This window comes from Syngnathoides biaculeatus, chromosome 9, assembly GCF_019802595.1.
Source record: "Syngnathoides biaculeatus isolate LvHL_M chromosome 9, ASM1980259v1, whole genome shotgun sequence".
Classification (NCBI taxonomy): domain Eukaryota; kingdom Metazoa; phylum Chordata; class Actinopteri; order Syngnathiformes; family Syngnathidae; genus Syngnathoides; species Syngnathoides biaculeatus.
In genome coordinates, this window is record NC_084648.1 from 15,296,660 (window position 1) to 15,368,217 (window position 71,558).

A 71,558-nucleotide genomic window follows, 5' to 3' on the forward strand; every position below is an offset into this window, starting at 1 on the left:
CAGAAGTGAGCCATGTGTAAATTTTCTTCCGCTTTACAGCATGCCAATGATCAGACCAACAGAGCCAGGTGGTTTGAGACGAACGCATTACACGAAGTACAAAAACTTTTACGTCCCTCTGCACCGCATAAGTACAGCAGACAGCCTTTATTGCAAAGGCCAGCAGCTTTAAACTCATCTTACGTGTGAAACCTAAAACCATAGCGCAAGGTTAGGTCACATGGATGAGAACAACAATACTTGTGAATAAAGTTAAAAAAAAAAAAAATCAAGACAAAACAGGGTTCAAGAGGAGAAAAATGTATCAGGTATCTAGATACCAGATAGAAAAAGTAAACAGTCACCTGACTTATAAAAAAGCACGGTATTTTACATATAATACTAATACAATCCCATTGTTGCTAAGGCTAGACGTGCACCCTCCCCACTAATGAACAAAATGTGCAATGTCAAATGTTCCCTAAGACACACCAAATGGAACATCAGTGAAGAGTAATAGAAGACGCCTGTGGACTATTGACACATTTACTCTATAGCTTTTGTCTCACAAAAAAATTATCCCCCTATTTTATTAAATTGGGCATGTGTTTAAAAAAAAAAAAAAAAATATATATATATATATATATATTTTCGAACACACAGCAAAGAAGAGTAACCCGAGGAGATCGCTGAACTTGGGCAATCAGACAACCTATGCAACTAAGATGTAGAAAAGATGCAAAAATAAATTATAATAATAAAATGGCTTACCTGTCACCTCGGCCCCCTTTCATGCCCCCCTCCAACTGAGTGAGCATGTCCAAGCGCTGATTAATCTTGGCAATCACTTCATCCGCATGAGTTATCTTGTCGTGGAGCATTGCTGACCCAGAGAGGCCTCTCTTGGAGTTGCCGCCACCATAGCCCCCGTAACCCGACATGGAATTCTTATAATTCCCACCAAAGAGATCAAAGTTCCCGGAACCTATTACAAATTATAGTATTAAATAGACAAAACTATAAGGTCAATTATTCATTAATATACCAACTGGGCGGGAGATTTCTGTCAGAATAAGAAAGATTAGCACATTGGAATTTTGTCCATGGCTACATAATCCATTTTCTGAAATGGTGGACTCCCATCCAAAAGGGACTGTGGTAAGTTTTTTTTTTTTTTTTTTAACTTCACTTGACTAATCTAAAATAAGGAACACGAACACACACACACGAACACACACACACACACACTTGGGCAGAATGGCACGAAGCAATGCATTGCCCAGCCCGGTTATCGTCGTCGCTGCCGTCTGATGAGAGCCCCGCAAACTCAGACGAAGCGGACCAGGGTGATCCAGACTGGTCTCAATAAACTAGGTGCGAGCTGGATAGTGGCTGCCTTGCCTGAGAGGCGTTATTCATCCATTGTGCAGAGCATACATTTGAGTACTTTCAAAGTGTTCCATCTCCAAACAACTGCCACTTGGAGAAAGTATTTTTCATGTATGTAGTATCTGTGGCATTTTACCAGTACCATAACACTGTAGACATGTTTTGCATCACCACCACCAGTACACCACGAGTGTTGTCTTGCATTGGTAAAATGGAGTACATGACACATTATTAAGTGAGGAGCTCATCATATTTGGGCTCTCTCACATTTTGTTAGATATGAGTGTGTGTGTGTGTGTGTGCCCCGCTTAAGGTACTCATCTGTAGTTGACTAAACATGTACACTTTATACTCCTGCTTTGGGAAGAACGTGCATTTGGTTAGGTGTACTGCGTTTGTACTCTAATTGTTATGATTATAGGGAGCACCAACTCAATATTTATGCTAGATAGGTAGTCAATACAACTGGCTGCAAAATATTCCTACAGTATAACAATTTAGGATTATATAACGTATCGCTTACTTCTGTTGCCAGAGCCTCCACCACCCCAATTGGAAAAACCTGCAAGAACCAAATACGGCAAAAGCTAGACACCTTTTGTACATTTAAAAATAAGAATAGCAAGTGGAGATTAACGGAATAATTTCTTGCGAGAAAAAGACATCTATCAACTGTGTTAGCATTTTATAGCTTACCCGCGGAGAGGTTTGGAGAGATATTTTGTACGGACAGCCATTTTGATATGGGTTTCAAATGTGCCGTGTTGCACTTAACCTAACCACTACTTAATCGACTTTCGTAATGTGCTATCCATTAGCGTTAAACCGTGCCAACAGTCTCGCAGTCGCCGACGGCTATGCTTACAATAAGACTGACTGACGAGCTAGCTTGGCATTTCCTTTCTGACGAAAAAGCTAAAAACGGCTTTGCTAATGGGACACCCATGCCAATGTTAATAGATAAAAGATTAATTTAGAATCAATTCACGCACAAAAAAAAGTGACTTTAATTTGTAGCTGCCCCCCATAAAAAAAATCTAGCTTCCATTACACGACGCATGTTCCCAATGGGCTAGGCTAGCAGCAAACAGTCATCTAAAAAGAATAAACATGCAAAGCGATGAATGTAGGACAGCAAGTGGCTAAGATGTTAACTAGGTTCACCGCGAAAATGGACAGATACTTACCTGAGCCGTAGTTTCTGCCTTCCATCGTATTTGTTGGTGGTTAGAAAACAAGGCCGCAAAGCGCTAGTTCCGCCTCTACGCGCACAGCAGTTTTTTTTCCCCTTCTTTGCTCAAAACCAAAGCACAAGACGCCACTGCCTCACGTCACGTGATTATAGTGACGTCATAAGTTGTGTGACGCGGAGGCGAAGGGGCGTGGCCAACGTGGAGTTCTAGAACAGTGGTCGCCAACTGGCAACGGCGGCTCTTGAGCGCCGCCCTAGTGGCCCCCTGGAGCCTTTTCAAACATGTATGACTGGAAAAAATGGGGGGAAAAATAGTTTTTGGTTTAATGTGAGTTTTGTCGGAGGAAAAATAGGACACAAACATCCTTAACACTTTCTTTAGGTGTAAAAATGCGACGAATATTAAATGTCAACAAAGGTTTGCGTCGCGCGCTTCTTTGAGCCACTGATCTAAAAAAAACCCCACTGGATAGCGCGTGCACATCGAGCAGTATATGTCGATTGGTTGAAGCCATTGGCCGTCATCTTGGTACTCCCAAAATTTGTGGCAGACATGGTTCACAGGTTGGATTATGACGTGGTTTTTCTTAAAAATTTGGCATGTAGAATTAAAACTGGTCGTGTGAGCTTGACATTTTTTCAGTTCTGGTAACATGAAGGATTTTTTAATTCAATTTGGTAAGCCAAAAAAGGCTAAGTGCAAAGGAAAGACGTATAACACCGTGACTACCATGAAACCTTGCATATTACCTAGGACCCGATTCCTGTGACGTTAACTTTTCCCAAAATACGCTGTGAAGGACTATCGTCATAACATAGCAAAAAACTAAGCATTTTAAGCATAAACTTTTCGTCAATCAGTTCAATATATTTTTGGAAATAAGGACTCCCAATGGGCAAATACACGCTAAACGCATTGTTCATTTGTTTCTGCGATGTCCGGTTTCAGACAGAAAATTTAAACTAGTCTCCTCGCATTTGAAAATCCAATTCAATTTGCAGAGTTCTGGATTATGAAATTCAACAAAAATTTCACAGAAAATGTTTTCTTGCTTATCCACTGATGAAGTTTGGGAACATTTTTGCAAAAAACTGTCGGCCTATAAAGGTGAAGCAGGGAGTGAACAGTGAACGACAACTGTTAAAACTTTGTTCAAGTGAATTAAGATCATCAGAAAATTTAAAAAAAATCCATACAAACTAACAGTTTCAAAGTAAACCTTTTTAACTTACCTGTGGAATGTTTTCTCACTGCCACAAAACTGTCGCTGCACAGGTCGGCGTGGTTGTTTTGGGAGTATGAAGATGGCGAATGGCGACTTCAGTTTTGGTGGCCATTGACCCATCCGGTGTTATGATATATATTTTTTTTAGATCAGTGCCCATCGCAAATAAACTGGCGCTTGTGTGACGGGCCACGCATCGCAAAGGGAAGAACAGTTCTTGGACCGAATCATTTGCTTTCACTGCCAACGTGGAAGACGTGCCTACACGTCTGCTTAGTAATGAGAATTTGTCCAGTCGTGAAAAGAATGCTGAAAGAGACAAAAGGGAAGGGATGGTACATAGTGGAAAGGGAGCGTTTTAAAGTGACGAATCACACAATAATCTACAGAATATATTACTAATACTGATTGGACCAGCGGGATGTGACATTGTGTCTCAAGAACGGCACAAGGCAGAATATAGTTGGCTCGCTGATCAAGAATTTGACTTGTCAAGAGGGGGGGGGGGGGGGGGGGAGTTTGAACACCTGCAAGCTTTGACTTGCATTGATTGGCTGTGCTTAACCGACGGGACGGGAGGAGCTGGAAGAGGCTCACAATCCATTAAGCTTTTGATTGTCTGTTGCAGTCGTAGTTTTTCCCTTTCATTTCATTTTTTTAATAACAGCCCCAAACCTGTGATAGGGGTACACAGTAACAATATGATCACTGCCTTGAAGAAATGTCTCAGCAGCTCTTGTCTTGTCGTGCTTCTTCAGAAGCCGCAAGTAGTACTGAACACTGACTTATTAATCTCTCACTTCAGGTCATGCAAGACTGTAATTCCCAAGAACTTGAAGGTCTCAACTGATGGGCAGGGTTCCAGTCATGTTCTTTTTAACACAAAATCATGCCTGTAAAATGTATTGTTCTAAGTAATTCATTTTTTTTAATAACCCTCTAAATCATGTCCCCACCCCATGTTGTTTTCGAAAATTTAGTTTTAAAGAGATATGGCTTAGGTATATTCACAAGACTGGAATAGTTACATTTGTAGGGAGAAGGAACAAACAATCCCTCAAATAATTCCTGCTGTAAAACAAAATCAGGGGGAAAAAAAACACTCAACTTCTATTATCAATTGGCAGAATATTATTTGTAGACTGACAAAATTATTAAATGTACAAAGCGCCTTGAAGCTATTGAACAAATTGTCAACTAAAATTAAACAAAAAGGCACAAAAAAATAAAAAAGCATATGGTAGTCTGGACTGGGATCAAACTGCCATTTTCCAAAACGCATGCCAAACTACTCCACGAAGTATAAACACAAACAATGTGGAAGTGAAAAATGGAAGGGTTACATATTCTTTCATTGCGAGTCAGGTGTCGGCTTCATTGGCCGGTGAGAATTCATCTGAAAGTCATTCTTTGTGCTCATCTTCAACCGCAGCGCCGGCCACCTCCAGTCCATCCTCGTCGTCGTCAAGTTCATCGTGGACCACGTAACCCTCGACGTAGTCTTCCTCCTCATCTTCTCCAACTTCAAACCCTTCTTCCTCGTCCATCTCGCCCTCCTGGATCAACTGCTCCTCCTCTCCTCCCTCCATGTCGTCCGCTGCCGCCACCGCAGTCTCTTCTTCCTCCACCTCTTTCTTCTCCTCCTCCTTCTTCTCCTCCTCGTCGTCATCATCTGCCATCTTTACCTCCTCGGCCGGTTCCTCGGCTGGTTCCTCATCAGCCGCCTGCTGGGTTGTTGGCTCTGCTGCTTCGGACTCTTCCTCAACAGTGACCGACTCCTTCTGTTCCTCTGTTGCGTCCACCACGGTGGAGGTGGATGCGCCCTGGCCCTCCTGGTTCCCAGTAAATGGATTTTCTCCCTGTAAAAAGTAACCAGGATTAATGGACTCATTTTTTTTTTTTTGCGTGTGTGATTCAATTAGCCAGAAAATGTACACTACATATACGGTAAGAGAAAAAGGGGTAAATGGGGAGCAGTGATGAGGGGAAAAAATAAAATTGCTCTGCGCAGTTTTAAAAATTATATCAATTGAGAAGCACCATTTTATTTTTTGTTACAAATGTACATCTTTTACAAATACATCTTCAGGTATTTGCTGAAAAACTCATCCAATTACTTTTTTTGTGCTCAGTAAAAGTACAAAGTATGACTTTTGCACCATTTTGTGGAATCTTGTTTTTAATTCATTCATCCATCCATCCATTTTCTTAACCGCTTATCCTCACGAGGGTCATGGGAGTGCTGGAGCCTATCCCAGCTGTCATCGTCCAGGATGCGGGTTACACCCTGAACTGGTTGCTGGCCAATCGCAGGGCACATGAAGAGAGACAGATGCACTCACAATCACGCCTAGGGGCAACTGAAGACTGTTCAATGAATGCTGGATGTTTTTGGGATGTGGGAGGAAACCGGAGTGCCCGGAGAAAACCCACACAGGCACAGGGAGAACATGCAAAGTCCACACAGGCGGGGCCGGGATCGAACCCTGGACCTCACACTTTCCAGTTGGTCCACCGTGCCGATGTTTTTAATTCAATGATAAGTGAAAGTGTTTTTGACACTGTACCTTGAGGTAGCTCTCCAGCCTCTTGCCAATGACTTTGTGGTTGAGGATGCTGCGTGCAACCCACAAGCTAGCTCTCTTGGACTGGTCCATCATTTCCTTAAATTGCCAACAGTTACATTTATTTGTAAAGCACATTTCAAAACGAGAGGGTTGACCAAAGTGATGTACATTTCAACAAACAAGGTTGAAACAATGTAATACAGAACACAAAAACATGAAATCAATAGACTTAACAGACTGAATAAGGGAATGAACTACAGTTTGCAACTCAAAAGCATTCATCAATGTACCTTGCGATTGTAGTTGTGGTCGTGGGAATTGATGTGCTTTTGAATCAGGTGAAGCTCCATGGGAATGAAGAGGTCACATGCACCGCAGTGCGCAGCTTCCACCTTCTTCAAAAAGTGCTCCATCCCGATATCTGCAACAGGGTATCCAAAATCCCCCACATTAAGCGATTATTGGACTTTTCTTCTTTCTTTGATCACGAGGTCCCCGGCTGCCATCGCCTACCCCTTGTGAGGTCCTGGTCTCTGTACATCTGGCAGATGGTAACACTGTGGTTCTCCAACTGACTGACCATTTGGTCTGTTTTCTGGAACTTGTTCTGCAAATAATCCTATGATACAAACAGTGAGAGACAGCATTGGCTTGTGTGGCGCACATTTGTTCTGTTCAGTTGCAGAGACAAAAAAAAAAAAAACCCTACTTCCTCATATTGTGGTAAGTGTATTTTTCTATTAAGCAGGGTCCCAGGTGTCAGTTAACCGGTATTCTATCAGCATGCAGCAAATAAAGCTCCCACATCCAATTTTTTTCAAAGGCAATGTTTGTTTCAGAATGTGCCATGCAGCATTTAGGAGCCCCTTTTCTTTTAACATTTGTCAAACAGGCTGAAACGACGTCGATTAGAGGAGAGCGGATGACTTGGTCTAGTCACAACAAATGTGAAGAGCCCTTTTCTTTTAAAAATCCAAATACAGTGTACCACAAAGAAGCATACAACTATTTTTGAGTTGGTCCGTTCTATCCAATCACCTGCAGGAAGTCTGTGGTCGGCTTGGACAGTTGCCCCGAGAGGAACTTGAAGTGGTCCTTGTGGAAGCGACTCTCCAAATGACGTTCCATCTCATCCTTGTAGAAGGATCGGAACTTGCACACAGAACACGCAAACATAACCCTGGAGGCAGGAAACGGGACAAGTCGGTGGTTAAGCCTGCTGTGATGTTGAACGGCAGCAAGACGTGTTTATGTTCACTGACAGTGGCCAGCGAGAGCTCTTTTGCTCACCTCTCCTGAAAGCCCCTCTTCTTTTTTGCTTTTGCAGACTTGCCTGGGGCTCGGGGAGCAGGCTGCTTGTCCTGTGCTGCGTTTTTCTCAGCACCCTCATCCTGTTTAACTGCACCTGAAGGGAAAATAAAAGAACTTAGTTGTGCTGAGACACCGACACCCCAGAGCAAAAAATTAGATAAAAGTAAAAGATAACCATCGTTTATAAAAGAATTGGATTGCATTAGCTTCAACAGGCATAGATAATATGACCGGTATCTCTCACGTGGCATTCTCAGATAAAGTTCAACACCACTAAAAAGTGGACTCTAAAGCAATTTGATCAGCCTGATCAGATTGGCTGAACTGTTTTGATGTCATAATATGCTGTTCACTGATTGGCTCTGAGACATTCACTTCGTGTTGCCATTTTAGATCTGAATCCAAAAGGTAGTCGTATTTAAATATATATTTTTTCATGTCTTTGACATACCAAAGTGGCATAGTTATTAAAAAAAAAAAAAAAAAAAAAGATGGGAGACACAGGGGAGCAGAGAGAAAAGGGATTGCATTGACCAGAGTACAAACATTTGCTCATGATCACACTGTGTCAAGACTACTGCAATAAAATCTTGCATTCAGACACCACCCGTCCCATTTTTTTTTTTATGATCATTGGGTTTCAGCTCGTCAACTCAATTGTGACAACATGAGTGGATCATGCAGACTGCATTATAGGAAGACAGGGGGAGGAAGAGAAACATGCTGGTGGTCACCAGTGCTCAGGACAGGAGGGCGTTCGGGTATGGCTTGCTCCATCTATGTTCACATCCTTGTAATGCGATAGAGCTCGCAAGCCATCAACAAAACGTTAGGTAGCCTAGCAAGCTAGCGCTAATACTCTTGGTTGTGGATAAACAGTTTTGTTGTATAGATTATCTGACCAGAGCAGTGAATTCCAACCTTTTATGGAGCTAAGGAACAAACCTCACTGCACACCAAAAAAAAAAAAAAAAAAAAAAAAAGTCGATGCATTCCTTTTAGTACGTTACTACCATCTATTGGGAGACCATTTATTTGTTGTCTTTCACAATACATCTATTGTAAATATATTTTTTTAACAATTAAATATGTAGGTTTATACAGTAAATGAACATGTTTAAATAGGTTATGGTCTTAAACTCGCCAATTGGACCCCAAAAATCTTGATCGTGTAAAGCTGACTCACAAGCAGTGGGGAAAAAGACTGTTTGCTCACCTGAATCTCCATCAGTAGTATCCTGAGAAGAAAAGTACAAGAATGCAATTAATCACTTGGCACAAGTGAAGCAAAAGACATACACCGTTCTAAGTAACCCAATTTGTTCTTCCCATGTGGTCCAATTGTGATGCTCACCTCAGTCGCTGCCTCATTGTCACCATTTTTGTCCGTTTGCTCTGCACAAACAGTAATTTGATTACTTTTCTTCTAGTGGTCTTACAGCAATTTAAACTTAATTAAAAACATTGCGATTAAAATGTGCCGCATGACTGCAACTTACCTTCAGAAGCATCAGTGTCTGCGCTTTCAGTTTTGTTTATTTTAGATTCCGGCTCATCGGCGGGAGTCAGCATCTGCTTTCGTTTCTTCTGGACATCGTTTTGTGGTTTTACCTGCTGAAGTTGAAGCCCAAACAAACTTGAGAGAGAGTCAAAAATACTTCTGCTTCAATTTTATTTTTCTGGTGGGCAAAAAAAAAAATAAAATAAAAAATGGTACGCTATCATGACCACCCCCAAAAAAATTGTATTTAACAAGTGGGTAGAGCTTGATATATTTAACCAGCGAACATAACACTTATGATTAAACTCACCTGTGATTGAATTACTGTGGATTGGAATTTGATCAAAACCTGCATTTTTCTGGCATCTACTAGTTAGTACATGCATACACCTCTCCAATCTTATTTGCAGTCAAAACTCCAAATTTTAATCTAGTTAATAAATAGGCTGACTTTGGGGGGGCAGCTGATGTTCTAAATGTTGGCAGTGTGGACACAGACATGAAACGTGGGCTTGCCAGTGGGTCTATGGTACAGAGGGTGGGGATCAGAACAGGCTCTTGGCCAGTATCTGAGTAGGACTTCCTAATTTGGCATGGGGTACTTACTTTGTTAAGGGGTCTCTTGCGGCCTCGCTGGTGGCCGGCCCACGGGGCCCCTCCAAAATGCCTCCCGGGAAAGTCGTGGGGGCCTTGGGAGGGTCCCTGGTGGAAACCTCCACTCCCTGAGTACATGCGGTTGGACAGGAGGGATGGGAGCTTGCCTCGACCACCTCTTGGGGAGTGACCGCTTCCTCGGCCACCTCCGCCGAATGACATGGGGTCTGACCTGTAGCTCCCAAACCCTCCGCCAGATCCTCGACCCCCTGAACCTCCGCCCCTTCTGGGGGAACGACGGCCTGCTCCGGCCCATCCTCCCCCACCGCTGAAGGACTCTCTCATATTCTGTCGCATTTTAGCAACTCCATAGGAAGAGGAGAGGCTGTTGAAGCCGCCTCCCCCTCCTTGGCCCATGCCCCCCCCGAAGCCCGAGCCTCCTCGCTGGCCCAACAGCATGTTGTCGCCACGGCCATCATCACAACCATAGTTACTGCCACCAGATCTGAAGAGATCTCGGGAGGAGAGTGAGTCGAAAGACTCGAACTGGCCAAACCTGCGGGATGGAGGGAGAGGGTTGATAGAGAAGAGCAGAGAGCAAGGGAGGAGGCGGGGAGGGCCGTCAAGTTTGGATTTCTCCACATGACACTCATTCGCCTCCGCAGTGTTGCCATTTTCTTGTCAAAGCACAAGACGGACACCAGCCAAAAAGTATGTTCTGCTTGCTGTACTTTACAGTAAAACAGGAAATCAGCTCTGATTGGTATGTAAATAAGAACCTCCAACTACATTTTCAGTCTGAGGTCAACCAGTATTGACAGCATAAGTGAGCCATATGTAAATTTTCTTCCTCTTTACAACAGAGCCAAGTGGTTTGAGACTAACACATTACACGAAGTACAAAAACTTTTACGTCCCCCTTGCTCCACATAAGAACAGCAGACGGCGCTTTATTACAAAGGCCAGCAGCTTTAAACTCATCTTATGTGTGAAACCTAAAACCAGAGCGCAAGGTTAGGTCACATGGATGAGAACAACAATGCTTGTCAATACAGTACAACAGATTTTTTTAAGCCAAACAAGGTTCGAGAAGTGAAAAGGTGTCAACAACTATCCTGATATCAGCTACAAAAAGCAGTTACCTTACTTGTAAGAATGTGCGCATGCACATATACAAAATAGAACCTAAGTGAAGAACAATAGAACACGGCTCTCGACTGTTGAGACATTTAATCTGTCGCTTTCATCTCAAAAAAGTGCCTCCTCTATTTTATCAAATTGGGCATGTGTCAAAAAAAAAAAAAAAACCTCATTCAAAATACACAGCAACGAAGAGTAAGCTAAGAGTAATCGAACAACCTGTGTAACTAAGATGTGGAAAACATCCAAAAATAAATGCAAAATGGCTTACCTGTCACCTCGGCCCCCTTTCATGCCCCCCTCCAACTGAGTGAGCATGTCCAAGCGCTGATTAATCTTGGCAATCACTTCATCTGCATGAGTTATCTTCTCGTGGAGCATTGCTGACCCAGAGAGGCCTCTCTTGGAGCTGCCGCCACCGTAGCCCCCGAAACCCGACATGGAATTCTTATAATTCCCACCAAATAGATCAAAGTTCCTAGAACCTAATACAAATTACAGTATTAAATAGACAAAACTATATGGTCAACTATTCATTCATATACCAACTGGGCTGGGGATTTCTGTCAGAATAAAAAAAGATTAGAACGTTGGAAACTTGTCTATTGCTGAGCCCAATTACCCTCGTCACTGACCCCTGATGAGAGCGCCGCAGGCTCAGCTGAAGCCGAGCAGCGTGACGGAGAGCGGTCGACGGGGCTCAAGAAAATAGGTGCTAGCCTAGCCTAAGAAGTTCGTTAATCATCCATTTTGCAGAGCATAAGTTGGAGTCCTTTCAAAGTTCTCCATCTCCAAATGGCTGCCGCTTAGAAAGTATTGGTCATGTATGTAGTATCCGTGGCATTTTACCTGTACCACAATGTACAGATGTTTGTTGTACCCCCATCGGTACATCATTAGTGTTGTGTCTTGTGTTGGTCAGCTGGAGTACACTACACACTATTAAGAGACGATTTCATCATATCTGGGGTCTCTCACATTTAAAAGAAAAATATATTGGAAATAGTATGCGTGTACCCCGCTTCATCTCACCATCTGTTGTTGAGTAAATTAGCAAACGATCTACACTTTAAACTCCCGCTCTTCTAGGAAAGAACAACTGCATTTGGTTAAATGCATTTTGTATTTGGCCTATAATTATTAATATTACTGAGAAGCACCGACGCAACATTTATGCTAGAATCTAGCATACATATACACACACACACACACATATATATATATATATATAAAGTAACCAATACAATTGGTTGCAAAATATTACTACAGTATAACAATTTAGGACTATAAAACTTATCGCTTACTTCGGTTGCCAGAGCCTCCACCACCCCAATTGGAAAAACCTGAAAGACACACGAAAAACAGTGTCAAATATGAACCAAAAACTGGACATTTTTTGTACATTTGAGATTAAGAATTGCAACTGGAGATTAATTGAGTAATTTATTGGGAGAAAAAAAAATACTCTAAACAGTTAGCATTTCGTCGATTTTTTTTTTTTAGCAGCATGCTGAGTATTACCCCCGAAGAGCTTTGAAGAGACATTTTGCATGGACAGCCATTTTGATATCGGTTGCAAGTGTGTCGTGTTGCACTTACTCGTTAATCGACTTCCAAAATGTGTCATCCATGAGCGTTAAGCATGCTAATAGTCTCGCAGTCGCCGACGGCTAAGCTAACAATGAGACTTGCCGTCGAGCTCGCTTAGCATTAGCGCTTTCTGACGACGGAGCTAAAAACGGCTTTGCTAATTGTGACACTCACACCATCGCCCACGTTAAGAGATTAAAGGCTAATTTAGTGTTTCAATTCACACACACACACACACAAAAAAAAGAAACTTTAATTTGTGGCTCCCCCTCCCAAAAATATAAATAAATAAGCAGCGTCCCTGGCTTACACGACGCATGTTCCCAATGGGCTAGGCTAGCAGCTAACGGTCAACTCAAAATAAACTTGCAAAGCGATGGATTGTAAGACATTGCAAGTGGCTAAGATGTTAACTAAGTACACCAAATTGGGTCCATACATACCTGAGCCGTAATTTCTGCCTTCCATCGTACTTATTGGTCGTTCGAAAACTAGTAGTTAGCAAAGCAATTGCTCAGCCTCTACGCGCACATTTTTTTCTTTACTCCAAAAAACCAAGCACAAGACGCCACCCGCACACGTCACGTGGATATAATTACGTCACTAGGCGTGGCAAATGGCTGGGAAGGGGCGTGGCCATCGTGTCGTCTTGGAAACTACCCCGAGGATCATCCAAGTCTCTTCAATCCGATCATTCAATGTTATTTTGATGCACAAAAGTAACACAAAAATGTCTCAATCCGAAAACCATAAAAAAACACTCACACTAAATAATCTTTAGACGTATTATTTAGTAATGTCACAAAACACCGTTCACAGATCAAGGTATTTTCATTCAATAATGTCTCATGTTCTCAACCACATCCGGAATAGTGAAAAAAAAAATAGATAAAAAATGAAATCATGAGAAAGGAACACAGATGTAGGGAATCCCCCTTTCCAGGATGATGAACAGGCTTCAATGGCGGCCAATAATGTGGGCGTTGATCACATGAAATTATAATTATCATTTTTGATGCTTTATCCTCCACAGGAACAGCGACAACCTCTCAATTCATTGCCACCAAGCCGCACGGGGGGGTGTGAAAAGAGAGAAGCGGCGCTAAAACAGGACAAAAATCAAAATTTTGCAACGTTGACTTGAGACAAAGCGACAGTATGGCTACAGTACAGGTGTCAAACTCAAGGCCCAGGGGCTAGATCTGGCCCGCTACATGATTTTATGTGGCCCGCGAAGCCAATTCTAGAGTGTGAATTTCCATGATTCTTGTAAAAATCTGTACCAAAATTTCAAATCGTCACATATCATAAATGATAAAGTTGAGACATGATAAGCATTTTTGTGTTACCAAAGGTGAATAGTTGAAAAACACACTATGCTTGATTTCTGATTCCAAAACTAGTTCGTAAATTGATGATGTAAATATGATGAGATGATTAAATATTTTTTGTTCCACAGTCATAACGGCTCTCTGAGGGAAACTGGTAGAAAAATGAGTTTGACACCCCTGAGCGACAGTCTGACTTTACAACTATTAAGTTTTTTCATAACAGGAACAAATGAGTTTTCAATTTTTTTGTGATAATCAGAATTGTGGGACTAGTGACGTTTTGGATATTTTTTTTTCTAAGCTGAGGCAAAGTGATTGGTCAATGACGTCGCTACGATTTTTTTCAACACAAACAGTGGTCTTCGCTGAATTTAGCTAAACATTTGAAAATTATTATGATCGGTAATGTAAATATTCTCCTTAAGAAAACAACAACAACAACCCTTTTATTATACTGTTAATTCGAAACAGCACGTGATGGAGACCTGAAGGAGGAAATTGCTTATGCCTTTAGAGGGCAGCAGAGGTTTGCCATTCTCGTCCTGCCACAAAGTGAGAGCCAGAACCAGAGAGAGGCGTTCAAATTTCTGCTCTGCTTCGATCCTTTCATTCCTTTCTCCTCCTCTCGCCGTCTGCACTGCATAACACAAAAGACATGTTACATTTTTTCCAATTAGCTGATTTAAAAATGCTAAAGTGGTTAATGGAGTGCGCGTCAGCGTTTCATCTTCAACACTGGTGTCCAAAGTGCTTGAGAGGCCCTCAGATTCACCCATTCATTGATGTATCCAGAAAAAGGGATCTGGTAAAATTGAATAAAATCTAAAATTCAGAACCTCTCGACTGCGACGCAGATGTTGCTACCGGAAATGTCACATCTGCCGATCCTTACAAGTAACCAGAGACAAACAACTATTTACACTCATATTCACACCTCCCGGATAATTTAGGGTCTCCGTTGAAACTATACATCCATTTTCTTTGCCGCTCATCCTCACGAGGGTCATGGGGAGTGCTGGAGCCTATCCCAGCTGTCAACGGGCAGGAGGGGAGGTACACCCTGAACTGGTTGCCAGCCAATCGCAGGGCACATAGAGACAAACAGTCCCACTCATTATCACACCTAGGGGCAATTTAGAGTGTCCAATGAATGTCGCATGTTTTGGGGATGTGGGAGGAAACCGGAGTGCCTGGAGAAAAGCCACGCAGACACGGGGAGAACATGCAAACCTCACAGAGGCGGGTTTGAACCCAGGACCTCAGAACTGTGAGGCCAATGAGGCCAACGCTTTACCAGGTGATCCACCATGCCGCCCCCCCCCCCCGCTTTACGTGCTTCCATGAAACCAAAAAGGAACCAGAAGTGACTCGCCACTTTCTCAGTATGTCCATCCATCCATTTTCTTTGCTGCTTATCCTCACGAGGGTCATGCGGAGTGCTGGAGCCAAACCCAGCTGTCAACGGGCAGGAGGAGGGGTACACCCTGAACTGGTTGCCAGCCAATCGCAGGGCACATAGAGACAAACAGTCGCAGTCACTATCACACCGAGGGGCAATTTAGAGTGTCCAATGAATGTCGCATGTTTTGGGGATGTGGGAGGAAACCGAACCAGAAGTGACTCGCCCCTTCCGCAGTATGTTTTTTTTTTTTTTTTAATTCTCCTCAAGTAATTATTTGAAGAACTACAGTTTTTTTTTGTTCTTTTTATAATTTTATTTTTCTAACCCAACATTACTCTTATTTGAGTGGATTTGCGGAACTCACCTCTTTGACTTCACCCACCCCTGCCCATTACCGAATTTGCCCCGCACTCCCACCCCAATGCCAAAAAAAAACTGCTCCATACGCCCCTGGACAGCTGTTTTGAAATGCCCTCCCCCTCCCGTTGGTCTCCACCCAGGCAGCGTCTTCTTTCCACATCAGCGCCCTCCCGCTCCTCAGTTGACCAGCGTCGCAACTGAGCGTCGCTCGCTCCCGCGCCGGGCTCGATCGCCTCTCCGTCATCGCTGACATTATTATTATTTTTAATTTCCACTTTCTTCGCAACGACAAGGTTTTCCCGAGTGAAAACTACTTGCACACCGCTCATCACGACCGCACGGCGAAAGGATCTTGGGTTTTTTTCTTCTTCTTTTTTGTCCAGTAAAAAAAGAAATGTAACAGCGCGTTTGATTTTGTTTTCGATTTTTCTTTCATCTTGACTGTTTTTATTTTGTGTGCGTGTGAAAGCTGGGAATCATCTTGAGGCGAGAGGAGGCTGTTTGAAGACATTTGGGAGGTAAATCGCTCACTCACACGCCACACTCAGCTGCTTCTCCTCCTCCCAAAACACTCAACGTTTTTTTTTTTTTTTTTACATTTTTTGAAAGCTCTAAAGGTTACGCCCAGACTAGACTGATGCTAAAATACCCCATGTCTCAGTTTAGTGGGTTATTTCTGTTGTACACCTCTAAATAATTCCATGAAATAGTCATCATACTGTTTCATAATTATCGCGTTTGCATCTTTTTTGTCTGTTGCATTCATTTAATAACATGTTTATTTTCACCTAAATCTGATTCAGGCCCTTTTCTTTGTCTGATTTAGCAGTTATTTCGGACATTTTATTCTCTTTTTAAAATTCGTATTGTTCTTTTTCTCATTTTTAAAAAATATTCCTCCAACCAAACCCCCCAAGAAATAAAATCTTAATAAAATTAAAATCTAAATATAAAATATGCAACAATCTGTTTATTAATCATTTTTACGTTATCATTATTTTTTATTTATTTGATATGTTACTACTAAAATTTAGCTTTTTAAATTTGAAATAGATTTCCTTGAAAACATTTAAAAGTAATAATATTTCTTGAAATAAAATGTAGTGATATATTTTAAAAATTTCTACAGGGGGCTGTTTTCTGAACATTTATTCAGGACAACATTATTTTTTGAAAAATAATATTTTAAATTGACAATTTCTTTTTCTCAGTAAAAATATATTTCTTTACAAATAAAAAATTATGTATATAATAAAATATTAGAATTAAAATGTAAAGTAAAATATGAAATATTTTTGTCCGGATGATTTCACCATTTTAGACTCTTATTTTTGGACTTTTTAATGCCCTGAAAATGATTTAGAATCATGGTATTTTCTTTTCTTGTTTTTAATATAATTTCCTAAAAGTTAAAAATAAAATACAATCTGTATTAAAATAAAAGTACAACAGAAAATAATTCCCCCCTTGAACACCTACTTTGGATATTTTTATTTTCCTTTCAATTACTATGTACTACGAATATTTTTCAATCATTGTGTGAAGTTTGTTATTGTAATTATATTTTCCCTAACTTAAAAAATAAGATATAAATATAAAAAATTCAAAACGTCTGTGCTACCCTGTTTCCTTTTTGATTTTTCCACCTTCAAATCTTAGGGACAATTTTGTCAGTTATTTGTGTAATTGTTGCCAGCCAATCGCAGGAATAATTAATAGTTGACATGGATTAATTGGAGAGTCTAAATTGCCCCTAGGTGTGATTGTGAGTGTGACTCTTGTCTGTCTTTATGTGCCCTGTGATTGGCTGGCAACCAGTTCAGGGTGTACCCCGCCTCCTGCCTCATAATAGCTGGGATAGGCTGGGGCATTCTCGCGACCCTTGTGAGGATAAGCAGCTAAGAAAATGGATGGATGGAAGGGTACAGATTTCTACAAGAATCATGGAATTTGATAAACTTGATTTTCCTCGGCGGGCTACATGAAATCATGTGGCGGGCCGGATCTGGCCCCCGGGCCTTGACTTTGACACATGAGCTCTAGCGGTTAACCCGTCTGCCTCAAGGTCCTGAGGTTCGGATTTCCTGTGTGGCGTTTACAGATTCTCCGCAGGGTTTCTGCAGGTACTTTGTTTTCCTTCCACATTTCCCCAAAACGTTCAGTGCCTCAAATGACACGGAATTGTTCACAGGACTGAACTTGTGCGTGAACAATTTTCGGTCCGTTTGTGCGACCGGTGGCCGTTCTCTCTCGCTTAAAGTCAGCCGGGATAATCCGCAGCCAAGCCGCGAAACGGCGCATAGAAAATGGATGGATCTTTACTAGGAGTGATCAAAACTTCACTTAAGGGAATGGATTAGAAACGCCTTTCTGCCCAGACCGTGAAAACTAGACCTACCTCCACCCCGAATGTTCTCCAGTCCTCGTCATCACCTAAACACCGAACTCCACTCCCAGTCTTCCCTCGAAGGCGACACGTCGCTCGGATTCCGTGACCCGCCAGGGCCCCCGAGAGGCACGGCGGTTCCGTCCTGACCGCCCTCGCCAGATTTCACGATGGCGGTCAGGGGCGTTCGTTTTCGTGGCGTAATGTGAGGGTTTCTGCGCCGGTGACGGCAGCAGGTTGCAGCCTCGTTGCATCATACTCTGGACTCGAAAAGGTCAGACGCGAGTCTTTTTCCTGTTCTTGGGTGCGTCTTGCAAAAAAAAAAAAAAAGAAAAAAAAATCCCCTTTCCACCCACGCCGTCTACTGCAATGTGTGGGGCTGGTCACACGCACAGTTCGCTCCTAAAGTATTTGGACTATCACCTTAATCTACCACCGCAGTGAATTTGAACCTGAAGTGAAGGTCTTCATTATTAAAGGAGAAATATTATACATTCCCCCCAATTTTAAATACCATAATTTCTGGCCTACAAGCTGTGACTTTTTCCACTCGCTTTCAACCCTGTGGTTTATGCGGTGATGCGGCGCTAGTGTTAGCATTAGCGCACCCGGTTATAAGCCTTGGTACACAGAAAGGGTTTAATGCTAGCGCCGAGGCTTATAACCGGATGCGCTCTGTAGGCCGGGAATTACGGTAGTTCCCAGGAGTCTAAATCAATATATCTGTCCCTAACTTTTGTAGTTAAAATACACCAGGGATCAATAATAAAAGTAGACCTTGCACACGTTACACAATCTACTTTTTAGTCTCGCTGAAATCAGCCCATTTGTCTTTTTGAAAGGGAGCCAGCCCCTGCAGGGTCAATGGCGAGCAAGGATCTCGGTGCAGTGGCAACTAGTGGTGGCCTTTCAGGGTGCCTGGGGGGTCTATTTTCCTCCAAGGAGGCAGCACTTCATTTGCCAGTTACTAAGTGGTTCTGTAAATGTGCTGCATGCAATGAATACGTCGCCAAACAACAAATCCACCCTGGCCCACCACGTTGACAACTTCACTGACCAATCAAATAAGTGACGCTTATCAGAAGCTAAAGCGATTAGTGGAAGCTAATATGGACATCCAGGAAAACTCTTGCAGCCCTTTTTAGCTGTGATGAAATGTTTCACCCCCAGCTTTCAGACTATCTATCTATCTATCTATCTATCTATCTATCTATCTATCTATCTATCTATCTATCTATCTATCTATCTATCTATCTATCTATCGATCTATCTATCTATCTAGCTATCTATCTATCTATCTATCTATCTAGCTATCTATCTATCTATCTATCTATCTATCTTCTATCTATCTATCTATCTATCTAATCTATCTATCTATCTATCTATCTATCTATCTATCTATCTATCTATCGATCTATCTATCTATCTACTATCTATCTATCTATCTTCTATCTATCTATCTATCTATCTACTATCTATCTATCTATCTATCTATCTATCTATCATCTATCTATCTATCTATCTATCATCTATCTATCTATCTTATCTATCTATCTATCTATCTATCTATCTATCTATCTATCTATCTATCTATCTATCTATCTATCTATCTATCTATCTATCTATCTACATCTATCTATCTATCTATCTATCTATCTATCTATCTATCTATCTATCTATCTATCTATCTATCTATCTATCTATCTATCATTTACTGAAAATCACCCCCCCCCGCCCCCATCTTTTTGGTGAATAGTTCACTCTTCTCTTCTCCACGACAGACGATTACAAAACCAATCAAAAGAAAAACTCCAGTTTCAGCGGAGGGGGGGGGGAGGAGGAGGAGACATCGGCGACGCTCCTCCGCCGTAGCTCCTCGGCGCTCTCCTCCTCCTCAACTCCCCACACCGCGTTGCTGGCCGTCGACTATCGCTGGCCCGCTGTTTGTACACGATAAGTTCAGCGGGTTCAGAGCCGCCATAAAAAGCGCCGCTCGCCCCGGCAGCGGGAGAGCAGGAGCGAGCCGCTCCTCCGCGGGAGGAGGGCGGGAGGCAAGCGGAGCTTTTAGAACGGGCCTCCCCTGGTTCTCCTCCGCATGCAACGCTATTCCTCATGCTTTTGCTTGGCTCCCCGCTCGGCTGCGGTATTGTTTCTGGGCGCAGCCCTGCACCAGACATTCATTTTTCTCCTCTTAGTATGCGACCGCAAACCGACCGCTGGCTCCCTGCATCCATTCATCCCAGGAATGTCTTATTCACCTCGTCTCCCCCGTCTCCCGACTGAAAGCTCGCATGCGCCGCGGTGCCAACATCTGTAAATAAGCAGACACATGTGCTCACATGCTCTCGGGGCTCGCATAGCTGTGCCATCATGCTTGCACAATTCGCCAAACACGCACGCGCGCGCGCACACACACACACACACACACACACACACACACACACACACACACACACACACACACGTACACGCGTGCACACGAAGCGCGACCACCTGTGAGGGTCGGCACACACGCACACATCCGTAACCCTCCTTTTCTTCCCCCTGCTTTTCCATTATCCTCATGAGAGTGCAGAGCCGGGGTCTTCTCTTCCAAACCAAACATAGAGAAAATTCCACAAACTCCACCCGACACAACCCCCGCTACCCACCCCCGCCCGCCCTCCTTCAGCGCCCTTCTACCTCCCCCTCCATCCCTCTCATTCTCTCGCTCTCCCTCTCCCCTCGCCGCCTCTCTGTTGCTTTCTTCCAAGGGTGCGTTTCAGGAAATGGGGGGGGGGGGGTAATTTTGGGTCTGACAAAGGCGAGCGAGTGGAACGTGAGAAAGAAAAGAAAATGCGCTTGATGGTAAGCATTGATGAAGCGTCAGATGGACCACAACCTTTTTGCTCATGCCATATTTTTTTTTTCTTTTTAGTGATGATGTTGACACTTTGGTTTGGTGGTGTCAGCCTCCCATGTAGATATGTCTTATATTACAACATCATCATCATTAGTGCTTCAGTTTTCATGTTTGTAATTGTAGGAGGCAGTTTTGTGAAGATGAAGGGTCAGCACATATAATTTTTTCCAAACAATCTTTTTTTTTTGTCCACAAATCTTAGAAAATTCTTATTGTTTTCAGTCATAGAAACACATGGTTAGGATCTTAATAATGAACTCTGTGATAAAGTAATTGATTTGTAAGCTAACTGCCCATCCATCCATTATCTTTGCCGCTTATCCTCACGAGGATCATGGGGAGTGCTGGAGCCTATCCCAGCTGTCAACGGGCAGGAGGCGGGGTACACCCTGAACTGGTTGCCAGCCAATCGCAGGGCACATGGAGACAGAGAACAGTCGCACTCACAATCACATCTAGGGCCAATTTAGAGTGTCAAATGAATGTCGCATGTTTTTGGGATGTGGGAGGAAACCGGAGTGCCCGGGAGAAAACCCAAGCAAGCACGTGGAGAACATGCAAACTCTACACAGGTGGGGCCGGGATCAATCACGGGTCCTCAGAACTGTGAGGCCAACGCTTTACCAGCTGACCCACCGTGCCCCCTCATCAAAATTCCCTAAATGAAAAATTGTAGCACACTTTATACCTCCTTTTCAAACCTGGCTGAAATGAGCCTTTTATGTGGGTGGTCCTGTCTCATGGAAACAAGCTATTTTTTCGATACATTTTTTTTTTGGTCTAAATGCCAGAATGTAAAATTAAGATCTACTAAACTAAATTGCGTCCAATTAATCTTAGATCAAGAATGTGTGAATGAAACCAAATTACTTGTAATTTCTTATCTGTAACAGTGTAGCGGTGGTCGATTATGTCTCACTATGTTTCTCCTTGGCCACAGCGATGGCTTCCGTAAAATATTTACAATGTCTCTTTTGTCTTTCCGATGTTTTCAATTTGCAGAACAATTAGGGCCAGGAGTTTAATCGCAAAAAAAAAAAAAAAAAAAAAAAAAGCCAGCAAGCAAGGCTCGTCTTGTCTGGGGGTGGTCAGGAAAGCACGGCGAGCTCCGGAAAACTCAGACCAAATTGGAATTTTGACAACACACGCAGGCAAACGTATTGATCGACCATACCTGTTGAAAACATTTTCCCTTCATTGTTTGCTTTCAGCGTCTGCTTCCTCTTCTCTTCACTCTCCTTCAGTCCTCTGTTATTACAGACTGCAATTAGTCCGCCGTTTTCCTCGTTACGCGGGGCCCGCCATGACCTTCGTTCACAAAGGATATCAAAATTGGTTTTAACTTTGAGATCTGATCGAAGCCAATAATGCTGCATTTACATGATCAAGTGATTTGTTTATTTTTGTGCTGTTACGTGGCACACGAGATATGCGTCGGGGTAATATTTCAAAATAATTCAAATAAAAGCTTGGGACTGGGTTTTGCTGCTCATAGAGAAAAACTGAAAGTAATTGACACCCCCCATACGCGTTTAGCATTAGCTACATTGATATCTGATCATGTAAATATACGGCAAACTCATAGAAGACCGATGGGCACACGTGGCGAAGGCTCTCCATAACTTCCACTTTGCAACCCAATTTAAACTTTGGTCGTTCCAGACATGAACTGGTCTTAAACGATTGAAAGGCATCAGCATACTTCCTTGATCCCAATTAGTGTTAGCCAGGGCGTTGGTGCCATCTTGTGGTGTGACACAGGAAAAATCAGGAGAGCATCAACAGCAAAATATTTAGCACAAACACAACACCTTCACATGAAGCTAATGAGTAGTATTAGCGAGCATACTAGCCTAAATATCCATCCATCCATCCATCCATTTTCTTAGCGGCTTATCCTCACGAGGGTCGCGAGGAGTGCTGGAGCCTATCCCAGCTGTCATTGGGCAGGAGCGGGGTATACCCTGAACTGGTTGCCAGCCAATCGCAGGGCACATCGAGACAAACAGCCGCACTCACAATCACACCTTGGGGCAATTTAGAGTGTCCAATTAATGTTGCGTGTTTTGGGGATGTGGGAGTAAAGCGGAGTGCCCGGAGAAAACCCACACAGGCACAGGGAGAACATGCAAACGCCACACAGGCGGGGCAGGGATCGAACCCGGGACCTCAGAACTTTCAGGTCAACGCTTTCCACCTGATCCACCGTGCTGCCCCAGCATACTTCCTTGATCCCAATTCATGTTAGCCAGGGCGTTGGTGCCATCTTGTGGTGTGACACAGGAATAATCAGGAAAGCATCAATAGCAAAATATTTAGCACAAACACAGCACCTTCACATGAAGCTAATGAGCAGTATTAGCGAGCATACGAGCCTAAATATCCATCCATCCATTTTCTTAGCGGCTTATCCTCATGAGGGTCGCGGGGAGTGCTGGAGCGTATTCCAGCTGTCATTGGGGAGGAGCAGGGTACACCCTGAACTGGTTGCCAGCCAATCGCAGGGCACATCGAGACAGACAAACGCACTCACAATCACACCGAGGGGCAATTTAGAGTGTTCAATTAATGCTGGATGTTTTTGGGACGTGGGAGGAAACCGGAGTGCCCGGAGAAAACCCACACAGGCACGGAGAGAACATGCAAACCCCACACAGGCGGGACAGGGATCCAACCCGGGACCTCAGAACTGTGAGGCCAACGCTTGACCATCTGATCCACCGTGCTGTCCTTTGCCGAAATAACTGACAGAAATATTTTTTAAAAATGAGCTATAAAATCGTGGTACAGTACTTTCAACAAACTCAGGAAAATGGATGCAGGCACTCAAGCGAAATTGAAAACTTGTATCTGCAGTGTAAATCCAGCTCATAAGATATGATAAATTATCTGTTAACCGGTCGTATGAAAACGCGACTTGTCGAATCATCTGGCGTGGTTAGTCGATTATTTAACGGCGGCCTTTTTGCTGGTTTCCCTCATTGATTCTTTACAGCGGAGTAAGTGCTCCAGCCGCCACTACAGCTGGGATTGGTTATTATTTACTGGCACGTACACGCAGAGTGGAAACAAATTGGGTGAATCTGCTCGGCTCTCAGGAATGTGAGGCGCTGCAGATTAATTTTTGTTTTAAAAGTGAGAACGACAAAGGAACGAAACAGAAAAAGGGGGAAACCAAGTGAGATCGTTTTCTACTGTTCGGACCGCTCTTGACCTCGTCTCCCTCCCCCCCGACGACCTTTTTTTCTTCTCTCTACCTTTACCGCCGCTTTATCCTCCTCTCCATCTTTAGTCTTACACTCGCTCCTCCAAAGGCAGCGGGGGATGAAAGGATAGAGGGAAGTCGGGGAGTGAGGGTTGGCTGTTTGGAGGGGGGGGGGGGATCTGTTGCTCTGCTGCTGATGAGGAATTGCAGAGAGGGAAAGCAGAGGAGAGAGAACGCTCTCTGCGTGTTGACCTTGTCCCGCAGCCAAGTGGTGGGATGGTGGCGGTGCGCCGGGGGATGATGATGGGGGGGGGGGGGGTCGAAAGTAGAAGGGCAAGAAACAAGTGCCAACCTGCAAATTGAAAGTGGGTAAATTAGTCTGAAAAGGGGAGACATCACTTTCATTTTTATAACACACATTTTCGGTTTTATAGGGATGAGCTTTTGAGTACATTTGATTGACAATTGAGAAAATAATCAGTTCATTCATTCGTCTATCCATCCATCCATCCACGTGGCAAAAACTATGAGTCAGATGGACCGACTGCATAAAATCTAGGGACTATCAAATGAATTAAAAAAAAAAGAATGCAATGGGTCTATTCAAAAGTAGAACTGATTCAAGTTATACTACTGCACATTTATGACAATATAAACATTGTTAGCTAATTTGTTAACATCAACAACCGCTAGCTAGAAGAAAGTGTAATCATAGCAGGTGATTAGGATAGAGGGAAGAAGAACACAGCCGTGTTTGGAATTTCATTGGCTTTAGTGAACAAACAAAGTAGAGTAAAGCCTCAGTCCTTGAACGTCCCCGTTTTAAAACAAGTTGGTTTTCGAATGAAAATTTCAAGATTTTTTTGCTTCGGTTTTTGAACGAAAATTGGTATTCGAATGCCCCCGGCAAAACCCGGAAATAACATATTTCACGTGGCGAGACCATGTGACCCACAACGCACTTTGTTGTGAATTCCCACGCCGCCGAAAAACCCCGTAAATATCATAATGCGCGCGACGCAAGCAGTTGACCCACCCACGACGGGTTTTGTTGTCAATTCGAACGCCCCCTAAAAAAAAAACCAGAAATGACATAACATGCGGGGCGCAACCAGCGCACTTTTGTTATTCTGTATAACGCAGCTTCTGCACACAGACACGTCCCGGTTGGGACTGTTGTTTTTCTTCTTCTTGAGGACGACCGTATTAACCCCCAATCATGCCTCCAAAGAAGGCAAGTTGCTTGTTCAAAGTTATTCTGCACTTTTGTTAATAAATAAGTGTACAAGGCTGGGGGCCGAGTCACTACAGCCTAGCGTACTCTACTACTAAAGCATACATTTTAAGCAAAAAATAAATATTTTTCTAAATTATTTTATTATGTAAATTATTCAAACTATACATGTATTTCTACTATGCAGTTTATTATCAGGAAAAGCAAAAAAAAAATGCTTTAAAAAGCCTAAAATGTTAGCTTTGGAACACATTATTTCTTTTTCCATTAATTGTAATGGGAAACATCGATTTGTTTTTTGAACAAATCACTTCTTGAGCCGTTTTCTGGAACGGATTGTGGTCGAGAACTGAGGCATCACTGTATATAATAGATATATGGTCACTGCTTCACAGAAATCTGGAACATGACCCTATATGAAATCAGAATCAGCTTTATCAGCTAAGTGTATGCTGACTTATATGCATGAAGCTTCAAAATACATGTAAATAATCAGATCAATATAGTTTTCCCACCAAATGCACTGCTGGAGCACAAATATGCAGACAAATCCGGAAAGGGACGGAAAAGCAGAGCACCACACGTTCACACTACGACGCTGTTGTCGGTAACTTGCGGTCCGGCTGCACCGCTGCAACAGCAAGATTCAATTAATCCAAAATGAAGCCAAAACACTTCAGAAATCCTTGACACATTTTTCAAATGAAACGCTCACAATGCCTACCAGTGATCTATCCTATCGCTCGTACTTAAAGAAACAATTCATAATCCCGTGGTTGCGGAAGTGTGGCTCCAGGGCAAAGGCCGAGTTTAAATGAAGTCCTGACCCATAATTACAGACATTTTTTTGAATTGCTTTTTTCCCCTCTTAAAACTTACAGAGATGAAAATGGATTCAGTTAATTAAAAAAAAAATACAGTATATATATATATATATATATATATATATTGACGGAAAATATTCTTTCATTGAGCAGTTCTACAAAACAAATGCATGACTTTTACAAAGTGGGGGTTCTGGCTAAAAGAGGTTCACGCAGAGTACTGCAGTGACAGGGTCAAAATGTCGCAGTATTTAGAGGGAACAGTGGAATGCGGGTACCACGGGCCTTTACTTTAATTTAATAATTGTATTAACAATAAAAGAGGGATGAGGCTCCACTTTCTGAAAAATCCTCAAACAAAAGGCTTCAGTCTAAAGTTGATGTAAAGGCTGATTTAATTTTAAAAAATTCCTCAAAATCCTTCCCTAATCAATATCAGAAGCATGAACTACAATTATGCGGCACAGTGGAGCAGCTGTAGAGCACTGGCCTCACAGTTCTGAGGTCCCGGGTTCATCTGTTGTTCATCTCTATGTACCCTGTGATTGGCTGGCAACCAGTTCAGGGTGTACCCCACCTCCTGCCCAATCACATCTGGCACTCCTGTGATCCTCGTGAGGATGAGCAGCTCAGAAAACGGATAGATGTCAAAAAGACACACACAAAAAAGGCTGAACTGAGTTCTACATAACTTTATAAAATTCTGTCACTAACTGTCCTTAAGGTGCAAATCTCGGATCGTGACCTCCGCCAAGCTCAAAACTCACTCATTGAGTTTTGGGATGTGTTCCGGACTCGATCGCTGGCGGTGAAAATCTGAGCCCGGGAAAGACCGTATAAAAAAAAGATAAAAATAGTTCTTCCTCTTCCACACGCTTTAATCACATTTAAATGGATTAAAACCGAGTTTTAAAATTAACTTTAAATATATTTGTGGGATAAATGAAAATAAAATGGCAAAATGTGTAGAAAATAATTAATATAAATTATTATTAATTGGGGGTCTTCTGACTTCTGAGGTGTGCGTGTGAGCGTCTTTGTGTGAGCGGTGACTCACAACAGCTCCTGTGTGAGTGTGCTCATTGTGTATGTTATATTTCATATTTTTTATTTTTAAAGCAGCGACTGAATATAGATGAGGATACAAATATATTTCAAATTTTACCGTTGCAGTCAACTTGCACTGGGGTGCGAGTCCAATGGTGGCCAACCACAAAAGGCAGATCCTTTCCATCCATCCATCCATTTTCTTTTGCCACCAATCCTCACAAGGGTCGCGGGGGACTGCTTGAGCCTATCCCAGCTGTCGACGGGCAGGAGGCGGGGTACACCCTGAACTGGCTGCCAACCAATCGCAGGGCAACAAGAAATTCCTGACAATGCTGTTCCACTCCAGCCCTTTAGGGGGCAGTAATCTCTGTATATGGATGTGCTGCAGTACCACCCGCAATCGGCCTTAATGCAGACGGTCTTGGAACTGCAAAAGCTAAAAAAAACGTCCAATAGCTCAGAAATGACGACAGTGGTACACTTTATATACTTATACGAAGTATCTTTTAGATGACGTCAATCAAGCACAGTCGGCTCAGTTTCGTTTGTCAAGAATTTGTGAAGGGTGCGTTCAGCGGCAGGTCGCACTGCGTTGCCATGCGGTGACGTCACACTTTCGACACTGCTATTGTCATCTTGTGGTGGAAACACACACATACACACACAAACGCAAACACGCATACTGGGCTTTAGCATTCCAACTTGTACCATTCTGTTCTTGTCGGTGTGGTCAGGGGAAACCCAGAATTCCCTCTTCAGTTTTCATCCTACCATTCCTTGAAATCCCTTTCTTTGAAACGAACTACACTATTATCTTGTTTGCGTCCACTCAAAACCACACACACACACACACACACACGCACACAACTCAAGCTGACATTAGCGCCGGTTGTGCTTTTAGTCACAAGCTAGACATTTTGTTGCAGATCAGAGTCGCAAAAACAAACCTCGTGTCATCTTCAATTTCATTTCGCAAAAACCAGGCAGGGGTTGCTGATTTACTTTTATTAATATTATTTCTTGTAACTTTTTAGCTCACACTTAATTTCAAGAAATATGCACTGGAATTCAAACTATAAGTTTTATTCTACTATTGGTAATGTCCTTAGAGTGAACCAGTGATTTGTTTCCATCCATCCATTCTTTTTCTTAGCTGCTTATCCCTAAGAGGGTCACAGGGAGTGCTGGAGCCTATCCCAGCTGTCAACGGGCAGGAGGCGGGGTACACCCTGAAGTGGTTGCCAGCCACTCACAGGGCACATAGAGACAAACAGTCACACTCACAATCACACCTAGGGGCAATTTAGAGTGTCCAATTATTGTTGCATGTTTTTGGGATGTGGGAGGAACCCGGAGAGCCCAGAGAAAACCCACGCAGGCACGGGGAAAACAAGCAAACTCCACACAGGCGCATCCGGGATCGAATCCGGGACCTCAGAACTGTGAGGCCAACGCTTTACCAGCTGCCCCACCGTGCCGCCCAGTGTAAAATCAAAGTATTGTTCCGACCAAGCCCTGTTGTGTGTAATAATAATAAAAAAAGAGTAATTGATGCTTCCCAAAAATGTTCATCATTGCCGACATTAATAGTTTAGCTCAGGGGTGTCAGTTTGTACATATACAGTTCAAGTTATCTTAAAAAGTTTTTTTGGTAGCCACCCCCATGAATACTTTCAATATCTCAACAGGATTTATGACATAATAGAATTCAAATTTTGTTACAGAGGAAATCGACAGACGATTTGCTTTTGCGGGCCTCATGAAATGAGGTGGCGGCCCGTATGTGGACCCCACGTCTTGTGTTTGACACCTGTACACCACAGACTGTGATCTCGAAAACATTTTAATATCCGTACAATTTCATCTGTGACATTTCCGTGAAACAAAAATGGCTGCGAGTAAAATTCAGTACAACATACTAGCTTGACTTCAGTTATGATTTTCCTATTTGCCTTTTTCAGTCAATAGCTTATGATAACGTCTCTGGGAAAAGTGTTGAATTCATGAAATTTGAACTGCTATTACGTGGGGTTAAAACCTCCAAAAGTTGAGCTTCAGCAAGCCTTGCCGACGTAAGACCCGCGTCATAAAGACTTAATGCCAAATCAAGGCGGTAACCCCTGCACCCCCCCAAAAAAATAATCATTAAGAGCCAACATCCTTCCCTCGTTTGAGTGATGGAGCGTCTTATTTGACTCCTCCCTTGCGCTGCGAACAAAGTCAAAGGAAGTTGAAAAATGAAAATAGGGAGACGAAAATGTTGCGGGGAGAAAGAGAAAGAGAGCAGGCGAGGTTTGCTCTGCTGGAGCACCGGGAGAGGAAAACCGCAGGATGGAGAGAGAGAGAGAGAGAGAGAGAGAGAGAAACAGACGAGTGCAGTTTAAATAGAAGGAGAGGGAGAGGCCTCGTCGGGGCGCCGCGGAAGGTTTCCTGTATGTACTGCGTGTGACTGTACATATTGCCGTCTGGACGCATACGCGCTCGCGTCGCACGTGCTCAGACGTGGCAAAAGTATTCGCACTCACACGACTAATTCAGCTCCTTCACTCAAGTCAAAGTAAAATACAGTCAAATGAATGAATAATTGAATTACCGTCGATTATGTGCCGCATTTCTTTTAGTAGTTGTTGACTTTGGTGCAGGTGGCGCGGGTTCGGTTCCCACTCAGTGACGGGGGTCTGTATGTCCCCTGGCCACCATACAGTACTTGTACTCAAATTCCTCAAAGATTAGCCAGACTGCCGGCCTCTTGAAAAACCCTCAAGTTGGGTAACGGTATAGTAAGAATTTCATCCCTCGGCGCTGCTGTTGTGTTTTTACGGCGCTTATCTTTGAATCTTGAAGCTCACATCTCAAGGGAGACCTGAATACTCTTGATCTCAATGTTTGTTTGTTCTTTCAGATTACGCCGAGAACTTTGAAATGCCGATTTTAGCCACAATCAAGGAAATAACACTCCCCCCCCCCCCATTTAACGCATAAAATAAAGGGCAAAAAAAGATGTACCCTCTCGCAGGCAGCGTCCCAAAAACGGGACGGGTATGTGATCAGTTCTGTGAAGTGGTCCATACTAGAGACATGTTTATGAATTAATTCTTATTCTAGAACGACACTTACGCATCAATAATACTGATGGATTAGCATTTTGAAAACAAACTTGGTGGCATACTGACCTTTCTCCCTTTCTTGTCATGGAAAACGCTCCATGCGTACTTGAGGCAGCCATGTTGGAAAGGGAAACAACTCCGCGCTAACTTTGACCGATGAGTTATCATCTCTTGATACCAAATTATGGCTTCAGATTAAATCACTTTGATATTTTTGATATACTGAAGGATATAATGCGTGGAAATCATGATGTCCCCAAAAAAATGGGACGCCGGCGGATTCACGTTACTCCATTTTTGCTGCCGTCCCACAGCAACAAAGTAGAAGTACTTTGTTGTTTTTCCCCAGCACTCGTCTCGTCTTCAGATATGTGTACATCTATAGTATAGTACTTGTGTGCGGAATCATGGGTGTGCAGAGTATAATTGTATGCATGTGGCGTATTGATTGCGTGTTTGTGGGTGTGCACGCGTGCGAGTGCGTGTTAACTAGACCCGAATGAAAGTCCCTGGACTCTTGACATGTGTTTAGAATCTCTCACGTACAGTATGTGCGTGATAGGGTGTTTTTCTAGGCAGGAGAGGGATCCATAAGAGGCTCTGGGCATGCTGCCACAAACGTAGGTCATTGAGGGAAAAGCGGTGGAGGAGCTGCAGGAGGTTGCTTGTTGGTGGTGGTGGTGGTGGTGGGGGGGGTGTGTGTCTCATGGGGTCACGAATCTGCTGCTGTGATTTCAGGAACCTCAGTGTGCGTGCCGGCGTACATATGGTCCTGCGTGTGTGCGTGCTTCCACAATAACCCCAAATAGCTGCGTGCGAGCGAAGGACAGACGAGACGAGAAGTCAGAGAGTTTGCGGCGGAATGCGAAACCGGCGCGGCCGGCGGACCGGCTTCCTTTTGCTGCGGTCTTCGCCGCTGCCCCGCGGGACGGCGAGGGATTGAAGGGATCCCCGCCCGGGATCGCGAGAAGGTTTATTTGCAGGGTCGGAATGGGGAAATGGAGACTCTGTAGACGGCTAGATTGGAGGGCATAGCGGCGGGTTGCTGGTCATCCTGCCGAAGGAAATACTAGAATTAGAAGTCATCACTACCCAAAAGTTAGAATGTAAATGAATAAATAAAGGGAGGAAAAATAACGGTAATGAAATAATATAAGCGTTGACAATTGGGTGGTAGAAAGTCAGTCTAAACGAACATCTGCTCATACCACATGGAATTCGCGACGTGCAATGTAGATGAATGTTCTAACAGGATGTTGGTGAATTTGATTGGAGGGGGTTTGGCGTTAGAGACTGAACACCTCCCGGGCAGAAATGCACAGTCCATCTAGATCTGGAGACGTGAGATCCAGGATCGGGTAATCTCTTTAAATGTCCAATATGGTTTGTGTTCTTTCTCTAATTAGTTTGTCAAATTTCCTTTTAATTATCCATCCATCTGTCCATTATCTACCGCTTTTCCGGGTCGGGTGGCGGGGGAAGTAACTTCAGCAGGGATACCCAGACTTCCCTTTCCCCAGCCACTTCTTCCGGAGGGATCCCGGGGTGTTCCCGAGTCAGCCGAGAGACATAGTCTCTCCAGCGTGTCCTGGGTCGTCCTCGGGGACTTGCCCGGAACACCTCACCAGGAAGAAATCAGATGCCCCAGCCACCTCATCTGGGTCCTCTCAATGCGGAGGAGCAGCGGCTTGACACTGAGCCCCTCCCTGATGACCGAGCTTCTCACCCTCTCTCTAAGGGAGAGCCCGGACACCCTGCGGAGGAAACTCATTTCGGCCCCTTGTATTCCGGGATCTTGTTCTTTCGGTCACGACCCACAGCTCATGCCCACAGGTGAGGGCAGGAACGTAGATCGACCGGTAAATGGAGAGCTTCGCCTTTCGACTTAGCTCCCTCTTTACCACAATGGACCGATACAAAGTCCGCATCACTGCAGACGCTGCACCGATCCGTCTGTCGATCTCCCTCTCCGTTCTTCCCTCACTCGTGAACAACCTTTTTGTAAATCACTGTGTTCACTTCCCTTTAATTTCAATAAAACGAAAGAGTCCCCAATTATCCGTGCCTACCTCCTTCCATTTTATTTGTCAATTGTTTCCTACCGTCTCCAAATTTGGATGAATAATCGCCAATCAATTGAAATAAGAGTCGTTCCCCAAGAGTAGACGCTTTGCGCAACGTTTCGGCGTTTGCGTGTCTTCCTCAGGCGCAGCTTACTTTATAAGTTGTAAGTCAGGTATTTGTCATAAACATTATTTTTACATTTTGCTATATTAAATAGTTCCAGTGACTGGGAGGTGTGTGTGTGTGTTTGTTTGTGTGGTATTTAAAGGGAATGTGAGTTTCCGCTTTGATTGGACAGGACTGAAGTCGGGAGTGGTCGTGCCCACGGCAGTGTAGACGTCCCGTTTTAGCTGGTCTGGTCCAAGAAATGATCAACACCGGGTCGGACCCGCGTCGACGCCATGTGTAATGGTCCAATAGTTTTTTTTTTTTAATGTATTTTTTTGTCATGACGAGGCCACTGGTCTTCTTGCTTGTCCTCCTCCTCAGTATACTTTGAAAACAAAAACATGCACCAGAGTCGTAAACGCTCAGTTCGCAGCGCTCGATAAGCTTCTTTTCTGGACCCGAGGTGCAAATAAAACGCGTGTTGTCCCAACTAGCAGCGCAGCTGTTGCGCATTTCCTCGCACGTTCCGTTCCGTTCTTCTCCCGCAGAGTTCTCCCACCCGGAGTGTCCCGTAAAGCGCATAATTGCCTTTTGAGTCACTCGGCCCCAACAAGAATTCCTGCGCTTGAGTCACGGAGCTGCTTTTTCGCTCTCGCATTCAGCAGAGTATCACATGGCCCCGGAATGGAAAACTACTATTTAGTAGCCTTAGCCAGTCCGCGGCGGACAGGATTGGTTAGGTTGCCTCCGAAATACTTAAAATGGAAACAAGTCTCATACGGACTGAAGATAAACAACTGAAGTCAGAGGGCTACTGTGATTGGGGTGAAATCATTAGCCGAGTTCACACGCTGACTTATTTTTGTCATTCCTGATTCCAAATTTATTCCAATTGTACATCTCTCGTCAAATGTCGCACAATGCAAAACTAGCACTGACATCGCTGTTTTATAACCCTTCATATCGGATTTTGGAACACAAACAAACAAACAAAAAAAAAAGAGTAGTGTACTATTACTGCAAGTAACTGAGTCGATGTGACCATCAACTTCGTGCATATACATACGTAAATGCATTATTGTACTACCGACTGTTGGCCGAGACCACCCAGAAGCGAGGCGTAGAACCAATTAATCATGACGCACAAACGGTTATTCTTTACGAGCTATTTATTTTGGGTTAAAACTGTATTAAAAAAATAAATAAAACACAACTGAGTGCTATTTCTTTGAAAATGAAATGGATTAATGGCATTTCCATGCATCGTAAAAAGCCCCCCCCCACCCCCCAAAAAAACCCATAATTTATTTTATTGTATTTTTTTAAGGTGGCACGGTGGATAAGCTGGTAAAGCGTTGGCCTCACAGTTCTAAGGACCCGGGTTCGGTCCCAGCCCCGCCTGTGTGGCGTTTTCATGTCCCCCCCGTGCCTGCGTTGGTTTTCTCCGGGCACTCCGGTTTCCTCCCACATTCCAAAAACATTCAACATTCATTGGAGACTCTAAATTGCCCGTAGGTGTGATTGTGAGTACGAATTTTCTTTGTCTCCAATGTGGTCTGTGATTGGCTGGCAACCAGTTCAGGGTGTACCCATCTTACTGCCCGTTGACAGCTGGGTTTGGCTCCAGCACTCCCTGTGACCCTCGTGAGGATAAGTGGCAAAGAAAATGTATAGATGTTTTTTTTTTTTTTTTTTACTACTAACTTACATTTTATTCTCATTTATGAGGGCTGGACGTCTATCCTTAAACTTCCTATACTAGTATAACAAAGTCAACCTTTACTCAACAGCATTTACGATTAGCATTAGCATGGTGGCGATTATCATTTTATGTGGGAAAAAAAAGATGCTCTGCTATTATTTAGCTCCCTCATAAATCATATTATATGTACACAGACATGCCATTATGATATTTTTCATTTTTGATATCTCAATTTAGCCATATCTCTTGAAATTAGTTCCCATTGTGTTGTGACATAATACCTCACGTCGCTTAATACTTTGAACACGAACATCCGTACACTAAGTAGATAATTGTAGCCGGTAGATTGTATTGACAAGTGTAGCGATAACCCGGAAGTACTTCAATAGGTCATTTTAATTCTAAAAAAAGCTTAGGAAAGGGGCCTCGATGCCACTTTTAGCAGACAACCGCTGAAGTTTCAAGATAGACATTTAAAAATGCATCAAATGTAGATTTTTTATTAATAAAAAACACCCGAAACATGCATCGAGAATAGTCTCAGTGAAGAATAGCTATGTAGACGTTAAAATTGTCTCAATTATTGTCAGATGAGTATCGACACACAAACACACAAATAATAATAACGTCCAAGGGATCAAGTAAGTGATTAAAATGGCAGAAAAATATAAAAATCTAGAGAGTTCGTTTCCCCCGTATTTATTCCTAAAACTTGGAAAATTCAAGCATAATTGCTAGCGAGTGACATACAATCAGTGGCAAAAATATATTTGAAAGAGAACATAAATCCAGCGTTTAAATGGCTTTCGTGGTGTTAAATGGACCAAACATATTGTTTGGCTTCCATCTATATTTTCGTGAGCCTTGTGGCCTTTACATCGAATCAGAATAATTTGTTTTTCGCTGTCAGGTGATGTCAGTTTGCAAAGTTAACGCAAACTCCCAAAAAATTTAAATTAAAAAACAGATGAAAGAAGCAAGGTGCTCACGAGCATGTTGTTTTTCTTGTCTACTCCTGCACCCCTGGTTAGAATATTTTTGTGGCTGTGTTTGCCCCCCCCCGCAACAAAGTTCAAAGCATGCAATTGTCATTCAAGTCTGCCACCTGGTGGACAAAGAAGTGCAAGCACAACTTCAGTGAGTCGATTCCTGCTCACCGATGCTGTCGCTATGTGCCCTGCGATTGGCCGGCAACCAGTTGAGGGTGTACCCCGCCCCCCTGCCCGTTGACAGCTGGGCTAGGCTCCAGCACTCCCCGCGACCCTCGTGAGGATAAGCGTCTAAGAAAATGGATGGATGTGTATATGCCTTGCGACTGACTGGCGACCGGTTCAGTGTGTAGTCTGGGATGTGATCCAGTACAGCACCCTTGTGAGGATTAGCATCTTGGAAAACGGATGGACATTTGGCGTCATAGATTAACCAGCATCATTTTTGTAACTGGGGTCTCGTCCCATGTAAAATATTAATACAGCATTACTTTTTCCCACCTCCAGATTGAAGCAGAGGTGTTAATTTGGTTTACTTTAATTTACATTGGGGCAAAAAATGTATTTCCCAACTGTGCAAGTTCTCCCCCTTAAATAAGATTAGAGAGGCCATAATTTGCTCATAAATTCTTTAAAACTTGAACTAGGTATTTTTCGGGATTATTTTTTTTCCCCTCCCTTCATTTTGTCTCCCATCGGTGAGGTATATGATGATTATATGATGAAAATATCAAGCCTCTCGCATCTATTTAAATAGGAGAACCGGCCCAACGGGTGGCTGAGTAAATACTTTATACTGTATACCACATACAGTACATACCCTGACCGGACCTATAAGAGGCTCCTTCCCCAAACTGTCCAAAATAGACACGGTGTTTGTGTGGTCTGCAACACAAATACTGCATTTTAGTATGTGAGTTGAATTTTTTACCAGATGAATATACGATTAAAACCAAACAAATGTATGTCGTCTACAGATAACAGATATTGAAACTGGGCTGTGGAATAGCACTATGTATTCTTCTTCTCATTATTAGTAGCAGTAGTAGTAGTAGTAGATCTGTAGTGAAAGCAGGGAGCAGGTGGAGGAACAATTAGAAAGATGGAGGCACGTACTGGAAAGGAGATGAATGAAGATTAGCCGAAGTAAAACAGAATATATGTGCGTGAATGAGATGGGCGGAGTAGGAAGAGTGAAGCTCCAGGGATAAGAGATGGCGAGGGTGGATGACTTCAAATACTTGGGGTCAACAATACAGAGGAATGGAGAGAGTGGTGAAGAAGTGAAGAAACGGGTCCAAGCGGTGTGGAGCAGTTGGCGGAAGGTGTCTGGTGTTCTATGTGACGGAAGAGTCTCCGCTAGCATGAAGGGCAAAGTCTATAAAAACAGCGTTGAGGCCGGCCATGATGTACAGATTAGAGACGGTGGCCCTGAAGAGACGACAGGAAGCAGAACTGGAGGTGGTAGAAATGAAGATGTTGAGGTTCTCGCTTGGACTGAACAGGTTGGATGGGATGAGAAATGAGCTCTTTAGAGGGACAGCCAAAGTTGGATGTTTTGGAGACAAGGTTCGAGAGAGAGCAGACTTCGATGCGTTGGACGTGTTCGGAGGCGAGAGAGAGAGTGAGTATGTTGGTGGAAGGGTGATGAGGATGGAGTTGCCAGGCAAAAGAGCGAGAGGAAGACCAAAGAACAGGTTGATGGATGTGGTGAGGGAGGACATGAAGACTAGAGGAAGACACCTGAGATTTCTTGACAGCCTTGCGGTGGTTGAAGATATAAAAAGAAAAATCTCTTTCACTCCCTCCACTGAAGGATCTACAAAGTCGACTATACATATGACAAAAAAATATATATACATGTATAAATTTCCATCCATCCATTTTCTGAGGCGCTCATCCTCACAAGGCTCGCGGGAGTGCTGGAAAAAAAATTCTAAAATGAAATGGTTAGAAAATCCTTGTAACAACAAACACACACGTACCAGACCCCCAAAATAAATAAAATAAATACTCTGCGCATTTCGTACTCAATCAAGTGTTGGTGTGTTAATACAAGGAATGCTGCAGAAATGTATGCCTGACTAAAAAAAAAATAATAATAATAAATAAGGAAAAAAAAAAAGTGGATCCATTTTCAAACTCTTTTTCAGTGAATATATTGGATGAATAGTCATTGTGCTACAATGTGCAGTCAGGCAAGAGGACCGTGATTTCTCACATCTGCTTGTTTTGCACTCATTTTTGACCAAAACCTCTATTATTATGCGCTTATCACAATAACGTCACAGTTATCTTCATTACGGCGTCGTTGGCCTGACAGCTCTGAGGACCGGGGTTCAAAAGCCTGTGTGGGGGTTGCATGTTCTCCCCGCGTGCCTGCGTGGGCTTTCTCCGGGCACTCCGGTCTCCACCCCACATCCCAAGTGCTTCAACAAGCGGGTGCAGGCGCCCTCTTGAGCTGCATCCAGAAAGTGATCAGCTCGCTGGGGGACGACAGAATGGCGGTGATGATCTTGGAGTACGTGCAGGGGTCGAACTGAACGTTGTAGGTTTGGAATTGCGAAGGGTCAGGCGGCGACGTGGGCGCCAGTCCCAGATTCTTCATGCACATTCCGACGTAAGCGTCCTCGATGTTGAACGGCTTGATGCTTTTGGAGCTCTCCACCAACTTGCGCGGGAGGTCGTTGGAGAACACGTAGCCCATGCCCAGAGCGTACAGGGGGTATCTGGGATCCGGGTACAAATCCTCGGGCACGTACCACTTGGAGCTCTTTGAGCGGAGGACGGGTTGGTTCCACATGAGCATCCCGGTCAGGTAGTTGGTTCGGGGAATGCCCGGCTTCTGCAGCATCAGCACCAGGTTTTCGACGTTGAGAAACATGTCCGAGTCGATCTTCATGGCGTAGGCGGCCTTCGGGCAGCGGGCGGCCAGCCACCCCATGATGACCATGGTCTTGATGGTCAGGTTGACGTAAGTGTCCCTGAAGTTGCTCTGGATCAGGTCGCCGTGCAGCTCGTTCTCCTGCCGCAGATCGGCCCCCTCGACCGAGCCCAACATGAAAAGGGTCAGGACTTTCTCACCCTGGACCAGTTTCTCCTTGCCCCACGTGCTGCGGATGGCGTCTCGGGCCGCGACGTTTGCGGGCTCCACCGGAACCATCAGCACCAAGAAAGGCGCCTGCCCCTCGCACACCTGCCCCACGTCCATGATGAAGTGGTAGTTCTGTGAATATGCTAGGTGGTACTGAGTGCTTCCAGTCAACCGGACAACGTTGGTTTTGGCATCGGTGAAACCCAGTTTGGCTTTGTGCTTCGGGTGGACTCGGTAAGGAGGCGCATTGACCCAATAGGTCTTACTGGCAAGCCGCTGGTAGTGCTGATGGAGTTGATACTTCTCGCTCCAAATGGAATAAAGCAGTAGCGTGACGAACAGCAGGAGCAGGTACGCGAAACACGTCTTCTTCTGATGGCAAGGGTACAATCTACCCAGCAGACTTCTGGAAAACAGATGGTACAAATTAAACCAAAAAATGGCTTTGACATGCGGAACGCCAGGATTTGCGTGCAACGCCCCCCACAAGTGAGTCAGACTTCATGTCGACATTCACATTTTTTTTTAATAGTTTCATTTGTAAATCTATTAATCAAACTGAAATCAAACTAATAAAAACTACGTAGATCATCTGCATATGGTCACTACCGGCCTGCCATTAACCCCTCACTGACGCCGACAATGTGCAACAGAGACGTCGCTGATAGCGTCGCGCTACGCAGGGCTGACTTTTGTCCAATCCGATTGTGGCGACATCCCGACATCCATTTCCTATCGTGGCCATCTTCATTAGGGCTGTGGTTGTACCGGAGCCGATCCCAGCTGACTTCGGGTCAGCTGCACCCCCAAATCGTGGGGTACTTATGGATGAACAAGCATTCGCACTGATGGAAAACTTTACATATTATGAGCTTCCTCTGGGGCACCCAAGAGGAAGAAGGCGATGATGTCCATCAGCGAAAAAGTGGATGTGATCAAAGACGGCAGAAGTTGCGCATCACGTTATGGCGTGACTGAATCGACAGTGCGGTCCAGCAAGAAAGAGGAAGCAGACATTTGCAAAAGTGCTTCACTAACCTACAACAGGGAAGCCAAGCGTGATAACTCCACGTAATAAGAGAATCGGTGAGGGTGGCTCCCTCCCCGAGCAAGTATGGATGGAACAGGCCTTTTTCGGAAGAGGATGCCTTTGCGTGCATTCCTCTTCAAGGACCAAGTGAAGAAGCCCGGCGTCAAGCCCCACGAGGACCGTGTTTGTCCACGGTGCAGGTGTGAGGGAACTTAAAGTCAAGTGAGTGCCTCTCCTCTGCCACCAATACAAAAAGCCTCTTCGCGTCTGTCACGAGGCGATGTTAATTCTTCCTATCCTTTCGGCTTATCCCAATTAGGGGTCGCCAGACTATGTCAACTTTTTCCATCTAAGCCTATCTCGTGTATCTTCCTCTGTAACACCCACTGTCCTCATGTCCTCCCTCGCAACATCCACAAACCTTTTCTTTGGTCTTCCTCTCGCTCGTTTGCCTGGCAGCTCCATCGTCAGCAACCTTCGACCAATATACTCACTCTCTCTCTCGCCTCTGGACATGTCCGAACCGTCAAAGTCTCCTCTCTCTCACCTTGTCTCCACAAAATCCAACTTTGACTGTCCCTCTAATGAGCTCATTTCTAATCCTGCCCAACCTGCTCACTCCGAGCGAGAACCTCAACATCTTCATTTCTGCTACCTCAAGTTCTGCTTCCAGTTGTCTCTTCAGAGGCACCGTCTCTATTCCGTACATCGTGATCGGCCTCACCACTGTTTTCTAAACTTTGCCCTTCATCCTAGCGGAGACTCTTCTGTCACATAGAAAACCAGACACCTTCCGCCAACTGATCCACCCCGCTTGGACCCGTTTCTTCTTTTCTTTACCACACTCTCCATTGCTCTGTATTGTCGAACCCAAGTATTTGAAGTCATTCACCCTCGCCATCTCTTCTCCCTGGAGCTTCACTCTTCCCCATCGTCCCTCTCATTCACGCACATATACTCAGTTTTACTTCAGCTAATCTTGAATGTTAATTACTGTATAATATATGTTACTCTATAAGGTTTGATAACTCACAATTTCATTGAATGTGTACTTTTGTAATCTTTGTCTCAAATGTGTAGAGTATAAATACTGTTTCTACATTTTTTCATATACGCATACCGGAAAATTCCTGGATAGGAGGGGGGGGGCAAATCCTACGTCAGGGTTTTGATTTTCCCGATGGCTTCTGGTCCCCATTAAAGGTTAAAAAAAAAACTGAGTGTGTATACGAGTGAACGATGGCTCACTCGTGCGGGATAAGCTCCAACACGCCCGTGATAAGCGGTATGGAAAACTTGAATGAATAAGGGATACAAGTCAATATTGTGGCTGCCTCGGGAGTCATTCGTGCCAGAACTGCAACCACTTTTCTGTCCCACCCCCCCCCCCCACAAAAAAAAAAAAAACCTCACAGTAATGTATTCCCGCCACTTGTCACAATATAACTTGGGAACCTTTGCAGAAGTGACCCACAGTGGAAGGCGAAGTTCGGATCCTATCCAATCCCAGAGAGGACTCTTTCCAGTGTGTGTGTATAGTGTACGCATACAAAGTATGTAAAAAAAATACACACGCAGCTTCAGGAAAAGAGCAGGGGGGGGGGGAAGAACTGCTTTTTAACAGTGTTGTAAAACATTAATTACTGACTCTGGGAATAAGGAAACCAAATGAAGAATAATAAAAAATAATAATGAGTGACGAGTTTGTACAAAAGTAAATCAATTTCAACGTGCTTCATTTAAAAAAGGCTGAAACGGTTGCCGCTGGGGATGTTCATAAAAATGATCAATCGATACCTTTCCACTCCAGTTGGATTTCCTTCTTGGTCCGGCATGGTTCAAGTCCCTCGATTTTGGGTTGTGTTGAGGCCGCTTTTCACGCGGGCTCTCTCGGCGCCTTCCTTTGCTTTCCCAAAAATGGGCGGCGCCTACGAGCGTCGCCTCCCGTTCTGGATGCGACTTTTCACGCAGCGCGGCATGGCGGTGCGACTACTTCCTAAAAAAACAAACAAAAAAAAAAAAAAAAAGAAAGAAAAAGGAACGGAAAGCCCATATTGCACATTCTGCCATCATCCTTTGTTTCTATGCCCTGCCTTCAAAATATGTCTACATGTGAAAAAGTTCAACTGCGTTATAAAGTTTTGGGGAAAAACTGTTATGTACATTACGCATTTATTAACGCTGCAGTATTCAACAAACAATTACGCAAACGCGGAAACTCGCAGTGACTTAAAAGCCTTCTATAGTAAAGTCATAATTTTCGCTTCAGCCCAGATCTGACTCACACTCTTATTTGCACAAAATTCTCAACCAACTGGTTTTCCCATTATTCCCCATCACTCGCAGCGATTTCAGTTCCGCGCACAACATGCCGGGAACGGAATAATAACGTTGGACTGTGCACCTTCGGGGTGTGTTCCTTTCATCATTCAGCTTTTATTTTACCTGCTAAAATGCTGCTGTTACTTCTCCCAGGGGAGGAAGTTGGTGCGCACGTCACTGAATTCTTCCCAGAGCAGAAGGCGCTCTCACTTCCGACTTCAATTCATTCGTAACTCAATTTGCTCGGATATGAAATTAATTTTCTCCCAATAAATCAATTTGCACGCCATTAATCAGCTCCAGTCTTCATCCCCCACCCCAAAACCCCCAAAACAAACCAAAATTTTTGTTATGTAGTAAAAATAACTCAAAACAATGCGGTTGCATAAGTATACACACCCTCCTACAATTGGGGATGCAGTTGTGTTCAGAACATTCAAACTCAAGTAGAAGTCAGCATGCGCCGCTTGAAGGCCCCAAATGAAGTTGCGCTGTACTAAGTATGTTTGCTTTTTTTCCCAGCTGGACTGCAGAGACTAAACACCATGTTGTCCTCGGACGAGCCCCTGGACCTGAAGCTTCCCTCGGGACGGACGCGTTGTCCCGTCCGACTGGGCAAGAGGAGCTCGTCGTCCATCTGCGCCCCGCTCGGCATCCACCCGCGACCGCGTCTGATTTACACCACTTTCCCGTCGCCGCCTTCCTCCCCAGGTAAGCCTCAAACACAATATACTACTCAGCACTAAAATATACTAGACCCCCCCCCAAAAAAAAATATAAATAAACAGCACATAAACGGTATTTTAAGAGTAAATGCAAGTGTATTGAACGTAAACAGTTTTGGCTCATATATTTCATGCTTTAATTCAATGGAGCCACCATATGCGTAAACATAAACGCGACTAAACTATAGCAACATGCGCCATTTTTCGCAGAGGATAAAGAATATGTCCCTCTGAGTATTGTCATAAGCTTTGTGCATCGTTTGTCGCACGTTTGTGTTCACACGTCTGATGTTTTCAGGGTTATACTGTAACTACCGCTACATCTATGCAAACTTTGTTAGCAGGTCTATGGTGTTTCACATTGTGTGCTTATGCTTGGCAGGTTAAGCAACATTATGTGGTTTGTTGAAATGCAAATTGTATCATTTTCTTTTTTTTAATGTTTAGCTTTACATTAATCTTCAACCAGCAGTGGAAATAAACAGCTTGAAGAGCATTACTTAGATTTTTAAAAATTTTTATTTAAATTTTTTTTTTTTTTACAAGCTGTTCACTATCTGTGGCTTGATGTTGTGGAGTCAACTGCTCTAACGTGGTGGCCGTAACGCAGATAGATCTTCACAAGATGAGGCAAAAAAAAAATAATAATAAATAAAATAAAATAATGACCGGCCAAGCGACCATTCATAATCTTGAAAAACTCGTCAAGGTACTCCTGTACAAAGTTTAATAATTTCAAATTCAGTAAAACTTCAGGAAAAAAAAAACCCAAAACAATCCGAACGATGCTGATGATGATGATTATTATTTTGTAATTGTACTCCGACCTTTGTGGCCCATTAATTGCTCTTGGGAGTCACTGATGGTGTAGTGGTGTAGTATACAAGCCTGCCTTTGGTGCGGGCAGCGTGGGATCGATTCCCGCTCAGTGACGGTGTCGATATCTGCCCTGCGACTGACTGCCGACCAGTTCAGGGTGTAGTCCGCCTTTTGCCCGAAGCTAGCCGGGATAGACTCCAGCTTTCCCGCAACCTCTTGGGGCCCCCTGGTGGTTGCCGGGCACTAAAAAGGCGCTAAACCGGGCCGGCTGCCGGTCAGCGTTGTTGTCCTCGTTGACGCGTGATGCCACACTGCGCAGATTAGCCACGCGACGCTGCTAATATAATCACGCCGTAAGTGGATTGTCCGTTCTTCTCCGGCAACCTAATTTACTCGACTCGCTCGGTGGTCTAAGTGTGTCTGTCGTGTTCTCAAATAGAAATGCATTGTCCCCCCCCCCCTCCCCCCATAGGTTGGTAATTGTCAGTATGTATCATAAGACAACACAAAAAAAAACGTCAGCAGAAATCCGCAATGCCACAGCCGAAGCTTTGTCTCGCTAAATATGTCCCCCTCTGACCACAATACAGAAAAGAAAATTTTTATAAAAATGAAAAGCCTGCCATCCGTGTTTTTCTTTTATTTTAAATAATGTTACTTTTTTTTTGTCCTCATTACTTTCTCCTCGTAAAGATGTTATTTTTCAACTAGCGCTACTTTTGCCATTTATTCTGTTGAATTTTCTCCTAATTTTCTGAAACGATTTTCATCAAATTACAACTTTTTTTTTTAGCATTGCTATCATTCACGTTTCATTTTCTAGTAGTATAATGTAATTACTCTAGTAAAAATCGAATTTTTTTAATCTCAAAAGAACATAAGCTTTTTTTTGGTAATATTAAGACATACTGTAAGTCTATTTTACTCTTGGCAAATTATGACCATCATTATTTTTTGTAAGTCCTCGGTTATGACTCATTTTCCTCCTCATATTATGACTTTATTCTCGTAAGATAATGATGTAAATTGGAATGTTGTGACATTATTGTCATATTAGTCTCATAAAAATGGAATGGCAACCTCATTTTCTTTCTTTTATTTTAGTTCTCGTCAAATTTCCACTTCACTCTTGCAATATTGCTACGTTTGTCATATAAAATGTTGACAATGTCATCGTTATTTAAGTGCGATAAGCGTGCGATGTTCTAAATCGCTTTAAAACGATGACGCACGCGCCCATTTCGTGTCACGCTTGACTTTCTTGTCTCTGAATGTCAATGGCATTCGATTACGGGCAGAGGGAATTAAAATTATGGATTACATCCCCATATTAAAAAAAAAAAAAGGTTTCCTCCTGTTACAGGAAACATATGACTAAATCAGAAGAAAATTTCCTCATTGATTGAAATTAAACAGATTTTTTTCCCCAGCCTTTTATAACTGCTGTCAAAGAGGAGTCCCAATACTTGTCCATAAAAGATTTCTTTTTTTTTTTTACAATAAATAGTAGAGTAGAGGATCCAGAAGGCCGATACAGGATATATAATTACCTCTCCAGGCCATAATATTCAACAAGCTGTATACATATATTTTCAGTGTACCCACTCCAAATAAAGATGATCCAATCTTCTTTCACATGTTCTCTTTTCACTCAGCCAATTATATTTCAATTCTTATGATGGGAGGAGATTTTCATCTTACATGAAATCCACAGATAGATCACTCGGATCTTAAAAATAGCAACTAGCAACAGCGTTCTAATGTATTTGTTTAATCTATTTAAAATGTCTACAGATGACTTTGGAGTCGTTGACATCTGGTGGCTGAAAAACAGCATAAAAAGGGAATACATATTTTCCCCGTCCGTCAGTTCACTGGTCATCCTCAAGACTAGATTTCTTTCTCTCCCACAGCTCAGACGCTCAAAGGATTCCTCCCAAATACATCCAAAATACATCATTATCAGCCATCACGGACGCTCCTATTTATCCTTTTTGAGATCCGGCGGGAGGAATCGACCACTTTGTGCGGCAAATGGCGCGGTCACTGTGGTACCTACTCGGATGTCCTTCCGGGGCACTTTTCTCCTTGTTGGAGCTTGCATTGTGATTCGCCCCCTCGGGGACGGGGCTTTTAGGCCAGCAAAGGCTGGTTCGAAAAATTTCAAAAAAAAGTTACGGCCTCAGAAACTTGCCTCTGTATGGTGCTGGTCATCTTTACGTGGAGGAAGAGTTTCCTAACCTCATTAGTGAGGGATGGCGGGCGCAAGTTTTTAACATGGATGAAAAACGCCTTTTTTGGAAGAGGACAGCTATGCGTAGTTCTTGAAAGACCGTGTTTAAGATGCAGTTGAGTAAACTTAAAGCCTCTATGAGCCTCTTCTCCGCCATGTCGTGTGTTTGAGTGAGACGGAACTCGTAGGTGTGTGGAAATGTACTGCGAGCAGTTGCTAGTGTGTACAGGTTCCAAGTTTAGCGAGGGGGACCGAGAGGAGTTGCGTTTAAGACAGGACACGTTGATTCTGAGTGCTTAAAGGATCTAATAAAGTCTTCCGAGCCGCAAACCGTTGGTTTGTACCATTATTGTTCCAGCCACCAAGGCGTCTCCCTTGTGTATCCCGACCAGGGTCAGGCAACTTTTGCAGGAAAGATTAACAAAGGTTTTAGAATTAAAGATTTCAGTAAATACCTGTACTGTTGTAAACTTTTCCCCATACTGTATATGTAAAGTATAAATACTGTTTACATATTTGAATCATTCTGATACCCAGATACACATACATGAAAAATCCTGGGGAATGTGTGGAGGGTTGCTGGGGGCGAGGCCTACTTCACAGTTTTTCACATTTCACGGGGGGTTCTGGCCCCAATTAACCGTGAAAAACGAGGGATTACTGTATTTCCAATGACAGCAAACTCACAGACCCCTGTAGATCAAACCCCAGAATACCTGATAAATATTAAATATTTAGGTATCAATATCTCATCAAATCTCATAGAAATAACCAATCTAAATCAGGCACCACTTCTGGTAAAAAAAAAAAAAAAAAGAAATCTTACCTGACGTAGGACACTGGAAAACTTCCTTGTATCATTCCTGGGAAGAACAGCTCCAATAAAAATGTAGATCGTACCTCAAATAAATTATTGATATTCGTTGATTCCCTTTAAGACCACAATTAAATGGCTTCAGACCTTGGACTCAGCTGTAATAAATCTTTCATTTTTTTAAAAAAGAAGAAAAATAGAACCAGTCTACCCACTCTTCAGAAAAGCAAACAGGAGGAAGGCCGAAGTGCTCCCCACGACAAACATTATTACTTCCCTAACCAATGATAATACTTTGTCAAATGGTTGCATCACAACGAGGAGTGCCATTCTTGGCAAGACTTGGAACAAACAAAACCGTTTCAAACCACATGACTTGTCCAAAAACAAAAAAAAAAAATGAAAAAGCACATGGAACATAAATTTGTGAGAAGAGCCTTGTGCTGTATTAATCGGCAATTTTGCCTATAATGATTTTAGAGGCGTTGAGATTATATTTGCTTATAAAATCCCACAAAGATGGCAACCGCTTGTCAAGATGCCATGAGAAGTTTTTTGTTGACGTGAGCTGTGAGTCATTTGTTATCGATGGCCGGACGCTGAGTCCTGGTGAGATTCAGCATCTATCCTAGAATGTTTCAAAGGCAATTGAATATCTGGAGCTAAAAATTAAACAATAACCGGAGTTATTTTTTATCCACCGTCTGAATGTAGCTAGTCGTATTCGTCGAAGTTCACTGTTAGTCCATTGATCACAAATAAAACGCTGACCTTGTGCATCTGCAACGAGGGTTCCATCCTTCATAGCGCCCAACCGTCCCGGATACGTGATAAACCACACACCTACGTGGAACTGGAGCAAGAGGTCCTCATGGGCGTTTGTGCACACTTCCTGCCGGCCAATGGGACGAGGCGGCAGGGAGGGGCCGCGAGTAATACCGTGCGCCTCTAGGAGACGGAAGTCCTGTTATCGTCTACCTCCACGGCAATATGTACACCGGGGCCAAAGATCACAAAGGTGGAACTGATAAAGGCTTCGGCGACTTGATAGCGAGCCGAGACGACCTGGGATGACCGCAGACGACCTCCGGGCGTCCCCGGTGTGCCCGAGCGGGTGCCCCCCCCTTTTCTTTTCGGATGCCGCAATTCTCGAGGCTCCAATCGCGAGTGTCAGAGAGGTAGTTGTCAACTTCCCTCTGGCTTAGCTCTACAAGTTCCTTCCGGTATCCGAACTTTTCCTTTGGAACGCTTTGAAGACAATTTAAAGGCGCCGACCCGTTCTCTCCTCATAGGACGGCCATACAATGCTGTATCACACGGGTCACGAGCTGTACCAGAAGTAGCAGAGCAAAGACGCGCCTTTGGAAGTGATTTACCAAAATCTGAAGGACCAGCACTTGATGACAGCAACGACCTCATCATAACACGCAGCAGTTTCGGCAGATCCCGCACAAATCTTCAAAAATGAGCCCTCAAGCTGTTTATCGCCACTCCCTGTTCAGGTTTACTCTCAAATTAAACAAAAAACAAAAAGAGGATTACACTTTGTGTATTTAAAACAATCACGTAATGTAAAATGCCAGAGACGGGCTAACGAGTAGCATCAACGTTATAACCCTATTTAAACAAATTTCATTTCAACGGGGGAATCTATTTTAAGATATGAGTGTTGTTATTCCAAATGTGGTCATGCAATTGAACTTGCATACAAACTTTTACTTTTTAATTCATTTTGCAGTATTATTAAAACCCTAACCCAACACTTAAAACAAAAACCAAAGTAAGTCGTCATTTCCTGTATCTGCTCCACTTTAGACTCGCAGTCCCCGTGTCACGAGCGACCCGGATCCTGCTTCACCCCCCCGGCCATGGACCTCAGCCTGTCGCCTTCCTCCCGACACGCCTCCTCCCTCTCCCCCTCTCCGTCATCCCCCTCCCCGTCGTCCCCTCCCTCGCCTCTGGAGTCCCCCCACAACAGCAGGAGCGGCGGAAGCCCTCGGCCGCAGCCCTTCTTCCGTGTGAGTGAGGTGTGGAGGGGGTGTTGAGAGGAGAGGCTGCAGTAAAACAGGCCGAAAAGCAGATAACAGATAGCAGAGTGTGAGGCAGGGTCAGGGACGAGTTGCGGAGTAGGTGTGGTTTGACCAAGTGGAAGAGTGGAGAAATAAGTCTCAAGTTGAGCTTTAAATATTTCTACAGAGGTACAGTGAAGAAAAGAAGTATTTGAACACCCTACTATAGTGAAAGTTCTCCCACTTAGAAACCAAGGAAGGGTCTGAAATTTTCATCGTAGTTGCATGTCCACTCTGAGAACGATAATCTAAAAAGAAAAATCCGGAAATCACAATGTACGATTTTTTTTAATGATTTATTTGTGTGACACTGCTGCAAATAAGTATTTGAACACCTGAGAAACACATTGTAAATATTTGGTAAAGTCGCCTTTGTTTGCAAGTACAGAGGTCAAACGTTTCTTGTAGTTGTTCGCCAGGTTTGCACACACTGCAGGGGGGATTTTGGCCCACTCCTCCACACAGATCTTCTCTGGATCAGACAGGTTTCTGGGCTGTCGCTGAGAAACACAGAGTTTCAGCTCCCTGCAAAGATTTTCTATTGGGATTAGGTCTGGAGACTGGCTGGGCCACGCCAGAACCTTGATATGCTTCTGACAGAGCCACTCCTTGGTTTTCCCGGCTGTGTGCTTCGGGTCATTGTCATATTGAAAGATCGTACCACGATCCATCTTCAATGCTCTGACTGAGGGAAAGAGGTTGTTCCCCCAAAAATCTCACAGTACATCGCCGCGGTCACCAACTCTCCTTAAGACATTGCCGTCGTCCTGTCCCATATGCAGGAAAAACAGCCCTAAAGCGTGATGCTACTATGCCCATGCTTCACAGTAGGGAAGGTGTTCTTGGGATGGAACTCATTTGTCTTGCTCCAAACATGGTTCGTGGAATTATGACCAAAAAGTTCCATTTTGGTCTCATCTGACCACAAAACCTTTCTCCCATGACTCCTCTGTATCATCCAAATGGTCATTGGCAAACTTAAGACCGGCCTTGACATCCGCTGGTTTAAGCAGAGGGAACCTTCCGTCCCATGTGTGATTTCAAATCATGACGTCTTAGTGTATTACCAACAGTCACCTTCAGTCATTAACCAAGTCCTGTGGTGTAGTCCTGGCCCCCCACGAGGTGATATCTTGCACGGGGCTCCAGTCCGATTGAGACTGACAGTCATGTTTATCTTCTTCCATTTTCCAATTTCTCTGAAGCCCTTTCCAGGCATGTGGAGTTTTTTTTTTTCGCCTCTGGTGTCTTTGGACAGCTCTTTGGTCTTGGCCATGTTACAAGTTTGAGTCTTACTGATTGTATGGGGTGGACAGGTGTCTTTATGCAGCTAACGACCTCACACAGGTGCATCTAATTCAGGATAATACGTGGAGTGGAGGTGGACTTTTAAAGGCGGACTAACGGGTCTTTGACGGTCAGAATTCGAGCTGATAAGACAGGTGTTCAAATACTTATTTTCTTCACTGTAGCACCTCTAACTTCCGTAGCTCTGGATCTTCAGCCAACCTAGCTGCCAAGTCAGGGTTGGAGGAACCAAGTGTGGGGGAGGTTATCGTGTTACCGATACAGTTGATGGGTGTGCAAGCAGTCCAACTATTGATATAAAAGTCCTCTTAGCATATTTCCGCTTGAAATATGAATATTTCCGACATTGTTTTCAATTTACCTCGCAGGAGGCAACGCTCCACGGAAGAGTGGAGGGCGACGGGTCACCCCAGCGCTATCCTTTCTACCTGCCCATCGCGAGCCCACCCGTCGGCTACGGCTTTCCGTCTGCCGTTTTCAACGGACAAAAGAGTGACGCCCGAGTCTCACCCGAGCCCTCATTGGACGCGCAACTCGCGTGCCGCTGGACGAAGGTAAGATCGGTATTTTGGAATCAGAATCTGTTGTGGCATTAATTGGAGAGAACCCCTCAAGTACTGGACAGCCCTGGCCCACACCCAAAAGAAAAAGGTCAGAATTGGCTAATTCCAGTGGCGTCGTGGGGCCTATTTTAGGGTGCTGACCCCCAACATCGCCCTCCAAATGGTTTGGTTGTTTGTAGTTCAGCAAATTTGGGTCTTAGTTCACAAAAAAATGTTCCTAATAGCCCCCTAAATTATTTGGTTGTGTAAAAAAAAAAAAAAATGTAGCGATGGAAAATGCTAGCGCATTGCTAAAGGTGAGTTTTTCAGCAAATACTTGCTAGTCATGTTCGACAGAAAAATTGTATGAATCGCAAATCGGGGTTCACAGTACTAGCTGTCATTATGGGGGATCGGGTCATATTTGGAAGCCGTCGGAACCGACGGAACTGTCTGTCTTGCAGTGCCACTTGCTGTTTGAATCGCTGCAGGACTTGGTGGACCACATCAACGACGCCCACGTCAAGCCGGAAAAGGACTCGGGCTACTGCTGCAAGTGGCAAGGCTGCGCTCGCAACGGGCGGGGCTTCAACGCCAGGTGTTTATTTTATAGTGGGAATATTTGGGCTGTTTTTTAACTTTTTTTTTTTTTATAACTCGTATTTTGATTTATTTCTTTAGTTACTCATAAATAACAATACACATTTACATCTATGTAGAATCATTACTATAAATGAAATTTAAAAAAATAGATTCACATTTTTAATGTGAATGGATCATGATGCCACATAATCGTTCAGATTTTGTCTTAATTTTTTTGCGTTAAAATAAATTCAATTTGATATTTGTACACAATTCATTACCACCCTCAATCTATATTTATAGAATTGTCTTTTTTAATTTCATGTTTATGATTTCTTTTTTGATTTTCTTTATTTGATTAGTCCCAAGAAAATGTAGTTACCAATTATTTTTTTATTTTATTTTACTTTTTCATACCTCATATTTTGATTTATTTCTTTAGTTACTCATAAATAACAATACATGTTTACATCTATGTAGAATCATTACTATAAATAAAATTTTTAACAAATAGATTGACATTTTTGACTTGAATGGATCATGGTGCCACATAATCCTTCAGATTATGTCATAATTTTTTTGTGTTAAAATAAAATTAAATTTGACATTTGTACTCAATTCATTACCACCCTCAATCTATATTTGTAGAATTTTTTTTTAAATTTCACATTTGAGATTTCTTTATTTGATTAGTCCCAAGAAAATGTAGTGTTACCAATTAATGAATCAATAATTAGTAATAATTTTTTAAACTCGATAGATAGATAAATATTTCACGTTTTATTCAGTTACAAAACAATCCCGCTGAGATGTTTGCCAATTAATCTAAACTGCAAAACAACAAAATGATTGTCCAATATTTATCATACATACATATTTTACATTTGAACATTCGATCATTTATTACATATATTTATGTATTTCTTCATATTTACATCTATTTTATGTATTTTTCTTTTTTTTGTCTTGCTGTTTCGTATGTTTATTAGATTTTTATTTTATTTTTTAAAGTGCGAATCGTCCTCACTCGTGTTGAACGTGCGTGACGGCTTTTTTTTTTTTTTGTCCCAGGTACAAAATGCTGATCCACATCCGCACGCACACCAACGAGAAGCCGCATCACTGCCCCACCTGCAGCAAGAGTTTTTCCCGTCTGGAGAACCTGAAAATCCACACCCGCTCACACACAGGTGAGCGCCACGCGACTCAAACCTTTCCAATCCACAGTCCAAGTTTGCTTAAAATGACCTTTTTCTTTGTCGCTTATCCTCACGAGGGTCGCGGGAGTGTCAATGGGCAGTACACCCTAAACTGGTTGCCAGCAGATCGCAGGGCACATAGAGACCAACAGTCGCGCTCACAATCACACCTAGGGGCAATTTAGATTGTCCAATTAATGTTGCATCTTTTTGCGGCGAGAACATACAAACTTCACACAGGCGGACCCGGGATCGAACCCTGGACCTCAGAACTGTGAGGCCAACGCTTTACCAGCTGACCCACCGTGCTGCCTTAAAATGACCTTTAGTCACAGAAACATGAATCACGATTGGTCAAAAATAATTATCCACAATGAGTTAAAGAAGTAGGAGACATATAATAATTACAATCCACACTTCTATATATGAGGTTCCGAGGAAATCACAATGTCCCAACACTGGTAGATTATTATTCTGATTATTTTTTAGAATAGTTCCATGTGGGCGATCCCTGTACTAATTCCCCCCCATGCCAAATACAGGTCAGCTTGTACAAAGCGGGTCAGTTTGACCCATTTTAAGGTTTAAAAGACTAGAAAATTGATTTTTAAAAAATACACATATTTTGAAATATTTTTTTTCAATTTAAACTAGTTGAAATATTAAACGTATTCAGAGCGCAACTACCATGTAATACATGTGAAATTAAAAAGAAACGTAAAATCACATTTGTTAAAAAAAATTACATTTTTAGTATTTGATTGACATCTGAATTTATCATTATGATTTATTTAAATTTATTTTTATGTATTATTAATAAATTTAAATATATACTGTATAAGACTGACCCAATATAGTTAATGGAGCATGTATTAATGAATTCATTCATGAATGTACTATGTCAGCAATACAAGGGGATCAAAACCGGGCAGTCGTCTCATTTGCTGTACAAAAACATATTTCAATTTACATTTCACCGCGCCGTGGACATTTGCGTTGCCGCAAAGAAGCAAAAAAAAAAACTGGACCAAGAGGGTTAAATATCAATGGAAATAACCATAAATCTGCATTTCTATTGGGCCGACGTGTGTTTAAGACCTCACGCCGCGTCTTTATTTGCTTTTCGGTAAAAAAAAAAAAAAAAAAAAAAAAGTAGCACGTTCAAGGTTAATCATTGACGTCGCTGCAAATAGCCAACCTTTCACCATCCCAACGTATCGCCACGGTAACCCGCGAATCTCAGCGGAGTTCTTTTTCTCTTTCACTCGGCACAATGGCTCCAAAAATCAGTTTTGGAGTCGACAACATCAAACAGTTTTGGGGAGTTCGGGAGAATCTCGCCTCCGTCGTCCGTGCGCCGATGCTCGCGTCGCCTCCTTGTTGTGTTGCGCTGGTTTATTTCGAACCGAATGCGCCGTCTTGTCCCCGATGTGAAGGTTTCGGTTTTCTCCGCCATCCAGGAGAGAAACCCTACATCTGCCCATACGAGGGCTGCAGCAAGCGCTACTCCAACTCCAGCGACCGCTTCAAGCACACCCGCACGCACTACGTGGACAAGCCCTACTGCTGCAAGATGGCCGGCTGCCTGAAGCGCTACACCGACCCCAGCTCGCTGCGCAAGCACATCAAGGCCCACGGGCACTTCGTCAGCCAGGAGCAAGGCGCCGGCCCAAAGCCGGGTCCCCTCGGTGACCGGAGCGCGGCCGACCTCCCCTCCAGGGGCGGGGCCGGGCTCATCCACCTGGGCGGCCTGGGGGCGACGCTGCCCCTGTCGGCGCTGTGCCGCCCCCGCGGGCCGCTCTTCTCCGTGGCAGGAAGGGGAGCCCTGGCGCCGCTGGGCCTCGCGGAATCGCCCCTTTTTCACTTCGGACTTTCGGCGGCGTCCATGCTGGGGCTGAGCGCTCTGGGAAGGCTCAGCCGCGCCGAGGCCGAGGGCGACGACGGAGGCGCCGAGCCCGAGGTGGGGGTTCTAAACCTGTCGGCCGGGGTCGCGCCCAGGAGGAGGGATCCCATGTCCTGGGTGGTCGTCCCCCCCAGGGCTATCCTGCTCAAACCAGCTGTTGTCAGCTAAGACGGGGGGGGGGGGCTTAGTTTCGGTTGGCGAGAGGAGGTCTCGTGTGGTATTATTAAATCGCTGCCTTTTAATTGTTGACCCTGTGGGGCAGCGCTGATACTTCTAAGAAGTTTAATATTCACCCAATCAAATGACAAAATGTTTCACTTGTGTGTAATAAGCGAGTTCTAATGTTATTACACATTTGAGGAACGAGCCATTCATGTAACGGACAGCGATCCCTCGCTAGAAATGGATGATCTACGTGGGGGACTGAACTCAGAACGAAAGAGCGATTTTTTTTTTGTAATTGCTGACGGATGCCACGGCGCTATTAAACGAAACTCCTCCATTCAGTTCAACATTGTTGCTTGGCAACAAGATGCCGCCGGGGCACCCAAGCACAAAAAGCAGGGAATGGGGGAGTTTTTTTTCCCCCCACTAAATAACTAAAAGGTACTCTAGATCCCCCCCCCTCCAAAAAATAGAAAATAAAATCCACAAATTGGTAAAACTACAAACGACAAACTGCGAAAAAGCAGCACATGGGTGAAAAAAACTCCGTAAAAAATATCAGCCCAAATGTGATACGGATGCATTCAGAAGTAGACAGAAATTGTGGTGCTGCCCCCACCCCCGACATATTGGTTTTTTGTTTTTTTTTGGGGGGGGGGGCAAAACTACATTGAAATATTCACGGATGACGATGACAATCATTAAAGCCGCAAGCACCATATTCGTGGCGAATGACAAAAATGACAATCAAACTTTGACCCCCCCCGTGCCCTCCCCCACGTTTACACGGTTTAGCTTTGCAATCCAGCAAATCCGCCGAGTCTACCTTGCTTTCCGATTGGGGCTCATTTCGGTGAATCCCGTCCAACCCTGGAATTTGCGCAAATGGCTGCTTCCTGGTTCTTTGAGACTTTTCCTTTCTTGTGCCTCAAAGTTCTGATCTGTCCGCCCGATGTGGTCTTGATCAATGCTACAGGTTTCGAGGGCTCATTTTGGGGACGTAAATGACGCGATCACCAGGATGCAGGAAAAAAGATGAGTTTTTTATGAGTGCGTGTCGGGCCAATTCATTCATCGGAAAATTAGGACCGCAACTTTATCGTTTGTATTAATGAGCGTCTGTATCGTGGTGTATTAACCTTTAACGTGACATTTATGTGAACCGCCTCCGCGAGGGGACTTAAAAAGTCATTCCGGGCGAGGAACGAGCCAGCGTTCAAAATCTTCTTGCAATTATCGTGCACTTTTATTGCGAAACAGAAATATAAACGGAGGATGAGAGCTTCCGAAGTCTTCATCCCGACGTCTCGTAGTGGACAATCGACGGCCTTTTCGCGTATGACAAACCTCGCGGGCGCTTCCGCTCGGCCCCCGTATTTCAAATTTTCAACGAAATTGGGGGGCACGGAGCGGAATTGCCGCACGGGGCGCAACGAGAGAACAGACGTACGGCGTGATTTAACGTATGATTAACAACTGCGCTGTTGTAGACTGTCAAGCTCTACTGAGGGTGTATCGTTCTTCAGGGAAAACAAAAGCAAGCATAAAATGCTTTTAAATAATAATAATAATAAAATGTTTCAATACAGCTACATGTGTGGACAAAAGAAGCGGGGCAAAGAAAAATGAGATAATCGCTGAAAATTGTTTTTCGAGACGTTGGGCCTCTGCAGACTTTGATCCTAAGGAGAGGGAGAAAAATGTCCAAATTTGGCCGAAAAGTACGATTTCTGGGACTGGCCGGAATAGCTTCGATGACGCACGCGTACAGTAAAGCAGTTCGCTTGCTATCTCCAGCTTCAGGTAATGGACCTTTTACGACTGCCCCCCCCCCCCCCCCAGCTACATTTGCCATGTCCCACAAGCTTCCAAAATGGCGACTCAACAGAACACGTTTGAAGTCGAGTCTCTGTCGCGTATTCTCGATAATATCGCGGTATGTTTTTTGACAAATGCGTCAGACTTGTCCAAGTGAGGTCTCAACTATTTCACGCAAGGATATGTACACGGAATTAAGATTTTGGACGTAATGTCAGAGTTACAGCGAAACGTTGGCCATCAGCCTTGTGTTTGCTGATATTGTCCACATTTAGTTGTACGTGCGCTCTTCCGCGAGCCTTAATCCATCGCAGACACTTCGTCTACTCTGTTTTACGCTTTGGAAAATGAATCAATCAGGCAGGATAACTTTCATCAGAATTGCACGTTCCCCAAGCGCATACGAGGACCATTTTCTTCGTAACATGAATTTTTCCAAGCGCACGCTACTGACAACCAGCGTTGCTTGTGGGACAACATGGCGGCAGGGGGCGTGTCAAGACAATGCGGCCATCTGATTGGCTATTCTTGTACGTGTCATTGACAGCTCGGAAAGGTCCATTTCCAAAGTCCTCGTGCCAAGTATTCGTGATCACATCACAATGAGTCATCCGACCCGGATCGCAGTCTGAGCAGGTGGAGGCCACACAATTACGGTTAACACAACCCACACCACGTGTGAAATACTTTTTTCGGAAACGTAAATACAAATTTGTCACTTCAGACGATTTGGATCAGATGAGAAGGAAAAAAACTAAATCAAACATCGGCGGTGTACAAATCCAACAGAAACCACACTTCATTTTCGCAATCCCAATACTTTTGTCCACAGAATGCGTGTGCTTAAAAATATAAACTACGAGGTTCATGTGCTACTGCACGTTAGGAACCGATACATTTTTTTTGTGTGTGCATTCCATTGACAGCGTCAGCGTGACGTCTTTCCACTTGCCTCCTCGGCACGTGCTAATCACCCACAGACAAAGATCCCCCCCCCCCTCCCCCCCATACGGGATCTGCCAAGGCCTCCGCTGCCGAACGAACGAACGAGCGGCGAATTCCGACAGCTCGACAAAAAGGTGGCGCCCGTGCCGCCTGCCGCATGTCGCCTTATTTCTCTTATTTTACATAAAAGTTACACGAGAGGAAGGCATTTACTGAAAACGTGAAGTCTGACAATGGCTACGTTGTGGCCTGTTTGTGCCGTGTTATGTTGTATCTTTGCCAATATCTCCGACGCGTCCCGAACGTGCCTTGTGTTTCTGACCAAAAAAAATGTATCGCATTGTATTTGAACACATTCCCGCAAAAGAAAAAAAAAAAAAAGCAAAAGTCTATATGTATAACTTTTTTATTCCTTCTTTTTTTTGGGGGGGCGGGATTTTAACTGTAAACTGACAACAGGTGTGACCTTGTCTCAAGGCCACTGTGACGATTTCCAAATGACGATGACTTCGTGTCAATAAAGACATATATGAATCATATTGTTCTTTGTGTGTTCATTTTTAGTTTAATGGAACATTTGATGGAAAATTTACTTTTTGATAGCGGGCATGAAAATAGTAAAATAGGAAATTAAACGGGTTGAACCACTTCAAAATTGTTGTAGCCAATGCTAACGCTAAAGCGTCGCAAAAGAGTTCCAGTTTTGCACCTCGGAATATTATAAATTCTTAACATCGGTGCTGTTGCTGACGTTCAGGTACAATTCACATTCTTCCCGCTAGGTGGCAATAATGTGTACATAAAAGTAGAACCCTCATAGCAAAAAGATTATTTCGCAAACAGCTCATGTAGACTGAAAAAGTTTTGGGGCAGATTTTAAAACAATCCATCCATCCATCCATCCATCCATCCAACTATTTTCTACCGCTTTTCCAAGTCAGGTCACGGGGGAAGTAGCTTCAGCAGGGATACCCAGACTTCCCTTTCCCCAGCCACTTCTTCAAGCTCTTCCGGAGGGATCCCGAGGCGTTCCCGAGCCAGCCGAGAGACGTAGTCTCTCCAGCGTGTCCTGGGTCGTCCTCGGGGTCTCTTTCAGGTAGGACATGCCCGGAACACCTCGCCAGGGAGACGTCCGGGAGGCATCCGGATCAGATGCCCCAGCCACCTCATCTGGCTCCTCTCCATGCGGAGGAGCAGCGGTTCGACACTGAGCCCCTGCCGGATGACCGAGCTTCTCACCCTATCTCTAAGGGAGAACCCGGACACCCTGCGGAGGAAACTCACTTCAACCGCTTGTATCTTGTTCTTTCGGTCATGACCCGCAGCTCGTGCCCATAAGTGAGGGTAGGAACGGAGATCGACTGGTAAATTGAGAGCTTCCCCTTTTCACTTAGCTCCCTCTTTACCACGACGGACTGATACAAAGTCCGCATCACTGCAGACGCTGCACCGATCCGTCTGTTGATCTCCTGCTCTGTTCTTCCCTCACTCGTGAACAAGACCCCAAGTTACTTGAACTCCTCCATTTGGAAAACAATACAATACTGCGTAAAATGAGTTTTTAAACACTCCGCAAACACAGGAAGTATGTTGACAGCATGAACGGCACTTTGGGTCAGCTGGAAAGCGTTGGCCCTCACAGTTCTGAGGTCCAGGGTTCGATCCCGGACCCCCCTGTGTGGAGTTTAGATGTTCTCCGTGCCTGCGTGGGTTTTCTGCGAGTACTTCAGTTTCATCCCGCATCCTAGAAACGTGCAAAATTAATTGGACACTCTAAATTGCCCCTAGGTGTGATTGTGAGTGCGGCTATTTGTCTCTAGTCGGCAACCAGTTCAGGGTGTACCCCGCCTCCTGCCCGTTGACAGCTGGGATAGGCTCCAGCACTCCCGCGACTCGTGAGGATAAGCGGCTAAGAATTTGTATAATTCGTCATCACTCAAATTGCGCTGTTGTAGTTCCTCCTTTTTCATCCACCAGAGGGCAGACTTTAATCACATTTGCGTGCTTCCAGCTTTATGGGAGGAAAGCCACACCATCCTCAACAGCATTTTATTTATTACTGTATATATTGTTGCCAATAATATCCAGCCACCCAAAAGGCTGGGGGCATATTGATGGAGCCACAGATAGAAATTGAAATGTGATTTCACTACTACGAGAAAATGACACAAACAAGACTGATTTAGACAATTCTGAAAACAATAATAACACAGTTGTGACTCACAATTTCACACATGGGGATTGAACCTTACGCAAACACCAAAGCTTTACCAACAGACAAACTGCAAGCCTCGGCATTCTTATCGGGAAGTACTGTTTGGAAGTGCCAAATAGCCTATACTGTGCTTTACTGATGTAGCGCTATTATTAAATTAGTATTATGAAATTAAAAGAGAGGAAAGAGGCAAGAAACAAACGAGAGAGTGTTGCTATTGGAGACGCTATTAGCAATGATCATCCCATTCATCGATTTCAGAAAATACGCTCCACGTCATTTTTTTTTTTTTTTTTGCAGTCACAGGTACGTGGCGTTAGCCTAATAGCATAATCACCAAATTTTTGAATATTTTGTCCAGTCGCCTGCACGTTCGTGTATTACAATGACACAGATTCCTAAGAATCTATCCAATCATGGTAAAAAATGAAATTCTAAAAAGTATTTCTTAATGCTGTCGTGACAGTAGATTGAAAATGATTCAGGACATCATGCTAATAGGCTAACGATATCAAATTATAGATAGTGGTGCCTTGAGATAGAAATTGAACGTGTTCCGTGACCATGATCTCAAAACACTCATATCTCAAATCATCTTTCCCCACTGAAATGAATGAAAAATATCATTGATCCATTCCATTCTCTGCGGAGTGCCCGAGAGGTCAATTTTAGGTCCACTACTTTTTAATCTAAATATGCTTGCCCTCTGGGAATTGATCAGGACTCACGGTATCAGCTTCCACAGTTATGAAGATAACACGCAGCTGTATGTCGTCATATCTCCTGACAACACTAGGCCCATTGACGCCTTTTTAAAACATATTTCCCGTATAAAGTTAAGACGGCTGTTTATTTCTTGCAGCTCAACAACGACAAAAGAGATGTTCAACACCTTAGTGGGGCCATTCCCGGGGATGGGGATGACCGTGGATTCCACTTCCGGGGCACTGGGCGTCAGATCACGGAGGTCTGGAGGAGCTGACGGAAACCCTCCCCCAGCTGCTCAGCGCAGTGCTTTAAAGTCCGCCAGTGACCGAGTTGATTTTGGTTCTTTTGAGGGGTCTCACCGCCTAGAGTCACCAAGCTGGAGTGAATAGATGATGGCATTTAGTTCTGTGCTATACCCTCTTTCAAATCTAGAAAAGGAAAGAGCTGAGGTCATTGGGTAGGGATGAAGTCCTGGAGCCGTCAACCTGGATGGGTTTATGGCTGGGTGCTGGGCAATTCACAGACAGAGTGGACGTTGCCGTATGGTAGTAGAGTCCTACACTTTGTTTTTATAGTCCAGCTTATCTTTTTTAATGGCATGCTTGACCTCATGACTATCCTTCTTCCCCCCCTTCTGATCCAGTGAAGAAAATCCTCTTTTTCTTATTCAGTACTTGTTTTAGGTCTTTAGCAACCCGGGGTTTGTCACTGGGAAATACTGTTATAGTTGTGGTTGGTATTATACTGGCCACACAGAAAGAGATCCATTCCGACAACTGTTGCTGCGACCTGTTCGTGGATCTTTCTGGAGGTCAGGAGAGAATTCTAGTCAGTAGTTTCAAAGCAGGCCTGTCAATCCTGTCTGGAGTCCATTTCTTGATGTTCTTGGGAATTTAGTCTGATCTTTTGACTGGAGAAAGGTAAGCAGGAAGAAGCAAAAGGCTATTCTGGTCGGCAGAGCCTAAGCAGCAGTGCACAAGGTCTGATCTTGAGGTTCTTTTATTAGTTTTGGGTCGACTTATTTATCCGAATTTCTTTAATCATATCGTACCCTCCCTTGAGGTTCTCTGGGCCTGGCCAAAGAACTACAACAAAAACGTAAACGGAAGCTGCTGTGAAACAACATCCGTACTGCACATTGAACATAATAAAAATTGATATTCATATGAAAGGAAGCCGTGCCGTCATCAGGTGAATGAACCATGGCCGTGTAAGCTGTGAGGATGAAGGGGGTGTGAAAACCAAACAACGGCGACGACCGGTTCGCATCTGCAAAGTCTGGGAGGACATGCGTTCCCACGACTTCCTTCGTCAACCCCACCACCACACAAACAAACATCAACAGCCCTCTTCCTCCCTCCCCTGTATGTTGTTTCATTTCCACCCTTCATCTCTCCATCTTTTCCTCAACTCATGCATATATACGGCAAGCTCTAACCCACAATAAGCTTTAATCATGCTTTTCTTCTTCTTCTTCTCCTTTCGGCTTGTCCCGTCAGGGGTCGCCACACCGTGTCATATTTTTCCATCTAAGCCTATCTCGTGTGTCTTCCTCTAGTCTTCATGTCCTCCTTCACAACATCCATCCACATTTTCTTTGGTCTTCCTCTCTCTCGCTCTTTTGCCTGGCAGCTCCATCCTCAGCACCCTTCTACCAACATGCTCACTCTCTCGCCTCTGAACGCGTCCAACGCATCGAAGTCTGCTCTCTCTCTCACCTTGTCTCCAAATCATCCAACTTTGGCTCTCCTTCTAAAGAGCTCATTTCTCATCCCATCCAACCTGTTCAGTCCGAGCGAGAACCTCAACATCTTCATTTCTGCCACCTCCAGTTCAGATTCCTGTCGTTTCTTCAGCGCCACCGTCTCTAATCCGTACATCATGGCCGGCCTCACCGCTGTTTTATAGACTTTGCCCTTCATGCTAGCGGAGACTCTTCCGTCACATAAAACACCAGACACCTTCCGCCAACTGTTCCATCCCACTTGGACCCGTTTCTTCACTTCCCTACCACACTCTCCATTATATTTGCCTCCGTTTACTCTTGAGTCCAGCTTCTCTGTTTATAACAGCATCCATCCATCCATTTTCTTTGCCGCTTATCCTGACAAGGGTCGCAGGGAGTGCTGGAGCTTATCCCAGGTGTCAACAGGCAGGAGGCAGGTTACACCCTGAACTGGTTGTCAGCCAATCGCAGGGCACATGGAAACAAACACCCGCACTCACAATCACACCTAGGGGCAATTGACCCCCCCGTACAGGGCACTTAACCACGCCTCCTGAAGTGACGTCACGCCACGTGCGCTGACGTAAGACAAACAGTAAAAATGGCAAATACAATACAATACATTCTGAACTGAGACAGACTCCATGCTTCTCATTTCATTCAATCATTCACACGTAGCAATGTTATGCTAGCGGAGAACGTCTCATTCATTTATACGAGACGTGTATTAAAAATCAAATTTAGGGCATATCTTCGTGCAAACACAGTCTGGTTAACTTTCGGCCGCGAGCCAGCAAGAAAGCGACACGTTTGTGCAGTCCGATCGTCGCTAAATATCGCTCAACAAAGAATAAGTGTGTCAATCGTTCACACGTAGCACTGTTGTGCTAGCGGAGAACGTTTCATTCATTTATACGAGACATGGATTAAAAATCAAATTTAGGGCATATCTTTGTGCAAACACAGTCTGGTTAACTTTCGGCCGCGAGCCAGCAAGAAATCGACAAGTTTGTGCAGTCCGATCATCGCTAAATATCGCTCAACAAAGAATAAGTGTGTCAATGGTTCACACGTAGCGGTGTTATGCTAGCGGAGAACGTCTCATTCATTTATACGAGACGTGTATTAAAAATCAAATTTAGGGCATATCTTCGTGCAAACACAGTCTGGTAACTTTCGGCGCGAGCCAGCAAGAAAGCGACACGTTTGTGCAGTCCATCGTCGCTAAATACGCTCAACAAAGAATAAGTGTGTCAATCGTTCACACGTAGCACTGTTGTGCTAGCGGAGAACGTTTCATTCATTTATACGAGACGTGGATTAAAAATCAAATTTAGGGCATATCTTTGTGCAAACACAGTCTGGTTAACTTTCGGCCGCGAGCCAGCAAGAAATCGACAAGTTTGTGCAGTCCGATCATCGCTAAATATCGCTCAACAAAGAATAAGTGTGTCAATCGTTCACACGTAGCACTGTTGTGCTAGCGGAGAACGTTTCATTCATTTATACGAGACGTGTATTAAAAATCAAATTTAGGGCATATCTTCGTGCAAACACAGTCAGGTTAACTTTTGGCCGCGAGCCAGCAAGAAAGCGACACGTTTGTGCAGTCCGATCATCGCTAAATATCGCTCAACAAAAAATAAGTGTGTCAATCGTTCACACGCAGCAGTGTTATGCTAGCGAAGAACTTCGAATTCATTTATACGAGACATGTATTGAAAATCAAATATAAGGCATACCTTCGGGCAAACATATCTGTTCCGGTTGATATTAGATGGATTTAGTTGATGATGCGGTCTTCCACAAAGTTTGATCCATCGAAGGCATTTTTCGTACTGGGTCTTCGGTTTTGGAAAGGGTACGAATGGAACTCCACCAACTAGCCTTTCAGGATACCTGTCGTCACTATTACAAAGTCCGTGACTACACCTCTTAACCATATTTTTTGTTAAAGAACCCAAATACGCGATAAAACGCGAACTAAACCTATACTGGACCATGCAATGTTGTCTGAGAAAATGGCCTCTGATTGGTCAGTGACGCGGATTGCCCAATATCCACGGAGGGGTCAATTTAGAGCGTCCAATTAATGTTGCATGTATTTGCGATGTGGAAGGAAACAGGAGTGCCCGGACAAAACCCATGCAGGCACGAGATATACATTTTATGACAACATAAAAACCAAAATTATTTGGAAAAACTAATCACTTCATGCATGCTCCATTATACACACTGTTTCAGGAAGCATAGTTTATAGGGCTTCCCAAAAAAAAAAAAATAAAATAAAATCCACATATTTAAAAAAAATGTGCAGGATAACATAAATAAATAAATAGATTATTGAAATTAATATAAATGTATTTTAAAATAATCTTAGTACTCCATTTGTAATAATGAGAATTTTTTTAATTTTAAATTTGGAACCCTACCACTTTTTAGTGAAGCGAGCAGTGGAAAGAGCGAGACACGTTTCAACATAATTGTACGCACGGACGCAGAAACACGCGCCGCGCAGATTACACTTCCTCTCCTCGTGTTGTTTACATTCCTCGGACGAGGGAGGCTGACGTTTTTGGGAGGAGTGTGAAGGATTAAAGTCAAGCTTCTTAGATAGACGCAAGTTATTTCCGCTGTGTAGAGATGGACGAGGTTGCGCGTATGCATCCTTCATCCATGCAGCACAGTTTTGTCATTTTTTTTTTTAACAGTGTAAAGAACTCGCACCAGTAAGTGTACTTGAAATTTCTACATCATCTTCTGATTGGTCCTGAGGGCCGAGACTCATCAAACTGTCTTAAAGCTTATCAAAGGTTTGATCTTCGAATCAAAAGGACTTCGGCAATCAGACTGCTATGCTGACGCCATGTTCACGTTGCCAACCACGGCCAAACACAACTCTGACGGGCCGCAGTTTTTAGCCCCACGTTGACGTTAAAGCTACGAGTTTGTGTTTCTTCCCAGGAGACAGACGTTCACAATGTCACTTTGTCGTTTTTCGAGCAGCAGCGCAAACAGTTGTTTTCACTTGATGCCGTTAAATGTTCCTCTTCCTGCACACGCAGTGATTGCATCACTACAATTAGTCGGATGTTGGATTTGTCTTGGTTGAAAATACACAATTACATGCATAACTCTGCCTCAAGAAAGTCCGACTAACACACATTTTAAAATGCCATACATGTGCTAATATAGCATCTACTTGCAATGGTATAACTCATTGAGTGATGTATATTTGAACACAAACAGTGCAGCCACGCATGTAGACAGACAATAAAACTATCTGTATATTTACAGGCCTATATTATACTTATATATTTAGAGTCTAATGTGTGTATGTATATATATTACTGCAACATATTTTTTTATGCGAAATAGCTGAGGCAATAGGAGCGTCTCCTTCAGATTTCAACACCTCTTGTGCAAAATGAAGCCCACAAAAATGCAAAGCTAAATGTATGAAGGGTTTTTCACACGTGCACACATGCAATGGGGTGTACGTTCCCATTTGGATGAGGAACAAATTTCTGTTTTTCCCCCCATGTGTCTCATACAGAAACGTATGCTATTCACTTGGACTATCTTTGAAAAAAAAAAAAGAAAACTTCAGAGTAATTTTTTTTTGGAGGGCTTTGTTTTTTTTTTAAATATTTTTTTCTGTTTATCTGACTATTTTTCGCTTTTTTTGAACGTTTTGGGTCCTCTTTTTCTGAGTAATTTTTTTACCCTTTCTGACCCCCCCCCGACTGTTTTTCCTCGCAATTTTTTTTCCACCTATTTTTGTGACAATTTTTTTTCCCGAGTTATCGGGACGCATCGAACTTGCGCGAGAAATCTGACAAACTAATAACAATACCATCTATGTGACTCAGAGTGTCATAAGCCCATATAAAAAATGAGAAATAGATAAAAAATTCGACTTTAGTAAATAAAGTCGGTCATGTCGGTAACTAGGGAATCCGCAAAGAGTCACAGGTTCGCACTTGAGTTCGATGTATCGTGATAACATCGGGAAAAAACAATTACTTCCAAAAACAAGTGGGAAAAAATATTGTCCGAAAAACACATTGGGAAAAATTACTCAGAAAAATGGGGGAGGGCTGTGTGTGGGGCGGGGGGGGGGGGGGGGAATACAGTAGTCATTAAAACAGGACTAAAATAATAGAAAGAATAATAATTCAAGCGAACGCAATACACTTCCAGTCATGTTTTTTTTTTGGTTTTGTTTTTGTTTTTGCTTAGAGCGCTCAAAGTTCCTTCCACGCAGGTAGACTCCGCCTCGTCGCTCTCTTTCTGTGCACCTCCTCCAAGTTTTTTTTTTTTTTTTGAGTGCAGTCGGATCGCTCCGGCAGTTCGGATCGTGACGCGTGCACGGAGAGCGGACACGTCGCGCGGAGACTTGGAAGCTTTTTTCCGCGTGGACGGACTGCCCCGGCGCGCTTTGCGTTCACTCGCAAAGTTTGGATTCAAAGTTTGGACTGGACTTTTGATTTTGTTTCTCCTCGATTGCGTCGCGAAGGGTAAGTGACGTCTCGACACCACCCCCCCCTCCTCCTCCTTTTCACCCACGCACACCCACACGTGTATGTATTGTGCGTGTAAAAGCAACATCTGACCGCGAGTTGACTATATGAGAGATCGTTCAAAATTTGTCCCTTATCATATGAACACAAACTACTAGAACGCTCTCATAAACGACTGAAATGTTTTCACTTCTATACACGACTGAAATACTCTCACCTACTACTGAAGCGCTCTCATTCATACTACCGAAAGTCTCTCCCACACACCTCAAGTGCTCTCATATTTACAACTGAAATACGCTTATAAACACTTTTTTATACTAAGGTATGTTACTGAAATGAATCACATACAGCAAAGAAATGCTTTTAATAGAACTGCACTCATAGAAACATGAATGAAGCACTCTCAGATATTACTGAAAGGCTCGTGCACATTGCTAGAATGCAGTGATGCTCACATGGGCAGTACTGCAATCTCGCATGCACCGTTAAAAAAAAAACAACCCACATGCACTACTGAAATGTGCTCGTGCACTAGTGACTGTTGGTGCTAGTACACACACCTGAAACACTCACACGTTATTCAACTGCTCTCATACACACCGACAAAAGATTTAAAAGTATGCTTCAAAGACTAAATAAGATTGTGTGTAAAAATAAGAACTAGTAGTTCGGAAATGATTCAAACCTGGATGCTGATGCCATAATTTGATAGAAAATACCCCCTCGAACCCCACCCCAAAAAAGAAACATTGCAGTTCTAGATTTGGCACAGAAAAAAAATAATCGTCATGAAGCAAAGAAGAAAAATATGGAAAAACAATACAGGACACCAAAGATTTGACATTGTATCTCATTTCGGGACGTAAAAACAATAAATGATCAATACTACGTAAAACAAAACAAAAAAAGACTAAAAATTACGTTTGTAACTGCAGACAAAAAGTAAATAAAACCGAAAGGGGTTCTTGGAAGTGATTCCAAATGAATCGGGGTCTTCATCTTGGCTAGGACACCATTCAAAAACGGAAGGGTTCTTTGGTTGCCGTCCAGCAGTAAGCCTTCGAAGAATATGACGGACGACATTTTAAAACCTTGAAAAAAATAGACGCTTCCAAAAAAAAAAAAAAAATTAAAAGGTTGATAAGCTAATATGGAACACGGACGCAAAACTAATAGAAATGAGCAGCAACGACTGGGATCGCTCTTCACCTCGAGTTCTCCTGTTTCTTCAACCAAGAGGGCTCGTGTTGTGACAATGATCGGAGAAGAAAGAGAAGAAGAAAGAGAAGGCTGAGAATAGCGATGAGGGCTCACAGACAGTCGGGGCGAGGCGGAGTGCGAGGAAAAGCAAACATTCCTGACTTGCTGCCTCAGCAATTTAATTAAGTTTTTTTTTTTGTTTGGGGGGGGGGGGGTGGATGTTGCTCGAGGTGGACCCCCCCACACCCAGCCGACTCCCCACCCTTTTGCTTCCCAGCTTGAAGTAATACCGAGGGGTCAGCTCATAAGTGCTGCGGTCACGCCGCCGTGACGACCGAATCTAAGGAAAGATCCCCAGCAACGGACTTAATTAGCGTAATCGAGGAAGTTAAGCGGTACAAGGTGGACAAAGTCGTACTTGCGTCTTACTCAGCTTTAAAATGGACATTTTTAATTGCTTCTATACAAACAGAGTGATACTTTGATTGAACACTTTATTTTCTTCTCGAAATCAATTTGCTAGTTTTGCAAATCAGTTTTCCTTCTTGAAATATATCGCTATTAATCCCTTCAAGTCACCCCCCAAAAATCAAGAAATAAAACCCGCAAAAATTGTAAAATGTTCGTTTTAAGAAATAACACTACTACACTACACTGTCTTAATAAGATACCCTAATAACCTAAGTAGGATGCAAATTTTAAAAGAAAATTATTTATTTTTGCTTTACTCGGTGGACATTGTGCTGCTCCTCGTGTTGTGTGACGGGATATTGCCAGCGGGGGGCAGTATAGTAAAAAAAAAAGACAAATGGAAAGGATTTCATAACTGACTCAGTAAAATGCAGTAATATTGGTATTATTTTTTTTTTTTTTAGCAGAGGATAAAGAATAATAGCACTTGTTAGTACTGTTAGATTATCCATCATTGTTATAACACAGAAGCACTGATGCTAGTCGTTAGCATGTCTGTTGTGAGCTACTCATGAGTTAGGTTTTTAATCACAAAATGCGTAATTCTCTCTGTTTTGTCTTCGGTTTGACAGTAAACATCAACTGGGAGTGGCACGAAAAAGCGAGAAGCTTCTTTTTAGAATATTTCCTATACAGCAAAATGCTACTGGCTGCGAAGTAATGATTAATTCCCGGGCTACAGCGCGCACCTGGTTATAAGCCTCACCCAGTACACTTGTAAAGGAAATACTATTTGGTACATACATACGGCGCAGCTGTGTAAAAGCCGCAAGTGCCCGCATTGAAAAACGAGATATTTACAAAGAAAGACGGTACACAGAGAATTTAACTTTAATGCTAGCGCCGCCGCGCTAATGCTAATGCTAGTGCTGCGCTAACAGGGCTGGTTAAAAAAAAAATACTGGTAAAAATCACTGAGACACGGCAGTAACACGCTAGCGCAGCGCTAACAGGGCCGGACTGGTAAAAGTCACTTCCTTGGCACATATATTCCACCATTCTCACTCTTACCTTTTCCGCTCGAGTGCCCCCGTGAGGCCGTTTAGAAAAAAATGCACAAATTAGCCACATAAACCGCAATGTTGAAAGCGTGTGGAAAAAAGTCGGGGCCTATAGACCGGAAATTGCAGTACTGTGGTTTTCTGCCTCTCAAGTTGTTCATATACACGTCATAATACACAAAGATTTTAAACACACACTTTGGACTTTAAAAACACAGCTGAAGAAAAGTGTTCTATGTAAATAAAAATCAAATGTGAAACATAAAACAATTTGAAGGTAAAACTAATAACCAGGAATATAACTGGGTGTTAAGTTTCCCAGAGCAGAAAGATGCCTCTGAGTATTATATACTGTATACTGTACTTGTTGCTGCAGCGTTTGTGTTCAAATATACCTATACATTGTTTAAATCTACCACAATGTCCATGCTAGTTTGATAGCACGTCTATGGCGTTTCACATCGCGCGTTAGCATGAAGCGAGTGGATTTTTGTAAGACAAAGACTGCGAAGGGGGGGCGGAAGGTGAACCTTGTTTGCAGGTGTGCGGTGACGTCATTGGTAGATTTAAAGCACAGGAGGGTGTGCGCACTTCTGTGTCATCGATCAAAAAGATTTTTCTTTTTTAATTCTCAATGGAGTTGTGGAAGGTCATACGGGTTGCAAAAGTTGAAATGATTTAACGTGGTTTCTTTTGTGTGTATGATGAACAGTCCCAAAAATGTTTTGACTGTCAGCTCTGACCGCTTCAGCCACCATCTTTTGTCACATTTTCTTGCAAAGTTAATAAGATTCTTTCTTTGGCGGAGGGCACTAAGAGTTCAGTCGCAAATGCGAGCCTCCGGGGGCCAAATGAAACCCGTCACAAATGTGGAATGTAGAAGAATCCCCGTCATTTCTTTTCAGCGTGTATTTCAGTCTTGTGTGTTATTACTATCTTATTATTATTATTATGATGTTACTGCACTTCTACTCGAACCATTTGAGACATTTAGCTCAAACAAAAGCAAAAAAAAAATAATAATTTGCTGTCACTCAACAGTGATTAATGGCACTTATGACGTTGGCATTCCCTATAAGCCGCGCACTTTCGCCACGTCAGATTTCATATTTTTAAATAAGTATTAATGTGGCACGCTTGGAACTTTGCAGTTGATCCCCCCCGAGAGGCTCCTTAATGGCTTCGGCTCAAATATTGCAGCTTGCAAAAATGCTTTATTTTGGACAAGGCTGTGTTTAGCACAACTTCATCCAACAAGCATGTCATGTGCCCCCCCCCTCGTAAAAGTGCTTGTAATAGCATCGGTATGTCTTTCTATAAACAAACCAAAACAAAAAAAAATCTCATTCTGTCATGACTTTATTTTCAATATAATATGACTTTCCTCTTTATTCCCGTAACGTTACATCTCCCCCCCCCCTTCAGAAGTACATTATTCTCTTCATAGTCCTTTTGTGTAATAATCCATTTTTATTCATGTAATTTTGCCCATTTTATTCATCAACTAAAACTTTTGTTCTCATAAATACCGACATAACAAATTGGAGTACCGTTGTGTATTTAAAAAAAAATAATAATAATTTATACTGTTACAATTTCTTATTTTTTTTTCCATTCTAGTAACATCTATAAACGTGTCATTTATCCTTGTACCAGTGCTGCATCCTTTTTGGAATTTTTATTCATTTTTTTTGTTTTGTTGTGTTGTTTTGTAGAATTAACGGTAACGTTGCCTGCTGTTGTACATCTACCGCGGTTTCAGTTTTCGGCGACAAACACGCTCACATGACATCTTTACAAGTCATCTTGACACTTGAGGAATTCTAGAAGCAAAACTACACGGACAGACCCGAGCCTCGGCACGCTCACAGCCACCCCCCGAGGGAGACTTTCGGGCTTTCTTCTCCTTTTATAAGCCATGAAGTGTGTCTCCAAGTAGCCCCCCCAGTGTGTTGTATAAACACGGGCGCCTCAGTAGGAAGGTAACGAGCGTGACGTCACAATAAAGAGTCGTGCACATTCCGCAGTGGTACCAGGAGGCGACATTACGAACAAACGTCGTCACAGTGTCAACATTTAATTCAGCAATTCTGTCGTGTACCACCAGAGGGAGCCCGCACGCCACACTTTGGAGAAACTCGGCTAGGTGAAGTGTTGATCTTTAAATTAGGAATTAAAACATTAGAGGAAAATGTCATCTTTCTAGCTTTCGTACCTGCAAGCTAACATACCGATCACGCAACATATCTGCTTAGCTACGTCTAGCGGGCCTGCTACCTATCTTTGTACTTACATCCCTTTTTGCGCGTCTACCTACTTGACCTGTGCGATATTTTGTGTTAGCATCGTTATCGTGACGTACGTGTGCGCAGTGGTGCAATAGTTCACAGGGCATGCTGCGATGTTGGTGGACTGTAATATACAGTGAAGCAACTGTGATGTTAAAAGTGACCAGCAGAGGGACCTTGAAGGTTTTCCTATTTTGCTCTTCCGAACGAAACTAGGCTGGCGCGCGACAGCTGCGACGTGCGCAAGGTGTGTTCGGGGACACCGCGTAAATAGGAGTGAATGTGTTCTTTTCGAATACAGTACGTCAGGGGTCACCAACCTTTCTGAGCCCGACGGCTATTTTGTGAGCGTCGATAAACTTCAACAGTCAGAACAATATTTTTGTATTGTATTACATTACAGGTATTTGAAAAATGTAATTGACGTAAGCAAGTCAGATTCCAAATTTAAAGCACAAATATTAACGATTTTGTATTTTTAAAACATGCCTCGCGGGCGCCCTAAATGGTCCTCGTAGGTCTGGATATGAGCAAAACGTGCATTTACCCACAAACGTGTAAAAGTGTTGAATTATGGATGCACGTAAACGGGGTAGACGGGGAGACAAAAAGCACAGCGGTTCGGTCGCCCGAGGCGACGTTTGCAAACTTATCCCGTCACCTCAGCTCAGACGGTATGAAGCGCGTGTCCGTGGAACTCCC

General features: G+C 43.5%; 5 protein-coding genes across 6 annotated transcripts in view; 2 read left to right on the top strand and 3 right to left on the bottom strand.

Moving 5' to 3' along the window:
* The window catches only part of LOC133506265 (A-kinase anchor protein 8-like), an 11,483-nt gene extending 8,762 nt beyond the window's left edge, over positions 1–2,721 (bottom strand). The window contains exons 1-3 of the mRNA XM_061830235.1: positions 2,556–2,721; positions 1,892–1,930; positions 751–964 (exon numbers count right to left, since the gene is read on the bottom strand). Coding sequence (XP_061686219.1) covers positions 751–964; positions 1,892–1,930; positions 2,556–2,580 — 278 coding nt within the window. The 5' untranslated portion in view covers positions 2,581–2,721. The remainder of the gene's footprint in view (positions 1–750; positions 965–1,891; positions 1,931–2,555) is intronic.
* Positions 2,722–4,493: 1,772 nt separating this feature from the next.
* LOC133506453 (A-kinase anchor protein 8-like) lies at positions 4,494–13,069 on the bottom strand. Its single transcript, XM_061830602.1, has 13 exons — positions 12,933–13,069; positions 12,204–12,242; positions 11,171–11,384; positions 9,772–10,315; positions 9,164–9,278; positions 9,019–9,059; positions 8,881–8,902; positions 7,644–7,758; positions 7,392–7,533; positions 6,867–6,972; positions 6,644–6,774; positions 6,354–6,449; positions 4,494–5,645 (listed from the first exon to the last, which is right to left on the bottom strand). The coding sequence occupies exons 1-13, from the start codon at positions 12,955–12,957 to the stop codon at positions 5,190–5,192; spliced, it is 2,046 nt and encodes a 681-aa protein (XP_061686586.1). The 5' UTR covers positions 12,958–13,069; the 3' UTR covers positions 4,494–5,189.
* A 2,710-nt stretch (positions 13,070–15,779) lies between these two features.
* Positions 15,780–55,399, top strand: LOC133506601 (zinc finger protein GLIS2-like). 2 transcript variants are annotated; one of them, XM_061830887.1, is made up of 7 exons: positions 15,780–16,100; positions 42,122–42,310; positions 48,006–48,208; positions 49,936–50,121; positions 50,574–50,707; positions 51,763–51,881; positions 53,351–55,399. In XM_061830887.1, exons 2-7 carry the CDS (start codon positions 42,145–42,147, stop codon positions 53,959–53,961), a joined length of 1,419 nt encoding a protein of 472 aa, XP_061686871.1. In that variant the 5' UTR covers positions 15,780–16,100; positions 42,122–42,144; the 3' UTR covers positions 53,962–55,399. The 2 variants fall into 2 exon arrangements, with proteins under 2 accessions (XP_061686871.1, XP_061686873.1); XM_061830889.1 differs by having other exon boundaries at positions 50,601–50,707.
* Positions 37,055–41,112, bottom strand: LOC133505878 (beta-1,3-galactosyltransferase 2-like). Its single transcript, XM_061829398.1, has 2 exons — positions 41,075–41,112; positions 37,055–38,653 (listed from the first exon to the last, which is right to left on the bottom strand). Exons 1-2 carry the CDS (start codon positions 41,110–41,112, stop codon positions 37,585–37,587), a joined length of 1,107 nt encoding a protein of 368 aa, XP_061685382.1. The 3' UTR covers positions 37,055–37,584.
* Positions 55,400–65,705: 10,306 nt separating the features above from the next.
* The window catches only part of LOC133506656 (vasorin-like), a 23,811-nt gene continuing 17,958 nt past the window's right edge, over positions 65,706–71,558 (top strand). Inside the window, exon 1 of the mRNA XM_061830996.1 lies at positions 65,706–65,890. The gene's annotated coding sequence lies outside the window, so the exon portion shown is untranslated. The remainder of the gene's footprint in view (positions 65,891–71,558) is intronic.

Bases quoted from the DNA above. Each gene is read 5' to 3' on its own strand.
- LOC133506453 (XM_061830602.1), bottom strand. From the start codon at position 12,957: ATGGAAGGCAGAAATTACGGCTCAG. The intron at 8,903-9,018 runs GTGAGCATCACA...TTTTCTTCTCAG, and splicing joins ACAATGAGGCAGCGACTGAG to GATACTACTGATGGAGATTC. The intron at 6,450-6,643 runs GTACATTGATGA...TGGCAATTTAAG, and splicing joins ACCACAACTACAATCGCAAG to GAAATGATGGACCAGTCCAA.
- LOC133505878 (XM_061829398.1), bottom strand. From the start codon at position 41,112: ATGCCGGACCAAGAAGGAAATCCAACTGGAGTGGAAAG. The intron at 38,654-41,074 runs GTATCGATTGAT...TCTGTTTTCCAG, and splicing joins AATCCAACTGGAGTGGAAAG to AAGTCTGCTGGGTAGATTGT.
- LOC133506601 (XM_061830887.1), top strand. From the start codon at position 42,145: ATGTTGTCCTCGGACGAGCCCCTGGACCTGAAGCTTCCCTCGGGACGG. The intron at 48,209-49,935 runs GTGAGTGAGGTG...TTTACCTCGCAG, and splicing joins GGCCGCAGCCCTTCTTCCGT to GAGGCAACGCTCCACGGAAG. The intron at 51,882-53,350 runs GTGAGCGCCACG...TCCGCCATCCAG, and splicing joins CCACACCCGCTCACACACAG to GAGAGAAACCCTACATCTGC.